Source organism: Homalodisca vitripennis, unplaced genomic scaffold, assembly GCF_021130785.1.
Source record: "Homalodisca vitripennis isolate AUS2020 unplaced genomic scaffold, UT_GWSS_2.1 ScUCBcl_1952;HRSCAF=6223, whole genome shotgun sequence".
NCBI lineage: Eukaryota > Metazoa > Arthropoda > Insecta > Hemiptera > Cicadellidae > Homalodisca > Homalodisca vitripennis.
Genome location: NW_025778075.1, coordinates 12,968 through 78,181, shown reverse-complemented (window position 1 = coordinate 78,181; position 65,214 = coordinate 12,968). Strand labels below are relative to the sequence as shown.

Sequence of the window (65,214 nt, the reverse complement as noted above, 5' to 3'; positions counted from 1 at the left end):
GGCTTTCGTTTTAGCGCGCTTTTAACCACATTGTTACTAGTGAATTAACCTACACGCATTATTAGAACGGATTGTTTATTATTCTTAGTATTGTGCAATTTTATTAAATATTAGTGTAAATGAAGTTTTGTAGATATCAGTGTAAATACGAGATCAGTATCAATACCTAGTTTTACTGGTATTATTATTAATTACTGGTATTAGAGCTTGTTGGCGATGTAAGGAACACAAATAAAAAAGGAAGACCATCCCAATTACAAGACATTTCCCAACTAAATGGGAAACTTCATCTACCATATCCTCTTCAAGGTAGAAAAGTGAAGAATTGCGTCGTGTATAGCAGCAGAGCACAAGGCGGCACCAGGAAAAGAGTGAAGTTTTTATTGCAAAACTTGTGAAAATGAGCCCGGTCTTCACATCGGTGTTTGTTTTGAAAAATACCATTCAACTCAGATATTTCAACAACAAGATGACAACTAGCCTGAGTTAAATTTGTATTCGGAACAATAATAAGCAGTAAAATTTTATTTTTATCATGTTATAATTATTTACCGTCACATTATTAATACTCATTGTAACTCATGTTAGTTTATAGAAATATAACATTTCCATTGTAATACTTTTCGACTACATTATTATTTACCTTTGGACCTTTAAATCCATTTAACTTTTTAAAAGGCACAGTATCAATGACGCGGCGAAAATAAATCCGAGCTGGTGGGGACACAACCATGACATGGCTGCTGTGTGCACGCAGCCGCCATAGTGGACAGCACCGCTACCCATCCGATCTGAGTGGACAGTACGCAATAAAATAATACGAGCCTACGAGAAGCCATATATGGTCAGCACTGCTGCCCATCCGAGCGGAAAGGGTTAAACACTCAAAATGGCACTTTGGGGGGAGGGAGGGTAGGGATCATTTATGATTTTCAAAAGTTAAACGTATGTCAAACAGTAAAGTACCTCATTTGATTAAGGTTCTACTGATCATTTCGAAACAGTTTTAATTTGTTTCTTGTAAAAAGAGTGGTACAAAATATCACATCATCACAGATGGGTGGTCTGCCTCACCCTGTATACATGAGCATGTGGGACCATTAGCCATATGTTCAAACCTAAGTACATTTTAATTACAGGACACATTTGTAGTGATTGAATAAATAGCACATATTTTAATAAATTATTGTGTTATTATCAAAAACCTTCACTTTCCATAAACATTATTAGTAAAAGTAGAAAATTATCAACCATTATAAGAACATTGTTACTTCCAATTAACAATTAGTGATATATTATGTTCTTCAAAACTTTAACTATCACTAAATTTAAAATGTATTGGTTCTCCATTTCTTGTTCACCAAAGCAAACAAACACCTCTGAAGTACCAAGTACTTTGATGTTGCACTCGTATCCCTCCAAGCTACTGGAAAGTAACCTGGATCTACTGAGTGCTTGTTGTAAGTTACTTAGGTAGAGATTCAGTATTGAGCTTAACGCTTTCTATTCTAAATATAAGTTAAACCTTATACAAATGAGTTCCTGAAGGTATCTGGAAAACTATAACAGTAATAAGAAACTAAATATTCTTGCCATCTCACAAATTTTTATTGTTGTCTACGATTAAAATTGACAAGTGGCATTTTCTTGTTGTAATGTCTTTTAATTCTTACAAATTGTCCCCTATTGGTGGATTTGTCAACATGACTGGCTTATCTTTATACTGTGAATGATCTCTTTTGTTAAGTCTCACGGCAACAGACCAGTAATGTATGGTGCATATTCTACTGTTTCCCACTGAATTTGGTCTTAGTTTTTCTTGAGAGTGGCCAAATGCTGTCACGGCAAACCAGAATTGCATTCTGAATAGGTATACTTCGCTTTCGTAGCTGATAAACCAATTTCACAGCTACAACCAATTAGCAATTGTATGCATGTAGTACAATTAATATTTGATTCACCCTCAGACATTTCTAACGTTGAGCTGGCAATAATATTCTTAACCAGTCATGATATCTCTAAGATTAGCTAGAATTTTTAAGCATTACATTTTTTAACACTAAATTAAATTAATTTTGACATTATCACACAACTACACACATTTTTATATCTCAATTGACATGGTTCCTCACCTGATCCAAATAAAGAACCTGATTTAACCCTTATAAGGCCAGGCACCGATATATCGGTGTCCCGATTTACGTTTTCAAAACGGCCATGCACCGAATTATCGGTGTTGCAATTTAACTATGAAAACGGCCACGCACCGATCTATCGGTGCCGGCTTTTCTATTCCGAAACGGCCACGCACCGATCTATCGGTGTCATACATTTTTATGTAGGACGTTTTTAATTTTCAACTATTTGAAATCAAATTTCCTTTTAATGAAAAAGGAAGAGTCATAGTTTATATTCATTCTATTCAAATAATCGGGAACTGTCATTTTTTTTTTATTGTGTCAGCTGTTGAACATCGGCGATATTCTGTTGGCTGTGTTTAATGCAGCTGTGAATTGCCGCGCTATTTTCAGTTCTGTCTGTTGACGTCTGCTGTAAGAACGACAATCAAGTAATAGTCTTCTGAGTTTGTTATTCTATATACGTAAAATGAATATATTGTGCCGATTATATTATGGCATGAGTTTTCTAAAGTTTCGTGAGTGAAGAAGATCGTTTACATAATGAAGACGTAATAGATGTTTAACCCTACTTCTGTAGTGAGTTGGCTTGTGTTAACCTATTATTTCTGAGTGTCAAAAAGACGTAAGATGTTGTTTGGTAGTTTTGTTTGCTTTATTTGCATGTTTTGTTTAATTTATTTGCATGTTTTTGTTTGTAAAAATGAGTAAGAAACAAAGATGTGTGTCACCTGCCAGTGAAAATACTATACTAAACAGTCTAATCGTGGCAGGTAACACGTTATTGACAATGACATCTCAGATTCAAGTTCAGACGAGACTGATACAGATGATTTCATAGATTGATACTGATGAGGACCCTACATTTGATCCTGTTGAATATGGTCGTCCTGGACCTTCAGGGAATAAAAGACAGTTCTTTAGGCCAGATAGACCTGATCCCCTTGATTTGTCATCTGATTCCTCAGATGAAGATTTAAACCAACAGCCCTCACTTCAAAAACCAAACCTGAGTTAAACTGTAACAATAGCCTAGGCCTAGTCACACCACCTAATAGGAGTAGGAGAAGAGGTAGGCCTACCAGTAATAGGAATCGTACACCACCTCATACAAGAGTGTGGGTTGATGTAGAGGAAGGTAATGACCCTGGTCATGCTCACCAATTTTCTTTCCATGGACTCCCAGGTCCAAAACATTGCCCCCCACCGGAGTCTAAGCCTATTGAGTACTTACAACTTTTTTGTTTCAACAAACCTTATTGCGACTTTTGTGAAAGAAACTAACAGATATGCTGATGCATACATATTAAATCATACACAAGCCTATTTAAACAATTGGAAAAAAAGTGTCTTTCATAGAAATGAAAGCTTTTTTAGCTGTAATCCTAAATATGGGGCATTATCAAAAAGCCAACAATTGATAGTTATTGGTCTAGTTTCATCTTCCCAACAGTCATCTTGGTTCGGAAAAATGTTTAGCAGAAATAGGTTCGAGTTAATCTTAAAATTCTTCCACACTGTTAACAACAACACTCTAGCTGAAACATGGTACACCCGAATACGATCCTTGTGCGAGATTTCAACCTCTAATAGACCATACAAATAGAGTGTTTAGACAGTATTACAGCCCAAACCAGGACATATCTATTGACGAATCTCTAATCGGAACAAAAAAACCTTACCCAATTTATTGCAAATATTTGCCAAAAAAAAAACATCATAAGTGGGGTATTAAGCTCTGGGTACTATGTGATGCAGTGACTCATTATTGTTTAGGGTTTCACTGTTATATAAAGGGGCAAAAAAATGAATCTGAAAAGTGCAGAAATTAATAAAAAAGGTTCTTGCTCATGTTGTAGTTGTTAGGCTACTAGAAATGGGGAATTATTTACATAAAGGACATCATTTATATACCTGGACAATTTCTTTACAAACATCCCTCTTGCAGATTATCTTTATTCTAAAGAGACATTTGTCACCGGAAACAATTAGAAAAAATAGACTTTGGAGTACCAACTGAATTTTTGGGGAAATACAAAGTTGGGGAGAAAAAGTATATGAGAAGTGCTGAATTGTTAGGACTAGCCTACAGAGAGAAGGCAACTCAAAAATCGCAGGTAGTACTCATATCCACTAACTCAGAGGCTAGCAATGTCCAAAGGAGTAAAATTAAGAGAAATAAAGTAATTATAAAGAAAAAACCAAAGATTAAAAGACCAGTACAACCAAAACATGGGTGGTATTGATACAGCTGATCAAATGCTATACTCATACTTAGACTAGCGGCGTACATGTAAATACTGGAAAAAAGTCACTTTCAACATCATTTCCCGTATGGTACTGAATGCCTATATATTGTATAACAATAATTGCACCGGTAAACCAATTGACTAGACTTAATTTTACTATATCAGCAATTGAGAGTCTGTCTGAAGATTGGCTTTCCACAAAAAGATATGCCTGCAAATCTAATTGGTGGAGGTGACAGTCCTGTTGGAGGATTTGGTCTCAATAAAATTCCTGACAAGACAGGAGAAACATTGTGCAGTTTGTTGCAAAAAAAGAAATGCAGATGGCTGAAGGGTGAGAAGGAGGACACGGACAATGTGTTTACGCTGCAAACAAGGTGTGCATGCAGAGTGCTTTCAAAGTCATAAGTGTGTGTAGTTGAGAAAGGTTTAAGCTAAAGTGTACATATGTAGGCTAGGTGTATTGTATAGATTACTCTTAATGTGATATGTGATACATGAAACTAAAAATTGTCCCTTTTTATATGTAACTCTGTAATTGCAAAGTCTTGTAAATATGAACAACAAACAATCTTTAATTTTACAAAAAGAAAACTAGGCTAGGCCTATATATGGATTTTTCCAGTTATTACGGTAAGTATCATTAAAATATATTCTATATATGCATGGGTGTGTTTTCTTGTTTTTCAATCAGTTGTACAAATTTTATTAACTATACATAAGTATGTCACTAAACCTTAAAATGTGTTCGGACAAATTATTTATAAAGTGACATAAAATCCTTATTTATTGTGCAAATCCCTTCAAATATTTATTAATTATACAAAAAATTGTATAAAATCAAAATTTAGTAATAAAATTACCTAAACATGATTTTTATCTTACTTATTTCAGTCTAAACTTAAAAAAATTAAATAAAAGAATTATAAATTTAAAAAAAATTAACATTATAAATTTATATGGTCAAGTATAATTATACTATAAATATTGCTCAGTATATCAGCTTTAACATGTTCTATATATGCATGGGTGTGTGTATTCTTGTTTTTTTTATCAGTTGTATAAATGTGATTAACTGTACACAACTATGTCGCCAAACCTGTAAAATGTTTTCGGACGAATTATTTTTAAAGTGACATAAAATCCTTATTTATTGTCCAAATCCCTTAAAATTTTTACCAATTACACAAAATAGAGTATAAAATCGAAATTTAGTAATAAATATACCTAAACATAATTTTGTGTCCTACTTATTTTAGTCCAAACTTAATAAATAAATATAAAATTTAAAAAAATCTAAACTTAACAAAATATACACATCATATAATTACATGGTCAAGTATAATTTTATACTAGAAATATTGCTTAGTATATCAGCTTAAAAATAATACCAAACATTACTAAGTTAGAGCATGTTTTGCCTGAGTTACAATGTGTTTTGTAAATGCATGTAAAAGTAGCAAATTGAAGCTGGCCATAGAGCATCAGTTTTCTTATATATCTGCTGGCTCTGAACATTGCCTTCATGCATTGATCCTTGGCTTTTTAATAACATTTATTTTTATTTGCTTGGCCTTAAAAGGGTTAAAAATGAATCTACCAGTTAGCCAAAGAGAAATGTATTCTTGCATAAACTTTAACAAATACAAAGTCTTACCGGTTTCTCCTAGGCACAGACTTCCTGGGGTACTTAGGATTCCTGGGGGGTTCAAACGTCTTGGGTCGTCGGAAGTGAACTGACGTCCTGATCTTTCGTACTCTCTTTCCAAAAGCTCCTTTGATTACCTATAGATAACAAAATTAATATAAGTGACAAATTGATATTTATGTTACCTTCACATTCAATATAACTAAAACATTTTATTTCCATGGAGACATAGTACAATTTTAATTCTGTCACTACATATCTTCTTAGCCAGGTGTTCACCAGTAAAGTTTAGTCTCCTACACTGGCTCTGGCACTCAAAGAGAGAATAAGTAGAAGCTCACCTGTCAAGCTTTTTCCATGTAGTTGCATCTCTTTAAACACAAATTTCAGCTATCATTATGTTACAGCATATTCTCTCTTTAAGTACCATCACAGCCAGTTTAGAGAACAAACTTACTACATGTTATATCCAATCATGCAATTTCCTTAATGTAAAAAAATCTAAGAAGGAATTCAATGTTTACTGACAGTTTTGTACATACAGATGGTGAGTTGGTTTGACTAACTAACCAGATGCATATAAAACAATTTAACTAATTTTATCATTTAACTTAAAAAAAAAACTGTACAACAAGGAAAAAATATTTTGTTTTTTTTTTCTTTCATAGCAGTTGTTGAAGTAACTCATTAATTTTTTTTTTTTTTTTAATAATATGAAAATAAAATTAGTTTTTAAATGGTGTTGATCTTACAGAAAATCGAATTAATCATAGAAAACATGAAAGTACGATTTGCATTGTTCATTATTACAAAGCTACATTTATGTGATTATAGTTTTCACATTTTTAAATTGTTTCCTTAATTGTTCAACACAGTGTTTTATTAATATCAAAGACTAATAGTTAGTACTAGATTTAGAAGTAAGGAAACTTCATGTATTTAAGTAGCTGTATGAATAAAGTAAACAATATTTAATGCATAAAAAGTTGTTCACATCTTTGCAGTATGTATCCATTTAGATACATCATCCTGGCTGTCTACTCTTAATTTGCATATACTAGCAATTTTAAGAGTTAAAGCCATAAATTCAGAGTTAATCTTTAACTTGAGATTTAAGAAAATCTACTTAACAAAACAATTAAAATTATGGAAATCATGAACTAACTAACCTTTGTCTTTACTTTTAAGGCTCTCTTGATGGGAGCTGCTGGTTTCTTAACCACTTTGCCTCCTTTTTGAGATTTGGGTGCGACATCCCGTTTTGGTTTCTCAATTTTTTTGGCAGCTGGTTTTGATGTGGCTTTCTTGGCAGCCGGTTTTCCAGTAGCCTTTCCACCAGCCTTGGTTGCTGGTTTGCCAGCCGGTTTGGCTCCAGCCTTGGCCGCGGCTTTTCCAGCAGGGGCCTTTTTGGCAGCAGGCTTCGCACCAGCTGCTGCTGCAGCAGGCTTGGCTGCCTTAGCACCAGCCGCTGGTTTGGCAGCTTTACCCCCAGCTGCAGCAGGTTTGCCTGCTGCAGCTGCAGGTTTAGCTGCCTTTGAAGCGGCAGCGGCAGCTGCCTTGGCCGAAGCCTGGGCTGCCTTAGGTGCCGGGGCAGGTGTCTTGGATGAGCCAGGTTTAGGTGCTGCGGCTGCAGCCTTGGGTTTGGGAGCTGCAGCAGCCTTTGCTGCTCCAGATGTAGAAGCTCCTGCTGCAGGTGCAGACGCTGGCTTCTTCTCCGCTGGTTTCTTCTCAGCTGCTGGCTTCTTTTCACCAGCAGGCTTCTTTTCACCTGCTGGAAAAAAGGTAATATTAACACTTACTTTGACATAACATACAATAATTGGACCCACAGAAAAGCATCATCAATAATCAATTCAAGAACATTTGAATAACTTACAGAATTAAAATGAGATGGAATATATTTTGTTTGCCTTAAGAGTCTTGTAATGGTTTTAATGAAATCTAAGTGAAACAAGGGATTGAGTTTTAAGCCGTTTGCTTCAAACTTCTCAGAAGTTTAGTTCTTGCATATTTTGAAGTAATGTTTGCGGAAGAGATCTTTTATTATTTGTAGAAGCAAGGCCGCACTATACACCAGGCCGGAGTCACCCCCTCCACTTAGCGCGCCACGTCATCGCAGTGGCCGGCCGCATCAGCTGAAACAAGCCGCACGGCGCACTGGCTGAGTAGCTCAAGGCAACACCAACCATTCCACCCTGCGCTTGCACGTGATTAAGTGACTGTGGTTATTTATTCCTAGTTTGGATGATATGTGTAGTGTCGCAACTGTTATATTATTTCGCTTGTTAAACCACATACACCTAGTGCTTATTAAGTTGACAGTGTGTAAGTATGAAGGTAAAAATGTATCAAAATATCTAAATTGATCGTATCGTTAGATTTTAATACACAACTGTGAATATTAAATATGCCTACTTCCTGCTGTGTACCTGGATGTGACAGCAATTACAAAGATGACAGTAGGATTGCAGTTTTTAAATTCCCTAATGATGTTAAGTTTAGGCAACAATGGCTTCGTTCCATTCATAGAAAAGACTTTGTACCAAGTAAGAGCTCGGTAGTATGCATCAAACACTTTGATGAACGTTATCTTGTAAGAGAAGACTCAGTAACTAGGCCGGACGGAAGTGTATTGACAGTAAAAAGAGACCGAGTAAAACTTACGCCGGATGCTGTGCCAACTATTTTTAAGAATCAGCCTTCGTATTTGTCAGTAAACTTGCCCCAGCTAAGAAAAACCCCGGAAACAAGAGAAAATGAAATTTTGAAACGTCAAGAGGGAAAAAAAGAAAAATTGGCAGCTTTAGATATTATTATTAGTATTAAGGAAATAATAAATAAATATGACAAGAGTTGTGATTTATTAAAAAACGATGTATTTTTATATCAATCTAAGGATAGTGTACAATTTTTCAATGTGTCTATAAAAAGCAAGGGTAACTTGAAAGTATCTAAGTGTATCAGTATTAGTGAATGTCTTTCTTGCACTGTTTATTGTAATAATATTGTGATAAATACTCATCCTAAGGTTGCAAGAATTTTAGGTGGTTTAAATATTTTAAACTCTTGGGAAAAACTTACGTTTCTGTTGAATTGTGTATTTGAAGAAAATGTTGATTTTGTTACAGAAAATAGCACAACAGAAGAACACATTAAAATAATAAATAACTCAATTGACATTTTAATTACAGAACATGCTGACAACACAAAAACCACAACGAGACTGATGTTTTTTAAGGAACAGATTAATCTGACTTTTAAGGAAAAAGTTAGCTATTGTATAAATACTCTTCTGTGGTTTGCTACTGTATTGTTTGCTTATCCTGCTGCTTATAATTACATACGAGCGGCAAAGATATTCACTATGCCACACCCAAAATATCTTAGTAAGTACACGCTTAAGTTAGGGCTGAACAACACTGGATTAGAATCTGGGCACATTAATTACTTATGTAAGAAAGCAAGCCTTCTTAATGATAGTGAAAAAGTATGCTGTCTTTTACTTGATGAAATTTATGTAAAACCACAAGTTAAATACTGTGCAGGTAAAATAGAGGGGTTGGTTCTAAACGACGATAAGCTTGAACTTGCGAGTACTATACAAGTTTTTATGATAACTTCTATTTTGTCAAAATATAAAGAAATCGTAGGTCTGTTTCCTGTCAAAAACTTGAATACAGATACTTTGTTCAGCCTAACTAATCAAGTTATAAAATTACTCACTGACTTAGGTTTTAGAATAACATGTTTAATATCCGATAACAATAAAGTAAACAGAAATATGTTTGTGCGATTTTGTAATGGCCAGTTGATGTCTAAATTTTCTAACCCATACTGTGAGTCACAAAATATATATACTCTTTTTGATCCAGTCCATTTATTTAAATGTATAAGGAACAATTGGCTGAATCAATGTGATAGCAAACAGACATTTACGTTTCCAAATTTCGACAATTATAATATTAAACAAACTGCATGTGTATCTGACTTGAAAATGTTACACAAGAAAGAACAAAATGAAAATGTAAAATTAGCACCTGCTCTGTCTCTGAAAGTTCTCTATCCCACTTCGATAGAAAGGCAAAATGTTTTACTTTGTTGTAAATTATTTGACGAAAAAAAACATTGCAGCTCTAAAAAATACCGATATAAACTCTAGTACTGCTTATTTCATGGACATCATTTTAAAATGGTGGAAAGTTGTGAATGTAAAACAAGCTTATAAATGGGTAAGATTTAATGATGAATATTACAAGCCAATTAACTCAATGACAGACAAAACCAGTTTATATTTAGAAAAATTTTGTTCATGGTTAGTTAAGTGGAATGAGATAGAGATTCAAGGAGAAAAAGTAGGTAGTAGGAATGGTAAATTATCTAAAGAAACTCAAGAAGCTTTGTTACATACGACAAAAACTCTGTTAGAAATAGTCGAATTCTTAACTAAGAACCTAAAATTGTCCTACATCTTACTAGGAAAATTTCAAACAGATAGTTTGGAAGCACGTTTTGGCCAATTTAGGCAAATGAGTGGGGCCTGCTATAACATTTCAGTAAATCAGGTAATACAATCTGAAAAAAAGTTGAAAATATTAAGTCTCATTAAATTATACTCTGCAAAACATTCTGAAATATGTATATCAGATATATTCTCTCAGAACGATGATTTAGAGAAATGTGAAAAAGAAATTGTTAATCCAGTTTTTGACGAGTTTCAAGTAGATCTGAATGAAGTTATAGTTACAGAGAATGATATGTTAAGTTTAGTATATATTGGTGGTTATGTAAGCCATATTATTTTAAAGAATATATCATGTAAATCGTGCAAAGAATTGTTAACCCTTGGTTCTGACTCAAATTGTTCTATCGGTCCTTTACGGAAGGATAATGTTTACTTTAACTTAATTGATAGGGGTGCCTTGAAATACCCCTCTGATTTCATTATGCAGGTTATTGTTATATCTTTTAAAGTTTTTAAAGTTTGTTTATCTGATAGATATGAAAGTAAATTTCTTCTGAGAAATAATCAGAGAGCAGTATTAAAACAGACTATCTTAGAATTTTTGGCCTTAAATGAGAATGAAAAGTGTAACAGTTGTAATGTAGAAAAAAGTAAACTTACAGTACAATTCATTTTTTCATTTTGTAATATTCTTTTGAATAATTACTCCAGATCAGCAACTGATTCAATGAAAAGAAAACAGTCTGAAAAGAATTGTAGTTTAAAAACAAAATATAACAAAAAGAGAAAAGTTTCTAAGTTAAGTTCAAACTAAAATGTACAAAACACTAAACAAAATTGAATTTGTAAATTTTTATTCTAACAAGTAACAAGTATTGTTTATGTTTATTTGGTATTTATAATTCTTTGTAATATCTGATGATACCTACATACACTGTTTTACTAATATGTCATTTTTACCTTTGCAACTTGTGAATACCTACTCAAAATAAGCATACTTTTATAAATTAAAATAAGTTTTTGAACTCACTTTTAATCTTCATTTATACCCCAACTTCCCAATATTGAAACAAATTAATAAGTCTTTTGATAGTTTAAGCCATCAAGTAGCTTTATAAACAGCATGAAGTGAAATGTTCTAATTTTAGTACATGTCTTTCAACTCAATTTTATTATTTTTATTCATGCCGAAATAAGACAATATTGCCACAGATTTAAAGAGGATGATGTAAGCTTTAATTTGATATAACATACATAATTTTACTCCAGATTTTAAGCTGTCAAATGACAGGTTGTAAGTTGCGTATTTTGCATTGAATGTAACGGCTGCTCCAAGCCGGTACGGCTTCTACTGTGACGTCACAGCTGGATGGCTCCGGCCTGGTGTATAGTGCGGCCTTGGTAGAAGCCACTTTGGAAGTATCACCAGCATACATAAGGATTTTTACTTTACATATGAATGCTGACAGCTCATTAAGGTACAGCAGAGACTCCAGAATAGACATCATAGACATGAAATTACTCTGAACTATAAATAATACTGAGGTACCCATTTTTATATAATACCATAAAGCCCAAGAGCGTACCACCGTTCAGGATGATAAAAACTGAGAAGGCCACAGTGCTCATGGCATTTAAAGGGTTACATCATAAAATTCTTCAATTCCTATGATTTTAAAATATATCAACTGAATTGAATTTCAAGATATATTGATCTTTTCGCATTTTAGAAAAAGATTTCAAGTAAATTTTTAATACTGGGGTCTTTGCAAAATAACAAAGTAAAGAATGCAGCATACAACTTGTAAACTTATTCATTTAGCAGCCATCAGAAATTAAAAGAATTTTCATTGTAATAATCAAAGAGATTCCCTTGATAACATCACTTGGCTACTATAGAGTGGTAAAACTACTGGATTCACCACCTTTATACTAGTTTTCTCGTGCTTCCTTAATACCATTGTTATTTTAGTCCTGCTTAAAATTCTACATATTAATTAATTGGTTATGGTTTAAATTATATGAAATTGCTGTGCTATTTCGACCTTTTATTACTTACACCTATAAATAAAAAATACATATGGGCTAAAAAAGTACAATACAAACCATAATATGTGGAATACTTTATGTTCTCAATACAAAAATTATTACAATGAATTTTACTACCATACATTATAAAGTAACCATCAGAACAAATTTGTTATTTTTCATGGTAAAATTCAAAGAGATTCCCTTAAAATCGTCATCACATGGCTACTGTGATTTAATTTATGAAATGTCCAATGGTCTAATTAAGAAAAATATTTCATTTTGTGATCAATCAAATGAGTATAAAATAACTGTATTCAGAGGACAATTTAGGTTATTTAACTAACATGTGTCTGCTGTTTTTCCTTGGAGATATTATCTCATTTAATTAATACTAAGTCTCACTAGTTACTAAGAAATTGAGCTTGTATGGGTTAACATATAAGTTTTCCTACACAAATATGTTTTGTTTAATGTACCAATGAGAGAAAAGAAGTCATAGTCACCATACTAAATTATTTTACATAGAAATTACTTAAACAGTATAAGAACTCAAATTCACATGTAAAAATTCGTAATTGCGATTTTAAAATTTAATAACCAAGTATAATTGTATACCATAATAAATTAGATAAGTATTAATTACATTACTGGGCCCGTACAAGCTGCCATGAGCTCAGTAGTATGGTTAACAAAAACTAGTGATCCAATGATATGTTTTTAATTACAGCCATCAGAAATAAATTATTTTTCAATGGTAATTCAAAGAGATTCCCTTTTATTAGTCATCATTTGGCTGAACCGTCTTGCAATAAGGTTTCAGTTAGGCTAAATATATTCAACTTAGATTAAAGGAAAGATGTCTTAGACATGTCTTTCTTAACCCTTTGAATGCTGTTGCAATTATGCTATGTAATCCCATTTGGGATATTTTCGTAATTTTTTTTGCGATAGTATAAAAAAAACAATAAATATTTTTATGACAAAAAGATTAAATATATTATTAATGAGTTAGTAAAAAATGTGTTTACAACTGAGTTTGAATTAAAATTCTATGTATGCAGTATTTTGAGATTTTTTTAGATATACTATATGAAAAGTAAAGAAATTCTAAACAAAATTAACCCTCCTGCTGCTTTGGACCAGATTCCGGTCTCTTTTCAATTTTTTGAACTGCTTGGGACTAGAATCTGGGACCTTGTCAAACATTACGTATTATGCATGTAACCGCTACAACTGTCCATTTAACCCTCTAAGTGGCAAGCGCCGTCTGAGACGTATGATTCACGCCACCGCGAAGTGGCAAGCGCCGTTGCTCCGCAACCGTCCATTATTTTTAGGCCTAGTTTGAACTATCGTATTCTCCATGAAATTTCCTATACATATCATATAGTATAGTGTGTATTCATGTTACTAATGTTTGCTGGCTTAAATGATTCCAACGGTTTTCGTTTGACCTGGCGGCAGACGAGAGAACAGCTGTCTACTCGTCTCGTCACTGTTTTGTTTGGCGACTTTGCGTACTGTTATTGTCAGTATATTATTGTTTATCGCGTTTGTGTTACCAGTAAATATTTAGGTTATTCGTTGATCATGGAAAATGTTGAGGTACTTTGGGATTATACCGACTACACCAGTATGAGGAACACAAACAAATAAATTTATATAAAAAAAACATTATAGAACGAAAAAGCAACTCTTCAATTACAAACTTACAATGATTATTAATTGTTAATGAGTTTCCTGTGACGCCCAGAAAGCAGCAATATCAAGGATGAGTGAGTCTAGTGGATTTCCGCCTTCAGCAGCAACTGCCGACCGCAACGCATATTTTAGATGTAGGCAAATAGTCATGATCTTGTAAAAAACGAATGGCCCCCTCTTCGCTCCTGGGTAAATCCCAAATTCTCATAGTGTCACCCATCACTAATCTATTACACACACAGCAAAACACGGAAGTACAACAAAGCGACGCACTCGACAGACACTTCGGCACGAAAAGTACAAGAATGCGGCGCACCAGCTGAACGGGCAGCGAGAATCTGTAGTCACGTTATCTACTAGATCGCTTGACTTTGACCTCTGTCTGAGGATGGGGAGGGGTTTGCGATAAGACAATTCCTGTTTTATATTTACAAAATATACTGTGCTATGACAAACTAAGCCACTATTATACTATTATAGGCCCTACACTACTGGGAGGAAAAGACAAGCCCCTTCTAGTGACTCGGGAGTAAAAAAAACCAGTCTATACATAGATTTAGCTTTTCCCACCTAACTTTTTTGTTCTTGTAAATAGAAAAAAATGTATAAGAAGTAATTTGTTTAGAATAAAATTGTGTATATTCTGTGAATTTGACATTATTTTGTAGCTCCAGTAGTTTCAAAGTGATGGACAGTAGAACTTAAAAATTATTTTTTCTAAAAAAAATCTTTTACACATCTACAATGATATTAATCTGAAAATAATGGCAAGGCACCAAATATTATATTTATTCTTTTTCTATAGTTTATAAGGAAAACAAAAATATATAATGTTGCTAGGTTATCACTTAGATAATATTTTCTAAAAACAAGTTTATCGATCACGGCAATTTGCCCAAAAACGGCCTGCCACTGAGACCACAAATGACCGCCACTTATAGGGTTAAACATCAACATTGATACACTAATAAATATAAATTGTACTCTGTTCTACAATTTGTTTTTACATCAAAATACAACATTTATAGAACGGAGGAACAGTGGTACTAGTCAAACACGTAACTTATGTCTGAAAAATGTATCGCCTGCCACACCATAAAATCATCATAGATAATTTTAAAATCCTTAAAAGGACCACCTTCTTCATGGGCCACCCAACTCGCTGTCCTTGTTTGTATACTTGATATTTGTTCTTAGAAAGAATATCTGTAAATCTAATATAGAACAATTCAGAATTGGGATAGCTTAAACTTCTTTCATAGAGCCTATAAGTGCATTAGGCAATCCTTAGAGTAAGAAATATGAAAATTAAGTGTCAGAAAGCCAGCCTGGATTCTGTTGAGTGAAAAGAAGGTTCGCTGTTCCCTATTGACTGCTAGCCACTTACTAACTGTGAAATTACATGAAAAACATAAAACCAATATTTAAAACTTTTATTTGTTTTGTGAGGCCTTTCAATAGCGAGGCTATCATCTTCAGACACATCACAAAACTGTGGTTTACTGAGAATCAGCACAATGAAATTGGGCAGTTTTACATGTTTCTATTTCTAGAAGCTTACACATTCAATAGCCAGATTAAAGTCATGTTCTTTTATTTAGAAACAAATTATCTGTGCAGTAACAAAATGTAAGCAAATCAATTGTTGTAACCTATATTAACAAATCTTATACAATTTTTTAATTTTCTAATTCTTTACACTGTAGGTATATTTAAAAATTTTATGCATGGGACCATCTTCTATTTTAATCTGTATCTCTTAGTCTAAGTAAAAAATTAAAAACATGGCTCAAATAATTAAGTTGCAAACTATTTTGGTAGAGAACCATAATCAGACCCACTATTTTAATATCAATATTAACAAACTGATTTGCTTATTTAAACCTATTGATATAGTCAACTTTATACTGATATAAACATAATCAAAATGTAAACCCAATATAATATAATGTAAAAGTGATCTAAATATAATTTTTTGTTAAATGTTAACAAAACAAAATTAAATTTTGAGATGAGAAACTGTGCTTCTCTGGTCACTGTAGGCCACTCTTTCTGGAAGTTTCATACTGGGGACCTAAAAAAACTACATTATACAAAGAATAGACATTATCTGACTTACTGTGGAAACCACTTTCATTATGACAATACATTACAATGTCATCGTTATTGTTTACTGCTACCAAAGGGAAGCAATGTCGGCAAAGAGGCCACTCTGCCCCTATCTACTACTGTTATTACTCGATATCAGTAGATTTAGATTAGGTTATTATATAATATATGTTGCTAATAGTACTAAAGTTGAAGATAACCGTTACAAGGGCTCATGTGATCTGACCTTGAATTTCACTGACGTTTCCTTTCGAGAGACAGAAAGCTGGGACTAATTGTCATAATGGTATGTAATTTTTACACCAAGCCAAATTGTTCATATTGTAATAATGTAGTTTCTTTGAGGTAGGGTACGATAAGCGGACCTGGTTTTTATATCGAAGAATGTAATCATCGATACCTAATATTCGCATCTCAAATCCTAGACTATTAATTGATATAAAAGTATCTATAGTCCTCAATAACAATCATATGTTTTAAATTAAAATATGGATTTAATATTTACAGTGATGAAACAAATTATTATAACCAAAAGTAGGAAAACTCATATTTGCTCATCTCACAGTTACAGTTGTTTCTTTCCCACACATTTCACATTATGGATTTTTCGGTATGAGTCCAACATGTTGAAGCCGCGTAAAACATGTCTTATCATCTTTCAAAGCAATGTCGTGTAGTTTTCTAAAATTGAATGCCATTTTTAATAATCAAATCTTACTTATATGTAAAATTGAAATATTACCTTACGTGTATTATTTGAAAGTGTTTACAGCTGTTGATACAGATTATTTAAGTTATTTGTTCAAAATAATTAATCAGTATCGATTGATTATATCGGTGGTTATGGTTTACCAATTTTGATATAAAAAACCGGGTCCGCTTATCGTACCCTACCCATTTCTTTGTCCTCGCTAAGAAAAGATTCTGAAAATAACTCATAACTCAAGTGTCAACCAAAAAACTTACAGATGCAGTATAAAAAGTGGCAACCACCACAATCGAATCAATATTTATTATTATTTAAACTGTCGAAACCAAAATGTCAAACCGAATTACATTAAAGGTATTTCAAACAAATTACATTACAGTTCAATGAAAGTAATAATTTAGTTATGAATAAAAACTATCGGTTGTGTGCATTTTATTAAATCTAAACAACAAAGCAGTATAGTTTTTAGTTACCTTTTACTATTTTTAAGTATAAATGTGCCGGACAGCATGTGACACAAATAATGCATGTGCATTGGCATTTTTGTTGCAACTCAAATAATTTTACTATGTTGGAATTGTTTTGGGAAATATAGAATTGCAGTATGGTAAATAACCCACATCACAATCTCATCAGGGTATCAAATTATCCATTATAAATACCTAAACTATCCAATACAAAAATATTCCAATTAGGCCTATTGTTCTTTACAATTAATTATTGTCAAATCTTCTAATGTATTGAATAAGAAGGTACTTTGGGATTATACCGACCACACCAGTATGAAGAACACAAAAATATAAATTTATAGAAACAAACATGATAGAACGAAAAAACAACTCTTTAATTACAAAATTACAACGATTATAAATTGTTAATGGGGTCAGATTCCAGATTCAGATGGCCAGAGGCACTCGCATTTTGGGTGGAAGAGTGTGATCAAGAATAAAAACGTGTTTTGCGTGTTTTTTTCAAGTTTAGTTTTTGTTTGGTAATGTTTGTTTTTGTTGAATGTTTGTGTTTGGAGAAATGTAGGGGTAAAACACGGAAGTACAACAAAGCGACGCACCAGCTGAACAGGCGGTGAGACTGCAATCACGTTATCTACTAGACCGCTCGACTTTGACCTCTGTCTCAGGATGGGGAGGGGTTTGCGATTAACAATTCCTGTTTTATAATGATGAAATATTGTTCTACGCTAATCTAGTAATCAGTAGAAGCAAAATGTCAAATAACGATTCATGTCTGGATGTGGTCGGTATAGTCCCAAAGTACCAATAAGAATTTATTGCTCCAAATACATTCAAACCAAGAGAAGTAATTTGTATGGTATTTGGGTAATGGCCATAAGTATAATGGCGATATATTTTATTTCAGTGCCACATGCTGTCGGACACATTTACCCTTTAGGTTAATATGTTAAAATTAAACAAATGCTACACTGTTCTTTGTGTTACATTTTCAAAGTAATTCATGGTAATTATAAACTTAACAGCCGGAATGGCAAAATACGAGTTTCATGCATATTGCTATCGTCCTTCAAAACAAAACAATACAAGGATTCATTGGGTAGAAATGACAAGTAACAAAAGTTATAAAAAGTGGAACTTCTTTTCTCGCAAAAAGTACATTTCATTGTTTTATGGGCATCATATAGCCATCTTATAATTTTAAGTCAACCTGCTATTAATTACTGATACTAGAAGTTTAGATGAACATGAATATCCATCATTCGATTGTGGTGGTAGCCGCTTATTAAACTGCTGCCCAACATTGTTACTAATAGTAATGTAAATTACTATAAACATAGCTAACCATTGTAAATAGCGTGTGAAGCAGGGAAATTAAGGCAGATAAGTGGGCCCGGTTTTCATAACGCTTATTACAATCTATGATGGTTTATATATTGAATGACAGGTTTATCAATTGATATCAACATAAATGAAATAGACTATTCACATGTTTAAAATTAATACAGAAACCATTACCATTAATAAAACAAAAAATTAAGACAGGTAACAGAAAAAAGTGTCATTTAGGCTATAAAATAAAGAAAACCAACATCAATAAATGAGTGATGAACATCTTGAAACCGAGAAAAAAAACATCTTTTAGTACTATTTTGTATAGTTTTCTAAATATAAGTTAGGCTAACTATATTTTTTTATTTAAAAGAAGTTAGGGTACTTTGGGATTATACCGACCACACCAGTATGAAGAACACAAAAATAGAAATTTATAGAAACAAACATGATACAACGAAAAAACAACTCTTCAATTACAAAATTACAAACTTACAAGCATTTCCAGGTATTGTGATCGGTATTGTTGTCGCTGTTATCTTATCATTCTCGAGAATCCTGATCACGTGATTTGCACGGTACATCATTGCCTTTCCATTACAATTCAATTTATATTTCTGATTAGCCCCTCTAGAATTTGATATTTTACTGATAGGTACTATCTCGAGGGATGTTTTTCTTTCGTCGACATCAGCGCGGGGCAGCACCGAAGGTGCTGCCGAAGCCCGCGCTGATGGCCGGAGGCACTCGCATTTTGGGTGGCGGAATGTGATCAAGAATAAAAACAAGTTTTGAGTGTTTTTTTAATAAAAAGTTTAGTTTGGTAAATGTTTGTTTTTGTTGAATTTTTGTGTTTGGAGAAATGTAGAGGTTAAAACACGGAAGTACAACAAAGCGATGCACCAGCTGAACGGGCGGCGAGACTCTGCAATCACGTTATCTACTAGACGCTCGACTTTGACCTCTGTCTGAGGATGGGGAGGTGTTTGCGATAAGACAATTCCTGTTTTATATTGACGAAATATTGTTCTACGCTAATCTAGTAATCAGTAGAAACGAAATGTGAAATAACGATTCATGTCTGGGTGTGGTCGGTATAATCCCAAAGTACCGAAGTTAGTCTATTTATAAATAATTTTGTTAAGAATATGAAAATGTGTATACAGTTGGTGCAGATGACTTAGTTATTGTTGAAATTAACTATTCCTTGAATATATCGATGGGTATGTATAGGTCTTATTAATATAGTTTGATAAATTTAACCCTTTGAGTGCCAAGTATTTATTGAGTGGGTATACTGAAAAGTGCCAGGTATTTTTCTAGTGGGTGTACCTAAAAATGCCAGCCCCTTTGCAAGCATTTTGCAAGGTTTTAGTAAAAAATTCACAGTTTGAGTATTAATAAGCTATCAACATGATTCTTTTTTTTTATTTTTCTCTGAAATCTCTGTTTAATTAACATTAAATAACAAAGTTGCCATAACACTAAATTTAGGAATAACAAAAATGGACTTACCTAAAAAGAATTCAAAAATTTGTTTATTTCATTTTTCAACCATATTATTATGACCGAAAAAATTCATATCCTTTTCTTAGTTCATATCACTGGAAAGTGTATGCAATTGTCTGTAAATCTTGAAAAATTTATATTATTATCTTCAATAATGAGTAAGTTATACAACTTTTAAGAAACCATTGTATTGTTTCCGGTAACTATGGCAACCAAATATGTTTATATGGGTTTCATAATTTAAAGTTTGATCGGAAGTGTATTATAACAATTTATTTTGAAAAGAACGATTCTTCACAAACATTTCAATATATTATTTTAAAATATTAAAGGTTACAATTTTTAGTGACTTTTTCCCGAACGTCCGTAAAATCGGACGTTGGCACTTTTCAGACACCTTTTGTCGTCCAGTAAAATTGGACGTTGGAACTCAAAGGGTTAATATAAAAAACAAATCCACTTCTGGTACTCTACAAAAAATTGTATAAGTTAATAGTAAAATAAATCTTAATTTAATGTCCTATTAGTATTATATATTGGAATTTTTATTTGGGAAACCCAACTTTTTATTTTCAGTCTCTGGAAGGGTTAAGAAAATTTCCTAGGCTAGTTGCTGAATTTTTGACATAGCCTGTTCTTTAGGTTTTGGTCACACATGCACATAAATTATAAAAACTTGAAACAGGCTTTTGGATTTACCAACAGCTTGATACAATTCCGATACAAGAAGAGTAAATGATACAGTTAGGCTTAGACTTTTAATTGACAAGTATCATTGATGTTAGTTATAACCTAATCAACTAGTACACCTAATAACTGAAATTCTGTATTGTAAAGATATATGTATATTCATGAAAAAAGAAAAACGAAAGACAAACTGTACACATTTCTTTTGATATACTAACGTGAAACTATGAAAAATTCTGCAAATAAACCTCATAACAAGCATGCACGTGGCCATAGTAGGATAGCTATAAGGTCTCAACTCTGGTATGAGCATAACACTAAAAACACATTTGAGCTATATTAACACTTCAATGCTTTACATTAATATCTTATATTGTATTACAATTTAATACCACGACTCAAAGTGAAATATTTACCTGGTTTATCCGTCGGTTTCGGTTTCGGACCCATATTTTCACGAAAAAGATAAAGGGCCTAAAGAAACAAATCACCAATGACCACCAACGACAACGATGGGAGACTTCTCACATCCGCTCACACATCTAGATATCATCATCATCTACCAGGTCGTTTGATATAGTACTATAGAAAGTATTATTTGTATTTATATTTTAAAACAAAATTATTTACGATTTAGAGACAATTGTGTATTTGTTTTTTATATAAAGCAATGTATATTTGATGCTTAAACCTTCAGTATTGATTACATAAGGAGAATTTATCTATTACATATTACTACATAATTCTTAAACTTCACGTCATCGGATTTTTCTACCAGTTTCTCTCTTTTATTAACAATAAACTACAGCATGTATTTTAGGATAATATAGAGCAAACACAGAACTTGTGCAACGATGCGATTTTAAGGAGCGTGTACAGCATGTTTACAAAACTTTAAAAAACTAACTAATGGATTTATACTGAAAGGGAACTGAAACTATGAAACTTCTGAAGAAATTAATTAACTATTGAGCTGTAAACAACGGGTTGTATCAGTTGGTGATTCACACAGCCTATAAACTAACTACAATAAGTATTCCGAAATTCTTTATTCTTTACAGTTTGTACAAAACTGTACTGTAGCATAGGTAAAATAATAACATAATTTAAGACAATGCGAAAAATCTATACATGATTAATACATTAAATATACTAAATAAATAACACATGCAAATACACACACTCAATGTCAATATTATTAGTATATTGAAAATAACAATATTAGGTACTCCTGTGCATTAACAATCTCGTTTCATGATGAGGGGTTTCAACTTACTTCCAAAACATTTTAAACAACTCTCTGTTCGTCAAGAAGAGCGTAGGATTGTTTGACTTCTAAATAAAACACTGGTTTTCAAAGAAATAAGTTGAGTAGGAGAATCAAGAATTATGATCTTGTTTTATTTGTCGTTTTATATTGCGATTATTAATGACAAAGTCTATTGATCAGTAAAGTTGTAATTGGGTTAGGAATCAAAGTTAAATTGAAGCATGGCAAAAGTGAGGACTCGGACTGCTATATATGGAGTGAGAGGATAGGTAGCAAATATTATAACAGTAACGATCAAAGTTACGTGGCGCAGTCCAAGCGTCGCGTCAGACCTTACAGCTCAGTGAAATAATCTCCAAGACCTCAGCAAACCACGTTCGTATGGACTATTAGTCTCCTGTGTAACTAATACAGTTATAAATTATGGCTATTTTTGTGTCCTGACAAAGACCATCTTTAAATTTTAAAAAAAGTCCTGTTTGACAAAGATAATTACTTAATAAACATTTATTTTAGGTAAGGTAAGGATGTAGAACCTTTAATATCTATATTCTACAGTGCTACAAGACACATTCCAAGGTAAACAATTTAATATTTTAGTGATATTTTCTGTAGTAGAAATAGTTGTTTAGGCATTATGATTATGTCCTTAATTTGAAGTGCCATACACATGTAGCTGTGCACACATGCATATTAAATGAAGAGAAGTATCAAGAACATACCATTGTCTTCAAAGGTCTCATAAATAAAATGACAATGTTGTTTTTTTTTTTATATTGTACTGTAATTTTTGGTAACTTGGTATATAGACTTTTATTGTTAAAATATTGATATAAAATCCAATTTAATATGCGAAACGTAAATGTGTTATATGGCAAGACATTTTGAAAAAGATTTCACCTGTAGACTAGACGTTTCATATGACACTTTTCTATTTCATAAGTAGACAAGAATGTTTTCTATGACGTTGCATATCCAACCATGGAATTTGACTGAGCATCGTTGAAGCCTATCTCTCTTAAACTGATACATGTTTTCCTTGCTTGCCGGAGCATGTAAATATTTCTTTGCCATAAGATTTTTTGTTCGACATATCAATAATGAATGAACTATAGACAACATTTTGCATCAATCCATTCAACCTTAGTGAAGCCTGTTATGTGACGCGTGGTGTGGCGTACTACTACGGTATATGTTCTATTAGTCATAACCAATTCATTTTCTTTAAACAAACGAAATAAATCAATGATTTCTTCATGTTATTCAACCTTTAGATCAAAACGATTATGCATTGCGATGTTGTTGTCAAAAAGCATATTTATTAAAAAGCATATAAAATCCCTAAATGTCTTACACCTTTCACCTCAATGTAAGTGGGATTCTACAGCTATATTTCATAATCTATAAGATCTGACATTTTCGTTAGACCAAAGAACTGCTGAACACCTCAAGCACTAATAAAATTAGTTACATGCCATAAGCATAACTATTTAAATTGGTATAATGTCATTTATCCTTAGTATCAGTCTACTGTCTAAACTTTGCTCATAACAATAGAAATTATTTTTAGAACACAAAATGCAAATCTCCAAAGGACTTATTCAAAGTAGTATAGTGTCAGAGATGGAATTTGAGAATAATTTGCTTAAAGTTTATTGGAATAATGCCATATAATTCAAAATGTTTGAAATTTGGTTCATACTAGCTGAAACTCGTCTAAGACAGTTTATCAGAGTAGATACCGGTTAATGTTTTTTGCGTACACTCATATATAAATCATCACTACCAACATAATATAATGAGAATAATTTTAAATCATATTGTATTGAGTGTTTAAGTCACTTTAAGAATGAATGATAAAAATATAATGCACACTTTATTCATAATGCTATATTATTTTCTCTTGTCACATTGCAAACATTTTCGCGATTGTGTTGGCGTAGAAAAGCAACATTAATAGTAAGCCAAACAAAACAAGATTGACAACAAAGTTGTTTGAACCGGTGGTTTGTTCCCTGCCCATAAAAAATACTATCAAATAGAATTATTGTTAGTGATGGTTTGTTATTAACTTGATTTGTTTTTAGTAGTACTGTGATATTGTTGCTGATATAAATTTATGTGAGTTAGTTCAGTTTAATTAGAGATTTAAGATTAATGGTTGTGGTATATGGATTTGTATAGTGTAGTGTTATGTTTCAAAACAAAATCTCTTAATTTAATGTTAGGTGAAAGTTGTTTGTGACTTGTTTTTATTGACCAATGACCGAATGGAAAACAAATAAATATACCAATAAAACTGGTTTAATTGTTTTAGTGTTATGTTTTCCTATACATTTTTATTTATCAAAAAGTATTGTTTAAATTACAAAAGTTTAAATTTTGATTGTAGTTAACTGTTTACAAAATATCACTCAGTTAGGATCTAAAACAGCTATTTCAATTTTCTAAAATATACTTGTATTTGTACAAGAAGCCTTGCTTAGCTCACATACTGGTACACTGTACAGAAAGTAATACATAAACTTTTATATCTTAAATCTCAAATTAATAGGCTAAATGTAGTGTAGTAAGGGGCCACCACAACTATTGGATTAGGATCCAAATTATCGATTATAGAAATACATAAGCTATCGAATACAAAAACATTCTAATTATAGTTATTTACATTTAATTATTGCCAGCTCTTTTTAATATATGGAATAAAAGTACTGTTCAAAATTCATTGAAATAAAGTTAAATCATTTGTATGGTATTTGAGTAGACCTAAAGGCTGCAAGTACAATGGCAATGTATATATGTGTTATTTCTGTTATGTGCTGTCAGAGACGTTTACTCTCTAAAATAATAAAAATAGCTAAATGTTACACTGTTTTGTTTTGTATAGGCTAGAGTGGCCTCTTTCACGCTGATATCACTTCTTTTTGGGAAGCAGTAAACAAGATCTGATACCGTAGTCATAATGGCATGTAATTTCCAAAGTAGGTGAAATAAAGTCTGTTCATTCTAATAATGTAGTTTTTAGGTCCCGATAAGAAACAAACCTCCAAAAATAGTAACCTCTGGATAATACTAATTACCAAGTTTCGCATAAGGAAAGAAATCCCTCAATGTAGGGAGTTCTTAATTTTCCTACCTAAATTACTAAGATTTTAACCAAACAGCAATAATTGAGAAAACATGAGAACAACAGTATAAAATGTTAATTTGTTCATGAAGCCAACAAAAATTTACCTAACTTAACTTAAACTAACTATCAGACTGTATACCTACCTGAGGGGCTACTGTCCGACCTGAGGGTTAACCACCCTACCCGAAAGCTTAACACCTCCTTGCCTAAAAAGAAATATTTTTAGACTTTTTTTAGTTTTTAAGGCCTTTCTCCACTTTTATTAAATTAATAGCAAGTGGGACTTCTAAACTGTTACCTTTTTACGTGATATTTCTTACGCATGATTGGTAAAAATACAGCATGAAAATGCACCTGAAAAGTTACTTTAAAACCACAAGTAATAACTTAGTGTATGAATAAACTCTTTTAGTGCTTTAAGCGATTCTATGATTTATTTGATATTACATCAATCGTCAGTTACTATGAATTTCTTAAAATAGAATAAAATGGCCTCTAAAGCCACTGCTGGTAACAAACGAAAAATATCAACTTAGATAGTAGGCTACCTTCAGATAACATGTAAAAATTTGAGAGAGTCTAATCACAAAAGTCTCCAGTCCTGAATATTGATTTTAAGAACCTTTAATTTTGTCTCCAAATGCTTTCTAAAACTACAATAGACACCAGTATGAGATTCAAAATCAAATTGTTATTTGTATTAGATATATTTTCTTTCAAGGTAAACAAGTTGTTAGTTTCTAATTGTATTAATTTAAGTTAAACTGCAATAGTAAATAAAAATAAGTATTATCTTAAATAATTGAAGTCTGCGAAGTTAAATAATTTTGTATCCATAGATTGTTCACATAACTAAATCTAAGGCCCGTTTATTATAAAAAACATTATAACTTAACCTATGATAACAATGTTTACATTACATTTTGATATTTTTACTTCAGTATTATTTTAGTATTATTATTCAGTATATTTTAAAACAAGAAATACTAATTTCTAAAGGCTAAATTACATAAATAATAAACTAAATTAAAATTTTCACATTTGAAGATTTATTAAAATTTGAATTTGGCTATTTAAATTTTTTCTATATTTTAAGTGTATTCTGATAACAACACATTATAATCTAAGCAATTAATTTTACATGATAATCAGTAAAAATGTATTGATTTTTCTGTAACTACTAACTGTTTCATAAATACCATGTCTTATTGGAAAAACTTCGTTCAATGTGTCCATTTTGGAGGTCCACAGACTGCTGTTTTAACCCTCCGGGTGGCAGGCCGATTTTTGCCTTTGTGCAGAGTTTCACTAAATTATTTATAGATTGCATATACTGTACTATGATAAAATCCTAAAGTATTATATATTTATTTATTTTTGCGATTTCTATATTCTATAGATTTTGGAACTGGTAAAAATATTTTATATTAAATTTTCTTAATAGTCACTGTTTAAACTGAAGATAAAAAATTATGTTTCAGAGATCAAAATTAAAAGGCTATAAAACTGTGTGAAAACATTTTCTAATTAAATCCAAGATATACAAAAGTTTTAAAAATGGGGTTATTCTTTACATAGAAACAATAACTCTTTGTTTTTATAATGTTATTAGTTTCTTAAATATTTTGATACTAATTGAAACATTACAAAAATTACCAAAATTGTAACTTTTATTTCATTTCTCTAAGACAATATTGAATCATATATCTTGCTCATAAACAACTTATTGTTAATGTAGAAAATAAAAAGACCAACAAGTTAATATGACTATTTGAATTTTTATTATTTATAAAACCTAAAAACTAGTGCTCAAAGCTCATATTGCATTTAAAGCTCCAAAAAGTGCTGAAAATGTAGTAAATTAAACACATAATACAAATGTTCAAAATAATCATATTATGATTTGAAGATATACATTTTGTAGCAAATTTTATGTTGGAAAAAAAAATTTATATATATATCTCATATTTATTTCGCCATAACATTTTAGTATAAAACAAAATCTAAGAAAAGTACCGGATTTGATCTACCCCTGAAAATCTGCTTGAATCTGTAGATTAGTAAGTTACTGGTCATCCTGACCATGTATATGAGCATAAACTAAGGTAATATGCTAATTACTATATAGTCATATTCTGCAACGTAGATGAAATGTAACTAATAAAAAAAAAAAATTATGGTTGCCTGTAAAGTCGGTTTTACGGGCGAAAATTTTACGTGACAACGTCTTTTTCTCGGTAGAATATTTATTGATATGAATATTATTAAATTGCACAATAGGAACAAGGAATTGAATGAAAATAAGAATTGCACAAATTTTAACTATAGAAATATATTTTGTTTACTAAAACATTGTACATAATTTGAAATTAATTAAAATTTGTTATTGTAAATGGTAAAGTTGAATAAAATATTTACTAAAATTGGAATTTGAAATTCTTGCTAAACACAGTTAAATTCTAACTCCGCGCGTGGTGATTGGTCGGTTTAGTTCGTTTGTTTGGTCGCACTGTTATAACAGGTTAGAGGTTATAATTTGTTATTTTAAATGTTTGACTAGCAATACGCGCTGTTTCTTCTCAATCGACTGAATTACGATTGATTGCAGAGTGATTTAAACTAATAATTTACTTAACACTATCAACATTTGTCAATAGTATGACATAACCTATAAACTCAGTTTCTCAACTTTTGTGTCAATCTAACAATTAATCAATCAATGGATAATGAAATATCAGTATACAATTATTTACCTTTATTGTTGTAGTTGTTGTAAATGACGAATCTAAGCACTCCACATTTTCACGAATAAACATAGTTATCTGCTTTATCCGTGCGGCGGACCCACAGTTATCTGCTTTATCCCGTGCGGCGGACCCACTGGACGGGCATCGTAACGTTACCGGGCGTTACACTTTTTCATGAGTGATTCCGAGCCGCAACCTAATTTAAGACGTTGTCACGTCAAAAATATTCAAGGAACAAAGGCTTGGGCGTAACAATAATCAATGTTATTTTTAAGGGTAATGTAAATACGGTATATATTGAATAATATGATTTCACACAAATTCTTGTGTCGGGTATGTAGCAACCAACAAAATTGTTGCTTTTGAAACTGTCTCATGATCACTGCTGACTGACAATTATTAAATAGTGAAGCAAGAGTACAGATCGTAGGCTTTTGTTTAGTACAAATGACATTATTAAAAACTGTTTTATATCGTATGTACAAATAAAATAATGTCAGTCAGTTTTCCGCTGAGGAAACTTTTTTTGTGATGTCTCTACTAATAACTAAATTTAAAAAATCGTCTACTAATAACTAAATTTAAAAAAGCGTCTACTAATAACTAAATTTAAAAAATCTGTTTATTAAGGAAACTCCTTCATAAAAACACATAGTAGCTCCATAAATGGAATTTTTCATTGGTGCAACTTTCATTGCAAAAAAATAACGCATATGGAATTTTACAAAATTACTGAATTTTTTTTGATGCAACAGGTCAATGGTGGGAATCATGAATTTTACAAATTATTGTACTCTTTCTTTTACATTTATGTATTGAAATGAAAGTTCAGAATCTCGTCTTTTCGTTGGTATATGCTATAGTTGGATTAAACGTATTTATAAACATTAAATCATGAGTTAAATGAGAATAGTGCACGATCATTAGAAAACCAATTTACCTGCCACCTCACAAACAACAAAAAATCATTCTAAATCCGGTAATTGCCAATTTTAGGGTTAAATTAATCTATTCAAGGAAAAAGAATGTCAACTAGTTCTTTGTTCAGTTGGTTTACTTAAATTTGGTGGCTGGTGTTCAAATAATTGCTAAAAATATTTTAGTAGGAGCAGTTATTTCATTTTATTCACATTAGCCAATAAACTCCTATTGTTGAATTATAAAAAAAAGTCATCAATGTTTCAAATGTTTAAGATCAATATATGAAATATAATTTGAATGTTCTAGGTTTAATTGTCCAAGCTTTCAATGTATGAAACCCGGTCAGCAACGTACAAAATGATGATGTCCAAAGCGCCCAAGAGTAGGCAGATACAGGAGATGCCTCCTGCCTTCTCTCCAGTAACTTCACCATACGAGCTGGTAGAACTCTCTCCCATCAAGAACCCTGTATTATCCTGTCTGAGGATCGCCAAAGCCATCTTCCTCGGTGATGTGGCTGTCGGTAAAACCTGCATTATAAATAGGTTAGTAGTCTCACAGTATGTTGGCAACAACTTGCAACTTAAGAAAAAAAAAAACCGGTTGTCTGTAAAGTCGGTTTACTGACGATAGTTGAACATGACAACATCATAAGAAAATGCTGATGGAATGGTTGCATTTTTCAAAAGAGCTGTAAAGCAAAATTTCAAAATTATATGTAGAGAGTTCTTTGTGTTAAATTCTACTGGCCATTGCAGCTTCTAGTTGTTATTTTATCAAATTCCACAATGTAGACTAGGTGAAGACCTAGTTAAAAATGCCTGAGTACAGTCAATGACAAAGTAGTTTTAGGCCCCAGATTTATAACTTGAAATATAACTTGCCTCTCAGTTATCCCTTTGTAGACCAAAGTCCGATCTATCGGACAGTTCTACTATAAATTTTGCCTAAAAGGGCAATGTCACACACTTTTAAAAATTGATATTTAAATATTAGTAAAATATTTTATTTGTTCAAGTAAAATTAACCATTTTAGTCAAATATAACAGTACATTAAATAATTTACACCTGGTTACTAAAGAGATAAATTACTACTCGTCATCAGCTACTACCAAGAATCACTGACTGCATTTAATTAATTCCATTGTTCTTTTACAGTTTACATTGACGTCTGTATATGTCTTATTGCACTGCTTCTTGATTTGTTTGGTTCTCTGTCCCCAAGCTGATATTTGTCTTTATAAAATTGTTTGTTTGATCACATGGCATTATATTTCATATAAGACAGGGCATTTGTCATTGGTAAAGAGTCATTAAAGAGAAACTTTAAGAGTGTAAAGAAAATCTAATGTAAGTCTAATTGTGGAGGTTTACTAACTGCAATGGTTTTTAGAAGTTTCAAGAAGCACTTTTAGCACTGGAGTTGTGATTAGCAAAATGTGTAGCATCAGAAATAACGTATTTTGAAGAATTAAAACTAAAAGTTTTATATCAAACCGTTTATTTTTAACAATTCCAATTTTCATATTTCTTGAGTAGACCTTATGCAGGATTATCAAAGAGTAAGAAAACTGTGATTCATGAAGTATAGAAAAAATAAAACTGTATTGTTAGGAATCCTAATAGAATTTTGAAAATTCAAAATGGTTTAGTTATCGTGAGTTTGAGAAGAATGAATTTCAGTCATTTAAATTTGCTACTGGGCTGTGATTGTTTCAGATTTTGTCATCAGGCCTACGATCACAACTACAAAGCAACGATTGGTGTTGATTTTGAAGTGGAGAGATTTGACATTATGAGCACTCCATTTAATGTCCAAATGTAAGTAGATGATGTGATAATGTTAAAGCAATAATTGACAATTCCAAAATGTTTTGATATTTGGTCATTTTTTTTATAATTTTAGCACATTAGCATCTGGATAGATCTTTGCATATGCAATATTCCACTTTATACAACATGATTGTACAGTATATAAATTTAGTATTTTTAATTGATTACAATTACTTAATATATCAGTGAATTACTGTAATATTTTCTCTATGTCGTTAAATGGATTTTAGAAATTCTTTAGTACTAGATAAATCATTGTTACGGCTTGAGTGAGAACAACGGTATATGTGAAAAGATTTTACGTGCACAGCAACTTTGTTACCTCCTGTCCTTTCCCCACATCCCTCCATTGCTTCTCATGTGTCGTTTGTATGAAATGAGAAAGGTTACAATACAGAGAAAAGACACTGATAGAAACATGTTTCTAGTGCCTGTTTTCGGTCATTAAATAGACGACAGCATTGTCACGTCAACTTCAACAAAGAGTCTATCTATTACTCTAATAAATGTCCACAATCTAAGGTTGTATGTTGCAAATTTCTACTGTGTATGTATAAATATATTTATTTTAAGTAGATTGATACTAGTTAAAGAATATGTTTACATTTTCCTTACTCTAAACCATGGAGAAAGTTCATCAATATTTTACAGCAGAGGAGAGCATGCCAGGAGCTATTTTTGCCAAGCCGTACTTCATCGTTCTCATTTTGCCAGCTCTACTAGATTTTAATTACTGTAGTGGTCAGTACAGTCACGTGTGTTATGTGGCGAGTGCAAGGTTCTGTCTTATGTGCTCTTTTGAACCTATTGTATCTCGTTGTGTTGTTTGTACCTCACAGTGCTGTAATTTTTCTTCACTGTAACTTATTTTTAAATTGTAACCAACTTAACACATTCATAACGATGTGTACCCCCATCGAGTACACACGATCTTACACAATTGCCACTGTGTATGCAATCGGGTATACACCAGGCTTTCATAAATTGTGTTGTGCGCCCAATGGAGTACACGTTGCTGTACATTTCCTCATTTCGTTTTTATTGTTTGCCTGTCTTGGTGGTTTTTTAAATACGATCCTGTGCTTAAATAAATATCTCAGCCTATCGTGTACCTCATTGGGCACATGATTGCTTATTTTTTAGAAAAATTAATTTTGTAGATACTCTCTGAGGTACACAAAAAAACATTGAAAATATATATATTGAAATAATTTTTTTTGTACAAAATTGGGAAGTCTACATACTTTTTTCATTATAATTAGATGTTTAACGTAAAAAAAATCTATTATGGTTTTTTGACATTATTATTTTAAAATTTGATGGCATCTAAAAAAATGTTCGGAAATTTGCTGTTGTTGTGAACGTGTTAAAAAGAAAGATCAATATAACTCTATAGTATTTACAAATCATCACTTGTATATACCTATTATTAGTTTGTTGTATTGTTTGTTTTAAGTTTCTCTTTACATAAAATAAATAGTTTTATTGTAATTTTAATTACATTTTCTATTATCTGACCGATTAAGGTTGGATATATGAGAGTATACTGTGCTGTAACAATTTAATTTAGAACGAAAAGATGTCTATGCCTACATTGCTTACCCTGATGTAACACTCTGTATATATGGGCTTTCAGATGGGACACAGCTGGTCAGGAGAGGTTTCAATGTATAGCTTCATCATATTACCGTGGCGCTCATAGTAAGGCTTCCTGCTTGTTCATTGTTCATTTGTACTCGTCAGTTTGTCCACTGTGGCGGGGTAGTGGTGATTTGGTCTTTCTTCTGCTCTCTTTACTGGTCCAGTTTTGGTTTCAGTTGAACGTTGCACTGCGTATTTCCACTTGATGTTTTGGATTGATCACAACACGAAATGTACGAGTTTCACATAATTAGCTGTGGTGGTGGGTAGACCTCGTCATATATGTTATTACTAGGCCTAACTTGCAGTATCGGTATTGAATTTTTCTTTTGTTTACACATCGCAATATTATTTTAGATAATTCTACAACAGGTGTATAGACCTAAGAAAATCAAGGAGTATTGTACTTGTGGACGTATCAGCCGTAGGTAAGTTTTCATGATATTTGTCACCACTGAGGTTTCAATTTTATTGCATGTTTTACACGAGGTAAAACCATTGACTAATGACTTAAAATGCAAAATGTATAGGAAACTCTTGGATAGTAAAATAAACAGGCTTGCCTTGAAACCTTTTTTTCTAAGGTGCAGTGATTTTAAAGAAACCCAAAGATAAATATAAGTACACATATTTAGAAACATGCATACAGTATATTACTCAATTATAGTTTCAATAGTTACACATTGATAACAGTGTTTAGAAAAGGTGAATTGGCAACCCTGCTTCCCACATAGACTCTGCAAAGTTTTTAGGACTTATAATAGATAAAAATTTAGCTTGGGATAAACATGTAGATCATGTTACTAGTAGGATGTCTACTGGTCTATATGCATTGCGACAAATGGCAAAAATCAGTAATTTAAATACACTGAAATGAATATATTTCTCATTGATCCACTCACATTTAGCTTACAGAATAAGCATTTATGGAGCAACAACAATAAGCAATTTAGATAGGTTATTGGTCTTACTAAAAAAATCTTTGAGAGTCATGAAACATTAAGATATACAGATCTTGTAAAAAACAAATTTTTTGTGAACTTGGAATTCTGACAGTATATGGTTTACACATATTTGAATCAATAATTTATGTAAAACAATTTTTTGTTCCTATACTAAAAACTAATAAACATACATATAATACTCGTTTTAATAGACATATCGATCAACACAATCTCGAAGTTTACAAAAAGAAAACATATTACAGAGGTTTTAGATATTTACATAATTTACCAACAAAATTTATAATGGAAACAGATCTGTTAAAATTTAAAAAAGAAGTAAAGGATTACTTAACTAATGTTTCTCTATATTCTTTTGAGGAATATTTAAATACAAAAACCAATTAATTCAGTTTAAGAAGAATTGAAGATAAATTGTTAAAATGTAAGTTTTATCCTTTAAATGAAATAATATTACCATTTTTTTCATTTATATTTTAAAATTAATATTAGTATTTAGTTTTATTGTAGTGACAATATTCTTTGTACCTTGTACATATTATGGGATAAAGTGGTTTGACTATGCTTACGAATATAACCCAAAGTAGACAGACAATGGAGTGCTCTTTAGTGGTTGAGAAAGATTGCAATGCAATCGAACATTTCTAATTAATTATGTGTACTTTTATGTGTCTTTATATATTTCTTTCAAATCAGTGGATCTTATGAAGGTAGGTTTAAAGGCAAGCCTGTTGATTTTTCTATCCAATAGTGAAAATAACTGTTTTTTCTGCACATTATCACTAACATCACCCCGTACATGGAAGTTGTTCTTGGAAATCTCTCCCAAGTCCCACTCAAAACTTATATTTATATTAACTAACAACCTAAAAGAAAATGCACAACAAAAATTATTACAACTTTGACTCTATGACTCTGTTGTAATGCAAGCACAGGCTATGCAATATGCAGCTTTAATCGGAGATAGTCTGGCTGACTACAAACTTTCCACAGCACCTGAAAAATGTTACAACATTATTCAAAGTTTTTTTATTGAAACCTAAGACTGACAGGAGCTAACTGAAATAAAAGTCAAATGTTTTAAGAAGGTTTATGGAAGTAAAGTCTAGGAATCCATTTAATTTGATACACAAGGAAGGGATATTGAGTCAATAATCAAACAGATTGTTTTTGATGAGGTCTTAACAGTTGGAAGTGCCCTATCAAATGCTTGCCTACTTCAGGTTGCAGAAACAGCAGTGAACTGTAAGGACGATGTACAATTTAACATGGGTGGAACTAACGATACAGTGCTAGTCAACTATTCTCATATTTACTCATCCTTGGAGGGAATTCTAACCAACCTGAGTTTTGAAAGACCAAACGGAAATGCGAGGGCTATTCAGAAAGTAGATTACATTTTGATAGATATAAACAAAAATCAAGTATAATAAAAAATCTGTATTATATACATTTGAAAGTGACACTAAAATTCTATTTTCCAACATAATCACTATACAAATTTAGGAACTTATCGTAGCAGTGAACTAGATTTGAAATTCCAGCATTACAAAATTCTGCCACCTGAGACCAACCAGATAGTCACACCCTCCTGCAGTTACACGTCGTCATTAAAGCACTGTATCACAAGCCAGGTCTTTATTGCTGGAAATAGGTGGTACTCACTGAGTGCAAGGTTCGAACTGTAAGGCGGATGTGTCCTTCCACTTTAAAACATGCAGGACTTCTTGAGTCTGATTTGCTGTGTGTTTATTTTTTGTAGTGTATTTAGTGTGAGAAGTACTAAGTTGGTAGGTATCCATAGTGATATTTAATGTCTGCACCAGTGATGTTTGGCAGTATGTATTGTCAGGCGATTAACATGTAACATACGATTGTGGTCTAAAAGAATAAAGATATGCTCATAGGCTGCTCTCCGTGTTGACGTCACATCACGCCACTACCCTACAAACCAACGGTCCAAGTGGCCAGCCAGCAGTCCACCCAGAGTCCACCACCAGACACCGTCATGTAACCTCCGCGTCCCGTCCGTTCCTTTACGAGCGGTCCTAGAGCAATGTTACTCTAAATGTGTAGTTTAATTATTCTTCCCGACCCATAGAGAGTACAGTGTCGACCCGCAAAAATACATTACAGTGGCGACGAGGAAAAAAACTGCAAACAGTGGAACGTCGCTTACAGTGGCGACGAGGAAAAACAACTGCAACAGTGGAACGTCGCTTACAGTGGCGACGAGGAAAACAACTGCAACAGTGAATTACAGTGATTTAGTGCGGGAAAGGGCAACAAGCGTAATGAAAACACGTGCAAATAACAACGAATGTGCAGGGACATTCGGGACATTGAAACAGTGAATTACAGTGATATAGTGCGGAAGGGCAACTATCGTAATGAACACCGTGCAAATAACCGCGAATGTTGCAAGGACATTCCGGACATTCCAACGGTCGGGAGTAGTAAGGTACGCCGATCGATATAAACTATTCTTGGTGTAAAGCAGCGCACAAGCTGATTTTTAATCGTTGCAATTAATGCCGTTAGACGATTATTTTTTACGGGGACATTTTTAAACAGTTATTACGGAGTGTACAAGAAAACAAAATGGCAACTATCGGGTCTATGGGTTATTTTGATAGTGCGGAAGAATCGTGGCAGTCTTATATAGAGAGATTTGAGTTTTTTATTGATTGTAATGATATCGATAATTCAAAGAAACTAAGCACTTTGTTGACAGTTATGGGTGTAAGGACCTATACGTTACTGAAAGGACTTAATTACACCAGACAAACCGTCTGACAAGTCGTACAAGGAAATTGTGGACACTAATAGCGAATCATCTGCATCCCAAGCCTTCTTTTATAACGGAAAGATTTTAATTTTAGTAGGCGGAATCAATTGGATCATGAAACGGTTAGCGATTAAGTATATTGTGCATTTAAAACAGTTATCTAAGTATTGTGAATTTGGTGATAAATTGCACAGACTACTTAAGGGACAGATTAGTCGCGGGTCTGCGAGACCAACAGATACAGAAAAGACTTCTCGGGAAGGAGAAACCTCACACTTATGAAAAAGCCCGTGCAACTAGCTACTGCAATGGAATTTGCTGAAGAAGGGGGTGCGGCCCAGATGACAACTGCAGGAGGACGTATTCACCGGATGCAGAGCAGCGGGTCGATACCGAAAAGGACACAGGCGTGCGAGCATCGCAGCGAGACGGTCATCGGACGGCGGGAGAAGGCGCTGGGAGACATCACCTGCTATTGTTGCGGCAAGCGAGGATCACACACAGCATCGCAATGTCGGTTTCGTGAGTACACGTGTAATCATTGTAAAAAAGAAGGGACACCTTGAAAGAGTTTGTAGATCGAAAAAATTATGTTAACCAAACCTAATGAGAACAAACCAAATGTTTTTACAAATAGGTCTCTAAGGAGCCTTCAGCTAAAGGGAAACAGTTTTACAGCAATAAAAAGCAATATGTTTATAAAGGTAGGCAGCACTGATGTAGAGGAAAGTTAAAGAATCAGCAGAGTCCGGTTCAGATAATCACTGGAAACATAAAGACAATGACGATGTGTAATGACATTTCCAATCTATTTATGGTTAAAGAAATAGAAACTAAGATTAATAAAATTGAGCCAATAACGTACAGTTTATTAGTGGAAAGTAAGGAAATTGTATTTGAAGTCGATAGTGGAGCTTGTGTTTCAGTTATGTCAGAAAAAGATTGTAAGACTAAGTTAGGAAATATAAACATGTATCCAACTAGCTTAGTATTAAGTTCATATACACATGAAAAGATCAGGCCTTTAGGTAAGGTTTTATGGTCAATGTACAACATAGAGGTAAAGAGAAACAATTAGCTTTATACATCGTAGCTAATGGGGCTAATCCCTTGTTAGGGCGTGATTGGATGCAAGCATTAGATTTAACAGTTTAGAGTGCCTAGTAATGTAAACAATGTACAGTCAGCTGATCGCACGAGCATGGTGGGGGTTGTGCCAACTGCAGGCGGCAGCGCGGCAGACGCATGCACGCCTGTCAGTGGAAGCCCACAACACACCTGTAGAGTGGTAAACAAACAAACATCTGTCAATCCGTCTGTTGTCACAACAACAACAAACAAGTAGAATTACTGTACAATGAGTTTCCAAATGTATTTACGGATAAGTTGGGATGTTTCAAGGGTGCACCAGTTAAATTAAAGTTAAAAGAAAATGTAGTACCAAAATACTTTAAACCTAGGACGTTACCTTTTACACTTAAAGAAAAAGTAGAAGCCGAGCTGACTAGACTATGAACAAGAGAACGTTATTTCCACCAGTAGATACCAGTGAATGGGGGACTCCCATTGTACCAATTATTAAGGGCTAATGGGAAAATACGAGAATTTGTGGGGATTATAAAATAACTGTAAATCCTTTCTTGGAGGTAGACCGACACCCGTTACCGAAAATTGAAGAAAATATTTGCCAGCCTACAAAACGGAGAAAAATTCTCTAAAATAGATTTATCTTCAGCTTATCAGCAGCTTAAACTAGATGTAGATAGTCAAACATATTGTACAATTAGCACACACAAAGGATTGTATGCTTACAATCGCCTATGTTTTGGTATCAGTTCAGCACCGGGAATATTCCAGAGAATAATAGAACAAACATTACAAGGTATCCCGGGGGTAACTGTATTTTTAGATGACATTCTAGTAACAGGTAAAAACAATGAGGAACACTTGCATAGACTTAGACTAGTGTGTCAAAGACTTGAAGACAATGGGTTCACAGTGAGCAAGAATACAAATGTAAATTTTTCTGTGACAGTTTAGAATATTTAGGTTTTGTTATCAGTAAACAAGGGTTTGCATACCGCACCTAGTAAGGTTGAAGCAATTGTCAAGGCACCTGAACCTCAAAAATGTGACACAGCTTAAAGCCTTCCTTGGTCTTGTTAATTACTATTCACGTTTTCATTCCTAGGATATCCACTATTTTAACCCCAAGTGGTATCAGTTGTTAAGAAAGGATACCGATTTTGTATTTAATTTATAGCATGTAAGAAGGCACTACAAGAGATTAAGCAAAAGTTAATCTCTGCTGAAGTTTTAGCGCATTATGATCCTGCATTACACTAGTGGTAGCCAGTGATGCTAGTCCATATGGCAATTGCATCAGTTTTGAGTCAGATTCAATACGACGGTACAGAAAGACCTATATCATTCGCAAGTAGAGTGTTTAAATAGCGCTGAGAAAAACTATTCACAAATAGATAAGGAAGCATTAAGCAATTGTATTTGGTGTTAAGAAATTTAGTCAATATTTATATGGTACACAGTTTTTGTTAAAGACTGATCATAAAGCCTTTAGTGGCTATTTTTGGACCAAAGAAAGGGTTACCTGCTTTCGCAGCCAGTAGGTTACAACGATACGCTTTGTTTTTAAGTGGTTTCCAATATGAGATTGTGTATGTTAAAGTCCCAAAACCATTGGCAATGCCGATGGTTTTATCTAGATTAACCTGTAAATAGTGAGATTAAAGATGAAATCTCGGAATGATGACCTTAATATTAATGTCATAGGTACCTATTTGCAGTGTTTAGCTGAAAATGACATACCATTAAGCTATGTAGACATAAAAAGAGAATCAATGGTAGATAGTGAAATCAAAAAGGTAATAATCCTATGTAGAATTAGAGTTGGCCTATTGTAACTGAACCAGATCTAAAGCCATTTGAAATTAGACAGTCGGAATTAACCTTGGAGCAAGGGAATCCTAATGGTGGGGGTACAGGGTGGTAAAAACCTAAAAGGTTCAGAATAAAACATTCTGAACGAATTGCATACTTCACACATAGGTATTGTTCGCTATGAAGGCATTAGCCCGTGCATATGTATGGTGGCCTAATATCGACCGGGACATTAGAACAACTAGCTAACAGCTGTGCAGCCTGTTTGGAGGAACGAGCAAAACCGCCCAACAGGGCTTTTCCTGCATCATTGGAATGTTCCGGAACGAGTTTGGTCTCGAATTCATATTGATTTTTTTTGGACCTTTTCAGTCCAAGTTATTTTTTTGTGGTAAAAGATGCGTACTCTAAGTGGCCAGAGGTGTTGCCCGTTTGCTTCAACGGCAGCTGTTCACACGATTGTGAAATTAAGGGAATTATTTAGTAGGTATGGTAATTGTAGACCACATAGTGTCCGACAACGGACCACCTTTTACCAGTCAAGAGTTTAAAGAATTTTTGATGTCAAATGGTATCAAACACAACGTTTTTCACCACCATACCACCCAGAAAACCAATGGTTTGGCAGAACGGTCAGTCAGAACTATTAAAAATAAATTGAAAAACAGCTCTTCATAATTCCAAGGATTTAGAATTAGCTTTGAGTAACTTCCTGTTCACTTATAGAAATACAGTGCATTCTACTACCAATCTATCGCCAGCTCAATTAATGTTGGGGCAGATCGCTAAAGTCTAGGTTAGATTTAATTCGCCCAAATGTTAAAGCAATAATGTCAGATAATCAAGGAAAAACAACGATTGTACTATAGGGGTAGTAAAAACTAGACAGTTAGCTATTGGACAACCAATCATAGCCAGAGATTACAGAGGTAGAAATAAGTGGATACCAGGTGTGGTAGTTTCACGATTAGGACCAGTCACGTATTTTAGGTTGAACTGAATAGGGCATGAGGTGGAAACTGGATGGAAACGACATATCGACCAGTTGGTAGGTTTACAGTGTAGTCCGGAAATGTCTGAGTTGACAACAATGCCTAGACTCCCAGACGCAAGCAAGCGTGGCAACAGAGCACACGCAGTGAAACGATCGATATACAGTCGCGGGACAGAGCGAGCGCAAGGTCGCCAGTACTTTTAGCAACGACCTTGCCCCCCTCTCCGCAAAACCATAACAATAACAGAAACGCTCAGGGGCAAAGCCCCAGCCCACGTACAAATGTAAACAATAACAGTTCCAGCGTTTCACCCAAAACAAATGACACCTGTTAGACGATACCCACTAAGGGATCGTAAACCTTTAGTCAAAATGGACTTGTAAATACAACCCAATTGTGACTTGTATATAATTAATATTGTTTAAGCATTATTATTATCGATTTGTTAATTGTGTTCATTCAATGTGTTATTAATTGCTATATTCTGATTTATTGGTTTTGATTGAAGTGTTTGTGATTTGTGTTAAATGATTATATTGAGTTTGTATTTTGTTCTCTATAATCTATACTTACAAAAATAATAAAAGAGTATAATGTCAATTTTTTTTTATTTCTTATTCATTGTAATTGATTTAAAATTGGAGGGAATTGTTAAAACAAATTGTAATTGATAAATTTCTAAAATTGTAGGGGACTTATGTATTTAAGGGGGGAGGATTGTAGTGTATTTAGTGTGAGAAGTACTAAGTTGGTAGGTATCCATAGTGATATTTAATGTCTGCACCAGTGATGTTGGCAGTATGTATTGTCAGGCGATGTAACATACGATGTGGTCTAAAAGAATAAAGAATGCTCATAGGCTGCTCTCCTGTGACGTCACATCACGCCACTACCCTACAACCAACGGTCCAAGCTGGCCAGCCAGCAGTCCACCCAGAGTCCACCACCAGGACACCGTCATGTAACCTCCGCGTCCCGTCCGTTCCTTTACGAGCGGTCCTAGAGCAATTGTTACTCTAAATGTGTAGTTTAATTATTCTTCCCGACCCATAGAGAGTAACAGTGTCGACCCGCATACATTACAATTTTTAGTACCCATCTTGCACAAAATTTATGGTAACCTAACTTCTACGTAACAATTGTAACAAAATCCTTGAAAATTGAGGAAAACTAAGTGAGATTCTGTGAGTCAGCGGTCTTTTTTATCTTCTCATCGACTTTAGAGACAATTTCATAGATTACAATGCTTGGTGGCCGCCTACTTCGTTCAGCATCACGCATATTAGTTCGGCCATGTTTAAACCTAATGCACCACTGACAGCCTCCATGATCCTCCATTTTTGTAGTCATGATCACTTACTACACTTTTGTCCTCAAAAATAATACAACCAGGATCAATATCATCATTGTCACTATCAAAATCAAATAGTGTATCCTCAATATCTTCATTTGCAAAACAATTGCATCACTGCCACCTCGGCTTGTTGACGCTATTTCAGTTGAAAATGAAAACTCACTTTAAATATTTATTTGTTGACAGCTAAATAATCATAATAAATCTATATCTATCTCTAAACAAATGTTTAACCAAACATAAGCAGACACCAGACACTACAAGTCGTTGGTCAGCTGAAAATAAATACTACGCAGGTTATCAAGTACGTAATGTAATAATTCCAAAAGTGAAATCACAGAGGGAGATAACTTGTGTCTGGTTATTTAAAACCCTTTCTACAGAGACGTTAAATCGATCAATATGTTTCTGAATGGCTTTTTTGTTAGAAATTCACATTACAGCAGATATCAGACTGTGTCCGGCCTTGGATCGGAATGGCCAAGGTAGCGATGCAGACTGAGTTTGCCCATGGACCCTAAAGGGTAAGTCTAAAATTTGTTCTATTCACTGATGATACCTCTCTTCAAACAGGAAAATATTACACTGATCTACAATATTCTGCACAGCAATCAATCTTCAATATGTTTAAGTGGTTTGAAAGCAACTGTTTGAAATAGAGAATATTTTCAAAACAAATATTTTAGAGTTCCAATCAAATCATAACAAAAAAATTTGTAATAGAAATTTATCATTCCATATGGAAAAATTTGCAAAATTTTGAGATAGCACAACATTTTTGGGAATAAATTTGGACAGTTTTTTAAAGTTGGAAGTCCCATGTGAAGACATTGCAGGTAAAACTAAGTAGAGCAGCATTATTTGGAATTAAAAGTATGTACAAGGTCTGTTCAAAAAATTAACAATTTATGTTTTTTTTTTTAAAATCAATCTCAATTTTGTCCTCTTCAAAGTAATGCCCATTAGATATTTATTATACACTTGTACCAACGTTTCTCCCAATCCTCGAAGCACTCAAAAAGTTGTTTTTTGTGGTCTTGTTCAGATCCTCCTTTGATGCCATCTTTATCACGTCAATCGTAGTGTAGTGTAGTCCTTTCATGGGCGTCCAGCACACTGTTCGTCGTTCACATCTTCTTGGCCTTCTGGGAACATTTTGTACCACCGATATACAGTCCAAGGTTGCTTCTCCATAACCCACAGTCACATTTGGATTGCATTTGCGCATTTAATTTCATTTGCAACATAAAATTTGATACAGATACTTTGATCAATTTTTGCAGATAGGCATAAATCGAAGACAAGCCATGACAAGTGCAAGCGAATCAGCTGTTAACAATTAACTGAATATTCAAAATGGCCAAACTGTTGGAATATGTCAGAGACATGTGCACCAACTAAACGGCACAAAAAAAGCATATACCTAACCCACGCAAATACATTAAATTTTCTGCTAATACTATAATATCTATGTTTATTAACAATGTTGACGCTATTCTGTCCTTTTGTATTTTGTCAATACAGTTGTTTTTGTTTGAATGATTTTGGTTGGATGGGGATGTGAATGTCTCTTGGGCCCATGGTGCGTCACGATGACCTCAATCCTTACAGATGCCATAATTTAATGTAAACTAGCAATAGAAAATTAAGGGTTTGATTGTCCGCAGTTGTGGCAGTGGTGTTTGACTTGACTTCTGTGCACTCTCTAGTAAGCTGTGGCAAGTGGCTTAAAGAAGCCCTCAAGGTCAACCCTCAATCTCCTCTCATTTTTCTTGTTGGCAACAAGATGGATCTATTGGTGAGTTGGCTGGCTATCAGTTTTCCATAACAAGTTTTTAATTGTCAGTAATAGAATGCAGTTGTTTTTTTTCCGTTTTAGATCTTCAGAACGTGTCTCTTATTTATCAGCATATTATTACAAAATTATTTAAAAGGCTGGGTAAGGATTTTTACAATTCGAATTATAATTCTGGATCTAACTAAATTAATATTTTATTATAGGTTTGACAATTCTTTATTTCATTGAAAATTTGATAAAAGTCATTGTAAGTGTAGGTTAAATTGTGTTAAATCAGACAAGTTGAAAGGTACTAATAATTACATTTTTATACATTCAAGATGTGCTTGTCATCGAACAATTAAATATTAATAGTGAACCTGGTGATTGAAATCAAGCACTAGATCTTGATTTTAAATTCAAATTTGCTTACATCAAATTAAGAAATATATAAACAATGACTTCTTTTCCTTGACTTAGACAATTGAAATTGCTTTCAATAGTTGTCTTCAACTAACAGAAATTAAAGTCCTAGTTCGAAAAATTATTGTACAACTGAATAAAAAGTTTTCAATAATTATAATTGTGCCTTCACTTTATTTTATCTATCTAAGTATGTTGTACAGTGGAACCTCGATAAGTCGGATTAATCGGAACTGCGGCTGATCCGGGTTAACGAAAATCCAGGTTAGCCGGAGAATGAGGTAAAAATTAATAAAATACGGTATACTTACAGATAAACTCCATTATAATTGTAAAAACATCAAACATATGGACATTTAATTATTATTAATCCTTACAGTACATTTATAACTGTTCATTTCCTGTTAAAAAACTCAGTCAGCTTTGGTTGTGCCAATGTCGTCTGCCGCTAGCGTGCTGTGCGATCCCTCAGTCTCTTCAACATGAGGAATTCAGCCGGCGATGTTTCTGCCTGCCGCTTGAAATAAACCATTAGTTCGTTTAGTTTGGTCACTGCATCTCCATGACTCATCACTGGATCTTCAATGTCCCCGTCTGCCTCCTCAGCGTTTGATTCATTAGCATCAGATAAAAACGACGCGATCACTTCCTCGTCAGTAAGTGGCTCATAGCCTCCATTATTGTCTGCCCCTAACCACAGAGTAATGTCATTTTCATCGACTTCAGAGCAGCCATCAATATTTTGGAACATATCCAAAAGTTCTTGGGGCTGGACATCGTCTGGAGAGTCATTTTCCATATTACAGTTCCCCACTGGTTGAATTATATTTTCAAGCAAGTCGCATACACCCTTCCACAGTTTTTTCCAAGATTTAATTAAGCTGATTCTAGTCACTTGTTCCCAAGATTCTCCAATCATGTACATTACAGTTTTCACATTAAATGTTTTGAGAATCTCAACTACACCGTGTCCTCCTTCATTGTCAATGATTGTGCTTAGCATCTGTCTTCTATAAACCTTCTTGATTTTCTCGAGAACCCCCTGGTCCATGGGCTATAATAGCGCTTTTACATTAGGCGGCAAAAACTTGACGGTAATGTCGCCACTGACCAGCACATCTGCAGACAGATGTGAAGGAGCATTATCAATTAGTAGAACAGCTTTAATTGGCAACCCACAATCTTTTAAAAATTTCGTCACACCTGGCACAAAACAATAAAAAAACCAGTTTTTAAAAGTGTTGCTGTCCATTCATGCACTTCTTTGAGACTTGTAGACAACTGGTAGAGAATCCCGATTTACGTTTTTCAGTGCTCGCGGATTTTTCGCTTTTCCTATTAAAAGTAGAGGAAATTTATGCTTCCCCGAAGCATTGCTGCAGGCCATTATTGTCAATCGGTCTTTGCTTTTTTTGTATCCCTTTGCGTCTTTTTCAGTTTTTGAGGCCAAAGTTTTGCTCGGCAACATTCTGTAAAACAGACCCGTCTCATCTGCGTCATATATTTGATCTGCCGTTAAATTTTCTTCTTTAACAAAATCCAAAAACTTGTTTTTTTTAGTCATAAGCAGTGCTGTTGTCCCCAGATAGACTTTCTCCTGTGATAGATAGTTGGCGAATACCATGCCGTTTTTTCCACCTATCCAACCATCCTTGACTCACAGTAAAATTTGGTTCACAATCAGGCAACTGTTTATTCAGCTTGATTGCCTTTTCTTGAATGATAGGCCCAGACACTGGCAAACCACATTCCCTTTCCGCACAAAACCAAACATACAAAGCGTCGTCAAGATTCTCGTTTTTAGCTTTCTTAGCTTTGCACCGATTACCCAAACTGTCTTTTGTTATCATCTTGAAACAAAATTCTTCGATTTTTGTCCTAATTTTTTCCAATCCGATACTGTAGATGTACCGACACCATAAGATGCTGCAATTGTTTTTAAAGATTCGCCTTTATCAATCCTACCTAATGCCTCTAGTCTCTTTTCCATTGTCACTACAACATTTTTACGTTTTGTTGCCATCGCGTAGATAAAAACAAACGCACAACACAAATGAAGCACACTATCTGAAGCACGATTGCAGAACAGAAGCAAACAATACAGTACACTACACATACAACACGGGCACAAACGAGCAGAGCGAGGTAGAAACGGTACTGAGGGGCCAGGCGTGGCGGTAGCATGGGGGAGGATTTGGGGAAATACACGTCTGTTATTGTTTCCGAGAATCCGGGACAATGACCGCCACTCAGCCGCCGTGTGCCATGAGTCACACACTCACTGTCGTACAGTCCCATCAAATACTGATGCAACATCGATTCACAGATACTATACCACTCAAAAATATTACGTTTATATTATTGAAATGTTTGTCTGATTTTTTATTTTTTAATTTAAAATCGGTCCGGTTAGCCTGACTTCCGGGTTAACGGGGGCCGACTTATCGGGGTTGTACTGTACTACAAAGTGCACATTTGTCACCATCAATTTTTCTGGTTGCAGTCACAAGCCGCGCTGGCTGAAATGGACCGCATGGCGAGTAGAACGGCTGCACGGCTTGAGGCCGAGTATTGGCCTGTGTCTGCCCTCACCGGCGAGAATGTTACGGAAATGTTCCGCAGGATGGCAGCTCTAGCATTCAGCAGACTGTTGTGTAGTGAGATGAACAACCGCCAGCAGCCCATTTCCATTGGCACCATTGGTCAGTTGAGACTAGTACAAATTTAATGATTCTATTTTACAGTTTAATCATAACAAAGCGTTTTATTGATACTGCTGTATTTTTTAGGAACTATTCATTGCAATTTCAATATATATAATCTTTATAGATCTTCTATGTCAAGTATAAACTTCTAACAAAATAATTTTGTTTCAGATATATCTAGGAAGCAGTCTACAAAAGATTCAAGGAAGAAAAGCAATTGTACAAACTGCAACATCTAAAGCAGCAACTGCACTGTCCTTACACTGCTATACTCTAGTCAATTTGTGTTCTCTCTACTCTATATGTGTTCAATATATTTTATTAATGTTTTATATACAATAGAGTTTATATTTTTAGAACCTTTATACAAACATTTATACTGTAACTTATTGTAATAAAGTGATATTCTACAATACAAATTTGCTTAACATATAACCATTATTGAGTATAAAACTTTAAAGTAAGTATATTATAATTGAGTTCAGTTCCTTAATTCTTCGGTGTTAACCCAATTTATTTTTGTACTTAAGTATTATTCAGTCACGGAAGTGGGGTCTCCAGATGAAATTGTCCAACTCTTATTCTTTACAGATAATAGTATTTTAGAAAGACGTGTGTTAGATAGATGGCACAGGCATAAAATGTAGTGTTATAAACAGGCGTCAGAGTTCGTTTCGTTGAATAATATAATGTTTGACGGTTTGATAAGAGGTGCAGCCCGGGGTTTTGAGTACACCAGAATGTCAGTTGGATTCATACAAAGCTTAATAAGATACCTTTTGGAGAAGAAAGTAGTGGGTTTGTTACAAGTAACATCGAGAAGGGGGCGTCTGCTTCATGTTGCACAGCAATGACAGACTTAGCTCAGGGTTGAGCGGCAGGAAAAACATTTAATGTTTAGAATTGGCGGCGGATAAGCGCCCTGCTGCTCAATTATGCCATGGCTAGTGTCGGGTGTTCCCCCTATGTGCAACACACACATTAAACTTTAAGTCCCCACCCAATCTAGCGCTCACCGCCCACCGCTAACCACTCGTATCGCGGCCGAGGCCTCGGTTGGTCTATGAACGATTGCTCCTTACACACGCTCCGACTGTCATCAAATTACATAGGTTAAAACGGTGGTGGCTCATAGTGCCTAAGCTCACAGCGCCACAACGTGAATTTGCTCACAGCGCCACAACGTGAATGTGCTCACAGCGCCACAGCTCATAGCGCCACAGATTTGGCCGGAGTGCTCACAGCGCCAACACAACCGAATAAATAATCGGGTCCATGCTCACAGCTCATAGCGCCACAGATCTGGTCGAGTGCTCACAGCGCCAACACACAACCGAATAAATAATCGGAACCATGCTCACAGCGCCACAGGTCATAGCGCCAAAGATTTGGCCGGAGTGCTCACAGCGCCACAGCTCATAGCGCCACAGATTTGAGAGTGGGGGAAACACCCGCTGGAGGGGTAACCCGCCTTCCCTGTACCAACCTCCAAAGTTATAATTCCCGTGATAACCAAGAAACATTGTTTCTATTGTTTGAACCGGTATTTTAAAACCTATTATGTGCTAATCACGTTTGTATTAATTAATTAACCTTTGTGTGTATATCTGTATTTATAATGTTTAAAAATAGATTGTTATTGTTAATGAAATAATAGTAGAACAGGTATTAATTATCACGAATTGATTGTAGTTTTTTATTTTCTGTACACATCAGCTTTATGTCATTGTGAATTTGCATGTTGTATATTGAATTGAAATCGCTTTAAAATTAGTCCTCACACTCGTACATGCATAATTGTTGTTAACATGCTATTTTGAACTATGTGTGGACTATGTGAATACTTTTTGGTTTTAGTTAAAACAAGTTTTATCATGTACCTATACATTTTTTTAAATGATCAGATTGTTTTAAATTCTTCATGAATGACATGCGTATTTGAAAAAGAATACAGTTATTGTTTAATGGACGTTCAGATACCTATTTAGTGTACTAGACCTGAACTTGTATTATTACATACTAACATTAACAATATTGTATGTATTTAGTAATAACAAGTTCTTGCATAATTTGAATTTGCAAAGATAAAAATGAATGTCGTGGTGAAAAATCCTTAGCGGGGATCTGTTTTTGAAAACCCTAGCCAAAGCTTGCAATCAGGCCGCCTGCTTTGGCCTGCGACTAACGGCAACTCTCACTCTTTCCACATTGTTCGGTGTTTGAACAGTTTGTAGACTTCCCTCAGTTTTATTTTGGGTAGAGGCCGTATTTGTAAATGAACTTACCCAGATTTTAATTCTTTTTAGATCTTGAACAGCGCCGTGCCAACCAATGTTAAAGTGAGTTGTAAAAAATCTGTGAGTTTTTACATAAGAATCACTGTTCTTAAAACGTTTCTACAGCAAAAGCATGTTGGTCAGTACTTATTTTCTTGGTTACATGATTGAGAATGAGAATGAGAATGAGAATATCTTTATTTACAATCTTTGAGATTATAAACAGTGTCATTAAATACATTAACATCAGGAAAAGGTTTTTTGAAGATACTCTTCCAGCGTGTAGAATGGCCGGTCCAGAAGCCATTGATGTAGTGTTATCTTGAGTTCCTTTCCTCTTTTGGACAGCAGGTGAGGTGGTAGGAGATTGTGGAGCTTCATTCCCATATATGATGGTTTTCGCTCATAAAGCCTCAGACGATGTACAGGAAGGTTGTAGAGGTGTACATTTCTGGTGTTGTAGTGGTGTACATCATTGGTCCTTGGAAGATTCTCCCCATCAGCGTACATTATTACTTCTTGAATGTAAAGCGAAATGACAGTGAGAATCCTCAGAGACTTGAATGCCTCTCTACAGCTCTCCAGAGGTTGTAGTCCCGCCAGTGTTCTAATACATTTCTTTTGTATGATAAGTATCCGTTGAAGGTTTGAAGCAGTAGTTCCACCCCAGGCAGCAAGACCATAGCGCAGGTGAAACTCAAAAAGGGAATAGTAAGTTATTTTTGCTGTTTCAAGGCTACTGAGAGAAAGAATTTGCTTGATGACAAAGTGACCAGTGTTGAGTTTTTTACTAAGATTGTCAACGTGATTAATCCAATTTAGTTCGGTATCTACTGTTACTCCAAGGAATTTTAAATGATCTTCAATACTGACATCTGGAATGGTTGGGACTTCTGATGCTCTCCTTCCAAAAGCGATCTGATTAGTCTTTGATGGATTTACTACAAGGTCATTTCCATAGCAATATTGGATGGCCATGTTGAGAGCTGTATAAGATGAGACCGCAAGGCCATCTGCTGAACGTTGGGTCAGAAATAAGGTAGTGTCGTCCGCATACATTAGAGGTGTGCAGTAGTTTCCTAGGTGTTGGGGTAGATCATTGGTAAAGAGAATGAAAATCACTGGTCCTAATACGGAACCTTGTGGCACACCTCTCAACACTGGAAGGACTTTTGATCTGACTGCCTTTGTGATACCATTTGATGAGTGGTAGAGCTCTACTAGTTGGGTACGACCCTTTAAGTAGCTCTCAAACCAATTATTTGCTGTCCCTTTGATTCCAAGCAATTCCAATTTCTTCAGAATGATGTTGTAGCTGAGGCAATCAAACGCCTTACTTAAATCAAGAAACAAAGCTGTGGTCAATTTTCCCTCTTCAATGCTGTCTGTCACTGATTCAATTAGTTTGATCAATGCCGTTGTAGTTGATTTCCCTTGTGTAAATCCATGTTGGTTTTCATTTAAGAGATTGTGCTGAGCGCAATGGTCCAGGAGTCTTTGAAGAACAATTCTTTCACATAATTTTGAAAATGTTGAAATCAGTGAAATTGGTCTGTAGTTGTTTGCATCATGTTTGCACCCACTTTTAAATTTAGGGAACACTTTCGAAATTTTTAATTTTGAGGGGAATTGACCGTCTTTAAAAGATTTGTTGAATATGGCAACCAATGGAGGGGCTAGTTCGTCAGCACAAAATTTTAATACTTTGGAAGAAATTTCATCAATACCGGCTGAATTTTTGAATTTGAGGTTTTTAATTGTATCTTTAACCTCTTTGATGCTCGTTTTGGTCATTGTTTCCATTAATGCTGTTTCATGTGGTTCCACAGATTCCAATTCTTTCTTCTCATCCGCTGGGATTTTTTGTAGTGTTGTTTCTGCCATATTAACAAAAAATAAATTCAGATGATTGGCGACTTCTTGAGGGTTATGTGAAAGTTGTCCATTTATTTTCAGTTTTATGTCATCTGTAGAGCTCCTGTTTTGGTTACGGGCATTATTAACTATTTTCCACATGGCTTTGGGCTTGTCATCAGCTCTTTCTATGAAGTTGGCGGAGGCCTCTTGTCTCAGTAGTTTTAAGCGTTGGTCATAGGATTTCTTTGCATTTGCTGCGTCTTGTTTGATGTCAAGTTCCCCTGTTGTTTCAAACTGATGTTGTAGTCTTAGAAAGTTTTCTTTAAGCCTGCTGGCTTCTTCATCTGCAAAGAATTCAGGTTTTAATTTCTTTCTAGGTTTCTTTAATTTTCTGGGGCAGGCAGCATCCAGGGCCATTGTCACTGTCCTTATGAAGCTGTTGTAGGCTTCTTCAACGGTGTCAAATTGTTCAATGTAATGCCAGTTTTCATGTTAAAGTAAACATTTTAGTTCAAGGAGGTTTTCTGTCTTGAAGGTTCGATATGTACTACTGAAATTCTCAATTACGTACTCTGTTTTAATAGTACAGACTTGAGCAGTGTGGTCTGATAGACCAGAATCATACACGGTTGCAGTTAGTTCTTCACTTCTTAAGTTAGTACATATCCAGTCAATTGATGAAATGGTGTTGGAGGTTACTCTGGTAGGTGGTAGCTCCAGCCTCTGAATGTTGTGAGAAGCCAACATCTCCTGTAATTTACCTGATCTCCTGTCAGGTTTTAAAATGTCTACATTTATATCTCCCATGATTAGAAGGTTTGAACTTTCCAGTTTACTGATTTCAATAGTTTTTGAGAGAATATTAAGTGATTCGTCTAAGTTGGATGATGGTGATCTGTAGGTACCCATTATGTATAAGCAGGTGGTATTGAGCATAACCTTTACCAAAGCCATTTCACATACAAGTTCTTCGCAGTGCTGACTGATTGGTACATTAAAGGTACTCCTTTCTAAGGTATCTTCTACATAAATTGCAACCCCACCCATTATATGCTTTTCCCTACAGAAATGTGCTCTGAGGATATATCCAGGTATTGGAGCAACATTTTCAATTTCCTGAGATTTGAGACTGTGTTCACTTAGTATTATTATATTAGGTGTTGGTTTCAGATTTTCTATAAAGTGTATCAGTCTATTTGATCTGTTAGATAAGTCCTGTATATTCTGATGGAGAACTGTTAAGTTAAATATTTTGTTTCTTGAAGATTTGTTTTGCTCTAAGAAAGATGCATTACTTTTTATATTGGAGGTCTGACGTTGCTGCCTGGTTCTAAAAAAGGTGAGATGTTCATTTTTATAGGAGCAAGTTGATTTCTATGATAATGATGAATCAGAATCAGAATTTTATTGCCGTTACAAATGTGGTATGCATGGCATCGTCATAACATACAAAACAAATTGTATTATAAAAGTAAAATATTCACAACTAGGCTATGTTAGCTTCAATATGATCTATAACTTCATCTAAACTGTATGCTGCTAGATTTACTAAGATATTTTTTAAGCATTTCTTAAACCTAATAAAATCTAGACATTTAATATGATTTGGTAACATTTTATAAATTTTAATACCTATCTCTACAAAACTATTTTTGGTACACTGGTAGGTACAGTAGTTTACTCTAAGATTAGAACAATTTCTAGTAAAGTAATTATGTATAGAGCTATTTACTGTTACTGTCTGCAAGTTATTTTTAACATACAGTAATACATCCAGAACAAATATAGAAGGCACAGTCAACACCTCTAATTGTCTAAACAATGGTTTGCAATGGGTTCTATTGTTTACATTACACATTATCCTAATAGCTCTCTTCTGCAATATCAAAAGTCTTTTGGTGTTAGGATCATTGCCCCATACAATAACTCCATAGGACAAATGACTCTGGATGTGTGCATAGTATACTGCAGTTAATGTTTCAATATTTACAATTAATCTCAATCTTAACAACACAAAAATGCCTTTTGCTAATTTTTTACATAAAACTTCTATATGCCTGTTCCATTTCAGATTCTCTTGGAGGTGAACACCTAGAAACTTTACATTATCATGGTTTGGTTTATGTTGTAAATTGAAATTAATCTCCTGAGTTTTCTCATGGTTTACACAGAGGACGTTCGCCGCACACCAATCATTCACAATTGAGTTAGCGACTAGTAGAGAATCATTTACTACATTAAGATTTTTACAATTCAGTAAGATTGCTAGGTCGTCTGCAAACATGTATGATCTTGTCACATTGTTATTTATGGAGGCTGGCAGGTCATTTACATAAATTATAAATAATACAGGTCCCAAAATGGATCCTTGTGGAACCCCTGCTGTAACTGCATTGTATTGAGAAGAGCTTCCATTAAAAGCAACCATTTGATATCTCTCTTTGAGATATGATTTAAAAAATTGTAAAGACAGATCATCAAAACCATAATACTTAAGTTTATCTAACAAAATTTCATGATTTACCGTGTCGAAGGCTTTAGACATGTCGAAGAACTTGCCTATGACCACTTTTTTATCATCTACACCATGAATACAGTTCTTCATAAATTTTACAATAGCATTTAGTGTTCCTCTCTTAGGCCTAAAACCAAACTGACTATCTGATAACAATAGGTTACTTTCAAAATACTGAATTACTTGCCTATTTATTATTACCTCAAACACTTTTGAAACAATTGGAATTATCGAGACAGGTCTAAAACTCTTATGTTCTTTCCATGTACCTTTTTTATACAGTGGTATAACCTTTGCCAGCTTAAGGCACTTTGGAAATGTACCATTATTAATACAAAGATTCAAGAGATAGGCTAGAGCTTCGGCAATAAAAGGTGCAGCAAGTTTCAACAGCTCAGAATTAAAACCATACACATCCAGACATGAACTATTACTTAACAAATTAATAGCATCATACATCTGTTCAACCTTTACTTCAGTAATACTAAATTCACAGTTAGACACATTACAACTTAACTTACTTAAATAGTATGACATAGACTGACTAGAAAAAGGCACATTAGCAATGAGATCTTTTACACTATTCACAAAAAAGTTATTGAAATCACAAGCTGTTAGACTACTTCCAACTTCTGTACTTTTAGACCTATCACTATTACTTATATTTTCATTAATAATAGACCACATAATTTTAGGTTTATTTTTAGCAGATGACACCCTCTCACAATTAAAACGTAGCTTACAACTTCTAACATCGCTTTTATATTTCTTCTTTAATTTCATATAACATTCTTTAAAGTAGGTTATGCCTGTAGACTTATACTGAGCATACATATATAAACAACTTTCCTTAAGTTCTTTGAGGTCTGTATTATACCAAGAGGGAAGTTTACAATAATCCCTAACAGCTGGTACATACTTAATAGGAAAAGCAATATTCACAATGTTCATAAATTTATTTAAAAAATAGTCAAATTTATCATCTATGCTATTTAACTCATACAGAAGCAACCAGTTAATTTTACTAATTAGAGTGGCAAAATACAATGAATTGATATAATCAATTGTTCTGACAATTTTAAAATCTTTTTGCTTAGAACTATTTACATTGGTTAGCCTACTATTTACATGACTGGTAACGTTATCTTTCCTTGGTAACAATTTGCATTTTAGAACAATCGCATGATGGTCTGACATAACCATAGGCTCCACTGCAGCATTCTCAATTCTGTCAAAATGTACAGTAGTGGCAATGTTGTCAATACATGATCCGCCCTTCACAAAATTCGTACTAGGCCTAGTTACATCAGAAATGGTTGTCCAAAGGTTAAAACCTAAAAGTAAATCTAAAAACTTAGCTTTCCTAGAGTCATTGACTAAAATATCAATATTAAAATCGCCACACAGCATAATTGATGCCTTATTCTTATTACTATTCATAAAATTACTCAACAATTCATACATGTGCTCAATAAAATTGTCAAAGTTCTGACCGTCAGGAACTCTATATATTTCGATACAAACTAGGTTAATCTCCTTTATAAATACAGCAGCTACTTCACAGATATATTGACTAGACAGTTCTGTTAAAAAAGTCATCTCCTCGCCCAGCCATCTGGATCTTAAAAATATTGCAGTGCCCCCTCTTTGGCCCGAAGATCTACAAAATGCGCTGATCAATTTAAAATCTGGTAGACCCACCTCTATCAGTTCATCACTGCTCAACCAATGTTCACAAACATACAACATGTCTGTATTAAATTTCATTGCCAACAAATTAGCTTCATCTCTCTTTCCAAGAAAACCCTGCACATTCCAATGTACAATATTTACACTGTCCTTAGATTTATAGTCCAAGTCTATAGGCTTTGATGGCCTACTCATATCTGCACCTAGGACCCTTGGTTACATACGTGTTTTGTGCTAAAAAAATCACCAGGTGTTCCCATAGCCTCGGTTTTATTCCTGTGGGTTATTGTGTTTTATGATGGTTATTGTGTGCAGTGTAATCGCTCACCTTTTAATTTGAAAATAGGCCTACATTTTTACAATAAACTGCTGGAATAGTTTTATTGACGGGTGAATATATGAGAAACAGTCATTAGCCGCTAAATAATATAAATCACACAAATTATAACACTTTCAGCCATCCTCATGTGCTTCCTCTTTTAGATCTCAATAATAGTTTTTCTTTAACTGTAACCAAAAGAAATGTATATGATAATAATGATTTATTTTCGTTCTAAAGTAAAGGTTACAACATAGTACTTGTCGGAAAAATTACTGTCCAATTATACAGTATACGGACAGCAAGAAGTGAAAAAAATATTTACAAGTATTAACGTTTAAATATACTTAAGTGAAATATATATACAAAAGCAAAGATACCAGACGTAAATAACGTCGGCATTCCGTGGCGTTAAAATTAATTTACAAGTAAACAGAGATCAAATGATTTTTCACACACAAAATTAATAAACCACAAGTACCTTTTAGTTTGCAATATTATAATAAGTAAGTTACAACAGAAAAGAATATTTAATTTTTAATATAAACCATAAGTTTAGCTTGATACTGAGTTCAAAAATTCAATAATATTATTTTGAAATAGTCGTAGTCTATTTCATTTAATCTTATAACTAATGTAGTACTAAAGTATTTCGGTCCGGTGTATTCAAAACATACTGTAATCTGAACTGAATAAGTGCATTTATTACGAAGCATGTGTGATCACATCGATCTCATATGTAATAAAATATTTTGTTGTGCATTGTTGAAATTAGTTAATCCAAGAAAGATTTTTATCCAAAAATTAATCCTACATATTTAAAATTAGAACAAGTCCTATTATTTGACAGTTTAAATTTGCAAAATTAACACAATTACAATTTGAGTTGTGATTTTTTAGAGTATGTTGAAAAGTGTAGCCTCTGAGATCAAAATTAACAAACAAGGTTTTACTTACGACTTGCATTTAATTTATATTACACCAATTTAAAATGGAAAGAAGATTTAATTTAATTTCTTTTAAAAATCTCTGAATGGTTTTGTCAGGATAAAAATTGCAACATCATAGGCAAAATGTTTTATTTGTACATGTATATTCTGCTTTATAGATGTTTAATGGACATTAATAAAAGGCCTCCTGTGGTACTCCTAGCGCGACAAGCATGAGCTGACTCAGACGGTAAACGGACTGTAGGTCCACGTCGTAAAACTGCCGGAAGCATTTCTTACCTACTTCTTAAGGGATGGACAGTGGGTCCCAGGCCGGGACCGTGGACCTACTGTCCGACTCACGGGTTTCTTTTGACGAGGGTTTGACAGGGGATCGCCGTACTCACTCTACTGTCCTTGAACGGATGTTTCGAGATCTATACTCTGTATATTTTAACTATTATTCATTAGGCTACTGTGTTTTTACTAGTTCTTTCTAACTAGCTGCAGTATACAGCTACAGAAAGAATGAAACAAAAAGCTAAATGCATAAATGAAAGTCGGGTTTATTTTCTTAAGTATATTGTTAAGTAATACACCATTTATAACTTAAGAATTGCTGTAACGATTATAATGGTCTTTTAAAACAACTATTAAACTATCGTAAAATGCACGGAAAAATTAGGTAATTAGAACAAGAATTTTATATAATACGAGTCTGTTAAACTGTTCTGTTTAAATGTATGATAGCACAATCATATGTGTAATAATTTTTACCATTATTTTCAATTTATTTATATTTGGTGTTGAAAGCATAGAATTAGCTTGATAGTAACCACTACTTATTTAACCTTTTATGCAACCATTGTTGAACACATAGTAACAAAAATATTCAGATAAGAAAATTAAAAGTTTTGGTAATAAAGATCTACTTTTAATTGTACACTTTAGCAAATATTGAGTATGCAGAGTTTGGTGAGTACTGTAAAGCTGATATCAAAGAAGCATTTACTATATAACTTTTACTATAAATTTAAAGACTGTTCTAAAACGCAAACTTGATCGAGCAAACAAAGTAACAAAGCGAACTAAGGCACAAAATATATTAAGCCAGGAATAAATACAATCACTATAAGTATACACTTTTAGACATATTTCCTGGATCGTAGGAACAAAGAAATCTCAACGTTGGTGTCGGAAATATGAATTATGCGAACCAGAAGTGGTCATACGACAGCTGTCTAAAATTGTGTAAGAAACCGCAGGGAACTACTAGTTTTAACATATTGTAATCGTGGCCTTTCAACACTTTTACATCATTTGTATTTTTTATTAACTAAGATGTTCCACATTTTTAACGGTTTGATTTATTTTAAAGAGGAATAAAACTAATAGGGTTTAAGAAGCTATTAAATAGTTTATTGTGGCCGAAGTCGCTGGTAACTTGCTAGTAACTAAAAATATTATATACTGTGTTTCCGGGATTTGAACGAACTTAAAATTATGTCGTAACGGCATATAGCCATGAATAGCAACTGCAAGTTTGAATGGAACTTAAAAATCTCTTGTGTCCGGTGCAAATACGTTTATTTTATGCGTCAATGCTTAAAGGACTTCCTTCTTTAGAAATTAATTTACTTTAAGTGGATCTAATGTCCACATAAACATTTCCCATGTAATATGAAAGGGGCATGTCATCTCACCTATGTATCATCAACTAAAATATAATAGGTCAAATGCCTTTAAATACTGTCCTCGCTGTAAATGTAATGATACGATTGTTTAAATCCAAATTTGCTAAAATATGATGTCAGTTTTTGAAGATAATACTTGGATTGTCATAAATGTTTGTGGTTTAGCACTTATATTATGACAGGATTAAACTTGTCCCAGCAAAACCGTGAATACCAAATAACATAGCAATTCACTGAGCAGAACATGTTACATAAAATAGGTATACAGGTGTTTTCTTTATCAGCTACATTTCTAACTTTGTAAATGTACAGTTTAACTTAAAATAGAGGTATAATATTTATTTTAAGACTAACATATAAATCTCTAGCGCTAAACAATAATAAAACACACAAAGATGCAATAAATTTCATGTTCATAACATTTCTGTTGAAAATATTATTCTATTGTTAATCGTCCTCCTTCTAAAATTGTACTATGGATATAAATACATATATGAGTAATATACGTTGTTTTAATTTATCACCTATCTGGACTTTGGGCAATAGTCCCACTTATTAAATTTGTATAAGTTATTGTTTTCTTCAATAAGAAGTATCCGTCGGTAAAGTAATTTTCTTCTAAAATTATACTCAATTTGTAAGTCGAAAGTTAACTTACATTTTAGGTTAATCTAGCGGTACTATCCAATTCAGCATTTATTTGTAAATTGTAATTAATCATGTATTGGTAATTCAAAAATAAGAATTTTTAATATGAGACCATAATTAGTTTTCATAACACTTTGTAAAATTGTCTATACTGCAAGTTGTTTTTTAATAAACATAAAGTTCGTTGTTAGTACAAATAATCAACAAATTTCCCTAATTGAGTTATACCTATTTTAAAAGATTAATTTTTAATAACGTCTTACCTCCTGAGACATGTTAGTACTCGTATATACTCGCACTCTTTTGTGTAAGCTAATATGTCTCTGAAGACAAGAGAGAAATTTTGGTTTATAGGCCAAGAGCCACTATTTAAGGTAATACAATATTTTGCCTATCTATAGTTATATATTTAAAGTAATTTGATACAATTATAAATGTGATATATTAAATATGATCTAAAGTGTAGTTTTAATTAATAACAGTAATAATAAAACAATCAACTATCCATTTCAATTAACGTGTTGCCTACTATGAGTGACGTGTCTACTCGCATATACCGTATTACGCTAACGATGGACCAAGATAAGGTATAATAAAATTATAACAAACTGACTGTAGATGTTTATCATTCATTAGGATATTGTCGAATTACTCAGATAGTAATGTAGTGATGTATGGAATTTGTTCAAATTTAATCCCAATTAGCAACCCACTTCATATGTGATACCTTGAGTTTTGGTTTGAGTAAGCTGTTATATTTACTGCCTAAGCAGTACGCTGTGCGTGTGTAGTGGAAGTATCACTCACATTCTTCCACAGATTGAAGATTGAGCGCAGGTAGAAAAGTTATTTCACGGCCAGGTCAGTTTTGAAAAGTAGGACAGTTAGTCCACGCCGACACCCGTGGACTAACTGTCCTACCCTGCAGAAAAAGTGACATCAGCCACCCTCGTCAAAACTAGGCGTGGACCTACAGTCCTACAATCATTTTTAGCCACCATAAAGTTTTGACCAAGACTTGGTAGGATTAAATTTATTAGGTTTTCCTTTTAGATTTTTCAAGATATTCCATTTTTAACAACAACAAAAAAACGCACACTAACCGACAGAGGGGAAATTAAGCAATGTAGATCCATAATACTCAGTATATAAATGTATGTTTTGACCTAAGCAATAACGCTTTTGAAAATACAGTAGTATATTTATTGCTACGTGTTTTAAAACATTGTTTTCAACTTTTTTTTTTTAATTATAGTTGAACTAACTGATATGGATATAACTGAATGATATTGATTCTTGTAGATATAAATTAATATTTAAATTGTTTGTCAAGTGTGTTTGAATTATACTATTCAGTTTAAATAGTATAATTCAGTTGAGATGCGTCATTAAAAATAATTGGCTCTTAGCCGTCACAAAATTACAATTTCACGCTTCTAAATTTTCCCGCTTTTGGTTGGTATTCGAAAAATTAAAATAAATAAATAATTGTTTTTAAATTGGTTAATAGGTTGATGTAATCTCTGAACATGTATATTTATTACACATGCCGGATTTACGCAATATCAGTTCCTCTGCGTTGTTCGTACCATGATTCCAAATTAATTTTATTCTAAAATAAACCTGTATTTGAATGCCTAGAACCTAGTTGTTTACTTAAGTATATTTCATGCATAGTATTTTTACAATTGGTAATGAACTGTTTCTTTTTGAAAATATTAAGTAAACGACAGCAATGCAGTAAATGTACTCATTGCATTATATTTAAATTATTATTATATATATATATATATATATATATATATATATATATATATATATATATTATTTTATTTTATTTAAAAATAAATCGCAATATGGTTAAACGAATTATATATTCTATTCCGTTGGGGTAATTATTCATCTCATCAATACGGCCCAGATTCAAGGGGGTGCTAAATCAGCACATGAGCACGGTCAAGGCGCTGAATTAGGACCCCCCTATTCGAAGGGGGTGCTTATTCAGGGCCTGGACACGGCATCTGTGCTGATTTAGCACCCCCTTTGGTGACGTCAAAACGACGTCATAGCCAATCGCCTCCAATTTAAATAAGAAAAATAAATATACTTTCGTAAGGCTTAAAAAGTGGTATAATACTTATTTAAACTATTATTATTTATATAATAATAATTTACTATTTTATCAAAGAACTTTTTAGTAAAGGAATCACTTGTTATTCTAATTGTTCTATTATAAATTTTATGCCACGTGGAAACATTGCAGTTTCAAATCTTATCCTCTTGTATATGAACCCTTTGAACACGAAGAATAATCTCTGAAGAACTCATGACTGCAACTGCTCCTGAAGTCTCACATCTATCAAAATAACCCACATAGCACCCAATAGTATCAAAAATATTTCATTTAAATATTGGTAATGTTTCAGATACATTTCAAAATGTATCTGCTTAGTTTCAGACACGTATCTAACTGACAAGAATGTCCTCTCATGTTTCGTCACAAATATATGTATATGTTTCAATGTAACATATCAGATACGTTGCAAAGTAACATATCTGATACATTTCAAAGTAACTTATACAATATGTTTCAAAGTAACATCTGATATGTTTCAAAGTAATATATCGGTTACAATATATGAACAAACACGTAACTAGCATGTTTCAGGTGCATTTATTTACTATTAGTCTTTGAAATGTACATGGTATTAGAAGTTTATGTGAATAGCAAGAATGAACAAGAAAAATTCAAATGCATTATTTTAAGTTTAGTTACTTGTATAATACAGTTTTTGGAAATTATAAATCTGGTCTTAACTGTGTTTATTACAAAATATCCATTATTTCATAGCTACGAATATGATTACACAATATTTTTATTATAGGAAAAGTTTTAAATAGTCGAATCAATTGAAAAACTGTTGAATATAAATAATACAGTTGACACACACACATATAACGAGACATAACATTGGTATTAAAAAACAACAAACACATGTTATTAAAGTTTATTTCGGACAAAAATCACAGTTGAACATAAACATATTTGAACTAAAGAAAACTGAATTAAACTAAGACTGCAGGACATTTCTCTACAAGTGTGGAAACACCGAAAAGTTGGTCTTATGTCAAACTAATAATTTTTTTTAATAATACAAATTTAAACTAACAATTTAAAAACAAACACAACTGAAATTAACTTTTAAAAATACAACAAATACAAAATATTTTATATAGTCATGAAAAAATAACATTTAAACAACAAACAAGACATTTCAAAATTTACTATGAAACATTTTAATTTTATATATTAAAATATGTATGATTAACAAGAAAAAATTAAATGCATTCAAAAAAATAAACTATGAATATAATAAAACAATTTTTAAATTAATTTAACTTTTAGTTATACAATAAATAACTAGATAATTGCATGTACTCCAATTTCCCAACATTTGAATTACTGCTTTCTTTGGAGATGCTGCTACTGGTCCTCTCCTTTCTGTAATCAAACGTTCAAGTATATTAAGAGGCCATCATGTAAGTTCATTCAATAAGTAGTTGTTCTAACTATCTCAGACACATATAGTTTAATAAAATAAAATTAGTTTAGTTCATTAAATTAGCATCTGCCTACTTTTATTCTTATAAGCTAATCGAGAGTATTTGGTCAAGATAACATCAAATGTAATCGATATTGTCAAGTCCTCTGGAGAATCACAGAAGAACAACAGCCAGAGAAATCTATAGCTCATTTCATTCTCGAGATGTTCTGCGGACACCTAAACTGAAATTCAATCATACAAAATATACAAGGTACATTACGTATTGTAACAAACTGGGGTTGCATGTAGTTTCAAATCTATAGTTCATTTCATTCTCGAGATGTTCTGCGGACACCTAAACTGAAATTCAATCATACAAAATATACAAGGTACATTACGTATTGTAACAAACTGGGGTTGTATGTAGTTTCAAATCTATAGCTCATTTCATTCTCGAGATGTTCTGCGGACAGCTAAACTGAAATTCAATCATACAAAATATACAAGGTACAATACGTATTGTAACAAACTGGGGTTGCATGTAGTTTCAAATCTATAGTTCATTTCACTCTCGAGATGTTCTGCGGACACCTAAACTGAAATTCAATCATACAAAATATACAAGGTACACTACGTATTGTAACAAACCGGGGTTGCATGCACAGTTTCAAATCTATAGCTCATTTCATTCTCGAGATGTTCTGCGGAAAGCTAAACTGAAATTCAATCATACATAATATACAAGGTACACTACGTATTGTAACAATCTGGGGTTGTATGTAGTTTCAAATCTATAGCTCATTTCATTCTCGAGATGTTCTGCGGAAAGCTAAACTGAAATTCAATCATACAAAATATACAAGGTACATTACGTAATGTAACAATCTGGGGTTGCATGTAGTTTCAAATCTATAGCTCATTTCATTCTCGAGATGTTCTGCGGAAAGCTAAACTGAAATTCAATCATACAAAATATACAAGGTACATTACGTATTGTAACAAACTGGGGATGCATGTAGTTTCAAATCTATAGCTCATTTCATTCTCGAGATGTTCTGCGGAAAGCTAAACTGAAATTCAATCATACAAAATATACAAGGTACATTACGTATTGTAACAAACTGGGGTTGTATGTAGTTTCAAATCTATAGCTCATTTCATTCTCGAGATGTTCTGCGGAAAGCTAAACTGAAATTCAATCATACATAATATACAAGGTACATTACGTATTGTAACAAACTGGGGTTGCATGTAGTTTCAAATCTATAGCTCATTTCATTCTCGAGATGTTCTGCGGAAAGCTAAACTGAAATTCAATCATACATAATATACAAGGTACATTACGTATTGTAACAAACTGGGGTTGTATGTAGTTTCAAATCTATAGCTCATTTCATTCTCGAGATGTTCTGCGGAAAGCTAAACTGAAATTCAATCATACATAATATACAAGGTACATTACGTATTGTAACAAACTGGGGTTGCATGTAGTTTCAAATCTATAGCTCATTTCATTCTCGAGATGTTCTGCGGAAAGCTAAACTGAAATTCAATCATACATAATATACAAGGTACATTACGTATTGTAACAAACTGGGGTTGCATGTAGTTTCAAATCTATAGCTCATTTCATTCTCGAGATGCTCTGCGGAAAGCTAAACTGAAATTCAATCATACATAATATACAAGGTACACTACGTATTGTAACAAACCGGGGTTGCATGCACAGTTTCAAATCTATAGCTCATTTCATTCTCGAGATGCTCTGCGGAAAGCTAAACTGAAATTCAATCATACATAATATACAAGGTACATTACGTATTGTAACAAACCGGGGTTACATGCACAGTTTCAAATCTATAGCTCATTTCATTCTCGAGATGCTCTGCGGAAAGCTAAACTGAAATTCAATCATACATAATATACAAGGTACACTACGTATTGTAACAAACCGGGGTTGCATGCACAGTTTCAAATCTATAGCTCATTTCATTCTCGAGATGCTCTGCGGAAAGCTAAACTGAAATTCAATCATACAAAATATACAAGGTACACTACGTATTGTAACAAACCGGGGTTGCATGCACAGTTTCAAATCTATAGCTCATTTCATTCTCGAGATGTTCTGCGGAAAGCTAAACTGAAATTCAATCATACATAATATACAAGGTACACTACGTATTGTAACAATCTGGGGTTGTATGTAGTTTCAAATCTATAGCTCATTTCATTCTCGAGATGCTCTGCGGAAAGCCTAAACTGAAATTCAATCATACAAAATATATAAGGTACATTACGTATTGTAACAATCTGGGGTTGTATGTAGTTTCAAATCTATAGCTCATTTCATTCTCGAGATGTTCTGTGCACCTAAACTGGACACCTAGGTGTCTGGCAAAAAAAGGACACCTAAACTGAAATTCAACCATACAAAATATACCAGGTACACTACGTATTGTAACAAACTGGGGTTGCATGTAGTTTCAAATCTATAGCTCATTTCATTCTCGAGATGTTCTGTGGACACCTAAACTGAAATTCAATCATCCATACAAAATATACAAGGTACATTACGTATTGTAACAAACTGGGGTTGTATGTACAGTTTCAAATCTATAGCTCATTACATTCTCGAGATGTTCTGCGGAAAGCTAAACTGAAATTCAATCATACAAAATAAAGTTGACTCGAAATTGACCCACCAAGTTACTACATAATTATGTTTTATTTGTTGAAATAGTTCTACATGTGTGCAGACAGACATACAAAAATGAAATTTTCCAGTCTCTTCGCTAACGCTCCGCCAATAATACGTTATACATTTGCACGTACTTAGAAAAGACCACGAAAAGAAAAAAATGACATTTCTATTTTCAAAACACATTATGGCATGTTTTAGTACATTTTAAAAGTTAATTTTTAAACACTAATAGTCAAGTCAAGTTTCACTAACTAAATCGAATGTGAGTAGATATGTTTTAAATTGGTTATATTAAAAGTAAACGTGTCATGTAAGCTAGATTCCTAATCAGTTCCTTAATTTTAAAGCATTTACGTAAGAATTTAATGACTATGATCATGAGAATGTTCATGATATTTGGGAAGCTGTGCTTCCAGTCACTAAAATGTGTAAAGTTTTTGCATCACCTGTTTGAAATAAATAACATTCAATACAACATAAATTATCACCTGACTGTGAGTAATAACCAATCCTATAAACAACATCCATATTAGGAAAGGTGCGCTTAAATAT

The 65,214-nt window shown here is 33.4% G+C and overlaps 3 protein-coding genes across 5 annotated transcripts; 2 read left to right on the top strand and 1 right to left on the bottom strand.

Annotated features, from left to right (window-relative positions):
- Positions 1–6,023: 6,023 nt before the first annotated feature.
- On the bottom strand, positions 6,024–21,564 carry LOC124371762 (transcriptional regulatory protein AlgP-like). The gene is made up of 3 exons (XM_046830104.1): positions 21,462–21,564; positions 7,205–7,806; positions 6,024–6,172 (listed from the first exon to the last, which is right to left on the bottom strand). Exons 1-3 carry the CDS (start codon positions 21,493–21,495, stop codon positions 6,041–6,043), a joined length of 768 nt encoding a protein of 255 aa, XP_046686060.1. The 5' UTR covers positions 21,496–21,564; the 3' UTR covers positions 6,024–6,040.
- Positions 8,322–11,259, top strand: LOC124371761. The gene has a single exon (XM_046830103.1). The coding sequence runs from the start codon at positions 8,443–8,445 to the stop codon at positions 10,192–10,194; it is 1,752 nt and encodes a 583-aa protein (XP_046686059.1). The 5' UTR covers positions 8,322–8,442; the 3' UTR covers positions 10,195–11,259.
- A 2,730-nt stretch (positions 21,565–24,294) lies between the features above and the next one.
- On the top strand, positions 24,295–46,904 carry LOC124371760 (ras-related protein Rab-34-like). 3 transcript variants are annotated; one of them, XM_046830101.1, is made up of 8 exons: positions 24,307–24,436; positions 25,203–25,296; positions 29,420–29,658; positions 30,833–30,934; positions 32,583–32,647; positions 43,252–43,382; positions 46,288–46,486; positions 46,661–46,904. In XM_046830101.1, the coding sequence occupies exons 3-8, from the start codon at positions 29,441–29,443 to the stop codon at positions 46,726–46,728; spliced, it is 783 nt and encodes a 260-aa protein (XP_046686057.1). In that variant the 5' UTR covers positions 24,307–24,436; positions 25,203–25,296; positions 29,420–29,440; the 3' UTR covers positions 46,729–46,904. The 3 variants fall into 3 exon arrangements, with proteins under 3 accessions (XP_046686058.1, XP_046686055.1, XP_046686057.1); XM_046830102.1 differs by lacking the exon at positions 25,203–25,296 and having other exon boundaries at positions 24,295–24,364; XM_046830099.1 differs by lacking the exon at positions 25,203–25,296 and having other exon boundaries at positions 24,301–24,436.
- The last annotated feature ends 18,310 nt before the right edge of the window (positions 46,905–65,214 follow it).

What these genes read in the sequence shown, in the direction of transcription:
- LOC124371762 (XM_046830104.1), bottom strand. Translation starts at nt 21,495, where the DNA reads ATGGGTCCGAAACCGAAACCGACGGATAAACCAG. An exon ending in GAAACCGACGGATAAACCAG is followed by an intron (nt 7,807 to 21,461) that starts GTAAATATTTCA and finishes CCTTTTTTCCAG; the next exon opens with CAGGTGAAAAGAAGCCTGCT. An exon ending in CCTTAAAAGTAAAGACAAAG is followed by an intron (nt 6,173 to 7,204) that starts GTTAGTTAGTTC and finishes TGTTATCTATAG; the next exon opens with GTAATCAAAGGAGCTTTTGG.
- LOC124371761 (XM_046830103.1), top strand. Translation starts at nt 8,443, where the DNA reads ATGCCTACTTCCTGCTGTGTACCTGGATGTGACAGCAATTACAAAGAT.
- LOC124371760 (XM_046830102.1), top strand. Translation starts at nt 29,441, where the DNA reads ATGTATGAAACCCGGTCAGCAACGTACAAAATGATGATGTCCAAAGCG. An exon ending in ATATTACCGTGGCGCTCATA is followed by an intron (nt 32,648 to 43,251) that starts GTAAGGCTTCCT and finishes GATTGTCCGCAG; the next exon opens with TTGTGGCAGTGGTGTTTGAC. An exon ending in GCAACAAGATGGATCTATTG is followed by an intron (nt 43,383 to 46,287) that starts GTGAGTTGGCTG and finishes TTCTGGTTGCAG; the next exon opens with TCACAAGCCGCGCTGGCTGA.